The 72,089-nt window shown below is 33.8% G+C and overlaps 3 protein-coding genes across 4 annotated transcripts; 1 reads left to right on the top strand and 2 right to left on the bottom strand.

Moving 5' to 3' along the window:
- Positions 1-21,634: 21,634 nt before the first annotated feature.
- On the bottom strand, positions 21,635-26,166 carry LOC128232964 (methylthioribulose-1-phosphate dehydratase-like). Its single transcript, XM_052946781.1, has 4 exons — positions 26,145-26,166; positions 24,691-24,813; positions 22,869-23,049; positions 21,635-21,670 (listed from the first exon to the last, which is right to left on the bottom strand). Exons 1-4 carry the CDS (start codon positions 26,164-26,166, stop codon positions 21,664-21,666), a joined length of 333 nt encoding a protein of 110 aa, XP_052802741.1. The 3' UTR covers positions 21,635-21,663.
- A 4,365-nt stretch (positions 26,167-30,531) lies between these two features.
- Positions 30,532-43,110, bottom strand: LOC128232372 (methylthioribulose-1-phosphate dehydratase-like). Of its 2 annotated transcripts, none has more exons than XM_052945884.1 (7): positions 42,987-43,110; positions 41,392-41,486; positions 40,711-40,759; positions 35,487-35,604; positions 34,555-34,677; positions 33,651-33,831; positions 30,532-32,525 (listed from the first exon to the last, which is right to left on the bottom strand). In XM_052945884.1, the coding sequence occupies exons 1-7, from the start codon at positions 43,008-43,010 to the stop codon at positions 32,417-32,419; spliced, it is 699 nt and encodes a 232-aa protein (XP_052801844.1). In that variant the 5' UTR covers positions 43,011-43,110; the 3' UTR covers positions 30,532-32,416. The 2 variants fall into 2 exon arrangements, with proteins under 2 accessions (XP_052801844.1, XP_052801845.1); XM_052945885.1 differs by lacking the exon at positions 42,987-43,110 and adding an exon at positions 42,133-42,209.
- Positions 43,111-43,121: 11 nt separating this feature from the next.
- On the top strand, positions 43,122-57,805 carry LOC128232371 (pyruvate dehydrogenase protein X component, mitochondrial-like). Its single transcript, XM_052945882.1, has 11 exons — positions 43,122-43,255; positions 44,961-45,038; positions 45,430-45,530; positions 46,235-46,449; positions 46,997-47,089; positions 48,924-49,084; positions 49,930-50,003; positions 50,682-50,819; positions 52,156-52,314; positions 53,389-53,453; positions 55,523-57,805. The coding sequence occupies exons 1-11, from the start codon at positions 43,132-43,134 to the stop codon at positions 55,791-55,793; spliced, it is 1,479 nt and encodes a 492-aa protein (XP_052801842.1). The 5' UTR covers positions 43,122-43,131; the 3' UTR covers positions 55,794-57,805.
- Positions 57,806-72,089: the final 14,284 nt, after the last annotated feature.

The raw sequence follows: 72,089 nt of genomic DNA, 5'->3' as shown, positions 1-72,089 counted from the left end.
AACGGATGATATTAATTATATTCATATTAAGATGTTGAAGCCCAATGTTAATACGGGATTGCTCAAAGAAATCTTGATCGCTAACCTAAAACATAGCAGCCTAGTCAATATAAACAGCTTCTTCAGGGTCTTTGACGATTTTTGTTCTGGCAACTCTACGCGTCCATACCCTACTTGTTGTTTTCCTAGCAAAGAATGACAGATCCCAGCGCTATGTATATTAAGCGGAAAGATAACGGGCACTTGCTAGATAGTTAAAAATGGCGATGCTTTGTTGACATATCGATCTGAATTTGTGTTTTATAAAACACTTAAGTGTATGAAGAGAAAGGTATTGGCTGAAAATAATTTATGTGTATCTTTTGTGTTTTTATGTAACAATGCTGTGTTAAATATTGTGGAGTTACAGTTGAAAAATATATCTAACATTGGTATGACTCAGTCGACTTGTGACGTTTAGGGGACAATGTGAGTTTCCAAATGTTCAAAATGGTCCCTATACACGCATTATTGTGGTTAATAGTAGACTTGGTAGAGGGTAACTAGCAGCATGACACAATGGTAATTATTACAACAATTTCTGGTCCCTACCTATATCTATCTATCTATAGATATATATCCTGTACATTGATATGAGTAAAACCTGGCAAATGTACAACCAGGACGTCAAAATACAATTAATATGTACAAGGTTGTTAAATTGTTCTGAGGTAAGCATTTGTGAAAAATTCGGGAAAATAGCATATGTTTACAGTTTGGGGCCTTCCTAACAATGCACGTATCGTACGATCACTTTTTCTAATTGATACATCTGTGTAGTAATACAATCTTTTTTTGAAATAAAACATTGTATCATTTAAGGCGAAGTGTTTTTGTTTTAGCTATTAAATTTATATGAAAACTACAGAAACAAGCTCGGTAGCAAAAAGTTTAAACATAAACCCAGTTTAATGACACAGGAAGACATAGAACAAAAAATAATAAAATAAGAAAACAAGAAACATGGAACAACAGAACACAACTCCACTGGCAACACAGTGCATATATACTATATAAAAAGCCTTTCAGTTTAAATTGTGACGCTCACTAAATAATGAAACGAAATTCTTAATATTACGATAATCTGTCGTACGACAAGATAATATGACCCCGTTAATATATAATATACTTTTTAATTTTATTGTTATCTTGTTAAAATAGTTTTACCAATTACAAATTTCGAACAGTGTTAAAGGAAAATGAATGCACTTCTTAAATGAAATCGTCCTCTGCAATTGCTTAAACCTCCTTTAGTGATATTTATTTTTAGAAATAATGAAGGATTAATGTCTGATCTCGCTAAATTTACCATTATTTGCAGATGCATTTTGCACAAAGATTGCAGAAGATGCAGAAGCTTATTTATTGACCCGTATTAGTTTAATTACATTTTCTTTGTACAATAATCAGTAATTACAACAATTAACCATTTATAGGGAAAGACAAACAAAGCCACCCCTATATTCCCTCTTAAATTGTTAAGCTTTATAAACAAGTCAGCATAAATCTTACAATGAAATGTTAAGACCGTACCTGTTATAACAACACACATACATGAAAAAAGGATAAACACATTTTCATTACATTCAAATATAGTTCAAGTGTGTAATTTTAAAGTGACGTAATGCTGACGCCATTCTTAACGGCTTCATTAAAAAGTTATTTATATTCACTGCTTCACCATATAGCCTATTACTAAAATCCGGAACGCCTTTTACCATACCATTAACTTTAAGACAAAGTTAATGTTTAAGTTTAATCTGTTGTATGTACATTGTGCATATACGGCGCATAATAATACTCTGCTATTAAAGCCGTTTTTCAAACTTAAAAAAATGCGAAAGAAATGTAAACAGTATCATGTAAACGTATATACACAAACGCGATATGACAAAATAGTTTAAATCGTCAAATGAAAAAAAAACAATGTATGGTGTATGACGACACGGGTGAAAGTAATTTCTTTCCATGTAACATGTATTTGGTTCTTTTCTCTCTTCTTTTGATATTCGGTTGGTACAGAAACATGGAAAATAAACAGTTTATCCTTTGTGCTTGTAAAAGTCTAAATGCCTGTAATAATTTTACAAACTGTTCATCATTAGATTCTTTACTTATGCAACTTTCTTGTGTGAAATCAAGCCCAGATCACAACACAGCATTTAATTTTCACTTTAGGAATTTTGAACTAAACCCTAGATGTATTTTCACTCTTAGCGTATTTACTTAACAATATGTTCGAATGTATTTCAGAAATTATTCAACATTAAGAAGACTATATAGATTTTATATAAGCATTTCCGTCTGATCGCTGTCGACATGTTAGCTTCATATAAAGAGGTACATTTCTATTCGATGAATGCATAATTTTCCGGCACTTAACACCAGGATAGTTGTTATGGAATAGGAAAAACACTCAAGACTTTACGAAATCTGTAATTATACGACAATAGATATATAAGACAACGTTTAAACATGAATGAGTTCATGCTGAAGTTAACAAAATTCTCTATGAAATTGAAATAGATATTCTGAACAATTTTCTATTTCAAATACGTCTTAATCATTATTGTCTTCATGTTGAGGTTGGCAAAATACTCTGTCAAATTGAGATGGAAATTCAGAACACTTTTCTATTTCAAATTTAAATGCATACTTATTTTCCACGCACTCTTTTGAAAACATTTACAATTCAATCAACTTCTAATTTTGATTGTGTTATGTTTAAAATCTAGACATTAAGCATAATCTATTTGGAGAGAGAAAAAAACATCAAATAAATGTGAAAATAAGCACAGAGAATATACTCTCGAAAAGAATCATCACGCTACAAGTATGGTTTTCGTTTGGATTTCCATTATCATAATTAAATTAAGCAGGATGTGTTTCAAAGTGTGATGATTTTTGAAGACATGTGGTGTTTTACGTACGCAACAAACATAAACCACATAATAATGGCAATTTAATAAGGTTTAATTTTTACAAAAACATTAAGTCATTTGCGAAATATTATCCATCACATTTTGTAAGGTTTAGACTCAAAGTTAACAATGAATCACCATTTCCTTAATAACTCGTAATAGGCAGTACTACTTTTATTTTTTTTGCAAAATCACTAGTCATAATCCGTCTTTAACTTTAATTGCAGATATTGCGTTTGTAGTTTTGGCCCTGGCAGGCTCAGTGGAACCTTGGGGACTGATTAAACCATGGAAACCACAGGGACAAGCTCATTAGTCTTAAACACCAAACAATAGACTTTAAGGGAACACATACTACACAACTATCAACATATCGTCATTGGAAAAATTTTGGATAAATTAAGCATAGCTAAAAGTGTTTATAACTTTATAAAGAAAAATGAGTTTTTGACATAAAACATCATTTTCTGAACGTAAATATTAAAACTGCGAGCTGATATTTTGTCAGCAATCTTATATCACTTGTTTCGCATTAATTGGCTAATTCCATAACACAGAAATATAAAGGTTGTCAAAATGGCCAATCTGTGAGAGTGCAGTTTTATACACTTACAATACTATGGAAACAAAAAGGACACACCAAGAAGTCAAGGACATACGTTTACTTTGTTTTGAGGCAAAAGGTTAAGGCACACATCCAGACTTCAGACGCATCTAAATAACTGTGTTAGCTATGTTGGGCTTGTGTTGGAACGGTCAACGATTTAAGGGCTTAAACCAGTCTGTGAGCGCTTAACCTCAGACAACAAACACTGAGTACACTATGTATGTATGGTATGTTAATTGTCACAGTGCCCTTGGCGCATAGAGAAGAGGACCATACATGAACGTAGCTTAGCTGAAAGACGACATGCAATGATATAAGTACAACTGCCCGTCAACGCCAAGTTTTGGCACCTTAATTTCAAAACACAGGAAAAAAACAAACATTATTTAAATGTGTAGACATATATTACATTGTAGAATGGTCAGTTTGTATATACTCGCAATTCCAAGTATGTTGTTAGTATTCATAAAAGTTGACTTTTACATACTTTACTGCGTAACTGATAGTTAGTAATATGTCTGTGATCGATTAATGTCACTATCAACATATTCAAGTGTATAGTTTATTGTCACAACCGGTTCCTTAGCGCTTTGTTTGAACATTGAACAGCCAAACGTGATAAATGTCCGCGGACAATATCGGACAGCATCCCAACATTTTTGCTTCAATCAGAAAACAATCATTCACAAAAGTGAAATTCGTAATCAATAAATGTGTGGCTCATACAGAGCTATTCTGTTCAACGTCATACATTTTCTTCTAATTGAGTACGTACTGAATTGAACATGTTCCCGAACTCTATCTTAAAGGTTACACAATCTGTCAATATCAGTAAGTGCCAAAGATGATGATAATGAACATCTCCCTTTGATTCCAGTTGCATTCTCAGTCATACAGAAACTGAGTTCAATAGTTTTTAATTTGATCCTAGATATGTTTGTGCCTTAATTATTTTCGCCTTTGAATAGGATCTTCGGTAAATGTCAAGCTACTCGGCCCATACTTAATTTTTTGTTGTTGTAAACATCAGCCATACAGGCAATGAATTATGTAGTATAGTATTTGATAATATCCACGTTTTGGCATTGGTCATTGTTATATACTGGTTAAATTCATTCCAGCGAGCTGTACTTTTCCGCGTTCTTTTCATTGTTTTATTCATGACAATAAATGTTACTTCACAAACTTTTTATTTTCTCAATTAGAATGCTTAAACAAATACTGTACTTTTTCAACGTGACAATCACTTCTGGTCTAGAGCCTGTTTTATTGTATTTTAATGATTTAGTTAAGATAAGTGAACAGCAGATCAAAATATACAAATAAATGTGGATATATGTCGATAATTCGAATGTAAATAATGACGTTTAATTGAAAAGTACATAACGGCGGCTGGTCAAAGAACATGCAATGTAATATTGCAATGTATACATGTAGTAATAACAGCATAACATACTCTAGTATTTCAAACCACAATACATTGGTGTTGCAATTCCATAAATCATTGTACTTTTAAAAACTGTCATCGAAATCTGAACAATTGTAGACGTTTGGACAATTAATTATGTTTGAAGGAATGTCTAGGACACTTAGTGTTAAAGTATTCGGTTGATATCCAGTCATCTGAAAAGACATTCAAGTTAACTGCACCAACCCAATAACATTGGGTATCACATTTGTTACGTTTTCTGTATGTCCTTTCCTTGTATTTTGTCAGTGAAACACCACTCTTGGTAACTGCATTGATCTTGGAAAATAAGAAAACTAAAATAGCAGTCCACGGAACAAATTTCTTCTGAAAATGAAAGATTAAACATTGGGTATCTCATTTCTTACGTTTTCTGAAGATACTCTTACCTGGTATTTTGACAATGAAACACCTATCTTGGTTACTTCATTGATCTTTTGTAAAATGAATACTGATATAGCAACCAACTACGGAACAAATTACTTCTGAAAATGAAAGATTAAACGCTACAGTTCCCGGGGGAGGGGTGTCTGTCATGTTTCTACCTTTTCACAAAGCAATTTGCATCCCCAAAACAAAATAGAGGGTTCAGTGAAATACGGACGTTACTACTTCTTTTTTTACATGGAGTAACGATCGTCGTGTGCTTAGCCCTTGAATATAAAGGGTTGATATGAGCATCATGTTCGTTAACTATGGGTGACGTCCATATATTTAATATCCTCGGTGACCTTGCAGCAAGTCCCAAGACTGTGTATTTACAACGAACAAGGTTAATGTAAATCCGTTAACTATTTTACTACCAGCCAAATTCTTCCAAAAAAACGTAATTGAATCGTGATAATACGTTTGCAAAGACTATATATGGTGTGTAAATTTATGTAAGCATAAGTATAAAGAGCTTCTTTCACTTAGAGCTACGGAAAACGGATGTTTTATTATATTTAATTAATATGAGCGTCTGTTAAATAACTAAGTATATAGTACCGCAAGTAAAATACATTAGTTCTATTGTTATATAATATGATCGTATTTATATAACAGGCCTTTCAATCTCCATAACTTTTGTTTGTATGAGAAGGCTTTAACTAAGAGCCTCGATGATCAAACGGTCATGACCTATATTGGCTTGTAAATATATTGGTTCTCATTAATGAGATATTTTTGATAAGTGTGAGGTTTAATAAACACTCCTGTTTCGCTCACCGAACTGTTACCTACAATGTAAATTATGTATGTCGGCTATAATACTACAAGACAAATTGCCTCCCATTAACTAAATATGAATGAAGTTGCTATACTATTTCTTGCAACTTCTCAGATGTTCTGCTAGTTTTGAAGCTTAAGTATTATGAGCTTCATTGACGGGTGATCTTTTTACAACCAAAGATAGTTTTGTGTCTTTCATTGGCGATTGTCACTGAGCAATGTAGTTACATTAAATATTTTGAGTAAATATTTCCTGGAACACGTCGACCTTTATCTTATATAAACCTTACGCTACTTAAAACTATAATCTGTTTATCCAGCTTCGCAGCCAATTGATACTACTCGACAATAGGAAAATAGGATCTATGGATTCAGCATTATTATTTTTTCAATGAGTTTAGTAAATCGCCGATGATTTGTATAGGCAACAACAAAGGTAGTATTTATTACGCCTTAATTTTCTGCAAAGGACTATTTACCAATTAAAGAACGAAATAAATAAAGAAATACGAGTATATCGATTTGAATTTGTATAGTCTTTTGCAAGACATAGCTGAACAAAAGATAAGAAGAGTCTCGCAATATGTCGCTATGGCAACCGAAAATATCTATTATTGGAGTATAGGTTCTAGCCGCAATGAAATAGTTGAACTTAAAGGCCTTTTATGCCGGTTGAATGAAAAAAGAAATGAAATCTCAATAATAATAGTTCTTCTATTAGAAGTGATATGTTGAAATAATACATTTTAAATGTTTAAGATAGGACTAAAATATAATAAATATTTATACTTGGGTTTAGTGAGATTATATGAAAGGCACCAATTATTGCAAAGCAGAAACAGAATGAGACTAAATGGATTTTTTTAAGTGAAATGGTTTCGAAATATTTGTATTTATCTCTTCGAATTTTGATCATACATCGTTCGCATTATTTAATGCTTGGTACCAGATATTTATGACCGTGTCCTTAGATCACAAACAGAACGATAATAGTGTATATGTCCAATGGAACCTAACAATGAGACAAAACTATAGTGTCATTATTTTAACAAGCTATGTAGAGGAATATTCTCTATACTATAGCTATATAATCAGAACATTGATAGAGTATCACTCGCATAAAGGTGACTTTGAAATGCAGTTAAAATGTATCGGGTTGTTTTTGTAATTAAAATGGAATTAAAATGTACATGGTTGTTATTATTTTAAGGAAAGCATGTAAAATCTTTCAAAATAGCGTTTGTAAACAGTGTATATATTGCATGTACTTTTATTTATTTTCAATTTCTAACCAAATAATATTTTCCGAATAGTATTATTTAATGAAGGAAATCTAAAGATTCTTCTTTGAATGCAATATTTCTCTGAAATAAAGCAGGTAACTTGCAATTGCTTCATGGTCAGTTTTTGAAATAGATAATGGGTTTAAAAACCTTTGCAACGGTTAAAAAAGCTTGCCGAAAAATATATTGACAAGTGCTCGTTTTGACTAGTAAAAAGAAAACGAAGCCATGAAGGGACCCTAAAACAGGATACATTTACTCGAAAACATACATCTTCCAAGGGCAATCACCTGTTTGAAATTTGGCTCCATTTTATTTTTTTTCTTAAACAATTGTCAACTGTTGGTATACGATATAAGTGAAAGTCACTTATTTAATGATCTAATCTAAGCATTTCAATAAGGGAAACTGTTTGTAGCCATGTGCTCCACATTTCAAACACTGCATTTATTTCTTACATTTTGACTCAATAACTCATGTTTCGCAGAAGACTGGAAAGTTAATTTCACTCTTGGCTCATTAGCTAAACAATGGTTCGAATGTATCCTGGATATGCTTTGACATACTATTAGCATCAAAAAGAGCATTATCTACTTTATATTAGCATTTCCGTCTGCTTGCTGACAACATGTCGACTTCTTTATTAAGCTGCATATTAAGAGATATGTAATTCATATACGATGGAGTCATAATTTCCTGGCAATAAATACAAGGACGTCGTAGAATTAATATGCAATAAACGAAACACTGCACGGAATCTGTAGACATGCGAAAATGAATATCTCAGACAACGTTAAAAACAGTGTTTACTTCATAGTGATTTTGACAAAATTATATATCAATAGGAAAATGTAAGTTTTTAAATTACTATGCATTATTGTTTGTTTATGATCAAATCCTCCACTACATGCTATTTCTTTTTAATTCAATCAATTCCTTGACATTGGACCAGTAATGTTGACAACATTTATACCAAACCCGATCTAGTAGATTGAAAGTAAAAAGATGATTTATTCCAAATGAAAATGAGACAAAGCATATACTTGTATACTGTCGGAAAAAAAACCTAAAGCAACACATATCTTTTTGCTATTGATTTCCTAGCATTATAAAATTTTAAAATAGGCCTGATGTTTTCCAAAGTCTATTGCTTTTGGGGGAAATCATATATCTATATATGTGCAGATTTTAGATGAAACGACATGGAGAATACGAGTAACCAATGCGTTATTAACAGAACAAATGTATACCTATTTAGTAAGGACCCTTTGTCGAATACACATTCATTCTAAAACATGTATGCATGTCTGCCATTGTTACATTTTCAGTCAGAGGCGTTAATGGCAATTTTGTCGCACTAAAACAGTGCTTTCAAATATCAGCTCAGTATAAATGTTAGATCAAATATGAATGTGGCTTAAGAACCCGAAATCTTTTGGTGGTATCACACACGTCATAAGTCGTTCTGGACTTTATCAAAAATAGCATGTATTGTAAAGCCTATAACTGCAGTTTTTACCGGTATTCCAAGACTTAACTTTAAGGTAAGTGTGAATCGTCTTGCTAGCTTTTAATGTAGAGTACGTGATTAGTTTATACCAACCTGGAATGTACTGTAAATTTATAAACAGTGCCCTTTTATTTTTTTAGTGCAGATCAAAGATAATTGCTTAAGGAAATATAGGGTATCTTAAAGGTTATCTGCACGAGTTATAGATTAAAACAGACAGATATACAGTTATTTCGAGAGTCGATATGAAATGAAAATGAAGTTCTAGATGAGAATCATATTATGTTGTGTTGTACACTCTATACTATACTATGATATATCTAGTATCTAAGTATTATATTCTAGCGTTTTATTAATATTTCGAAACTTTCTCATAATCCATCTCCACCAAAACACTGTTGAATGAAGCTAGATATATCAAAGCATCACGGATATTTATATGTTGCCCACCAGGAAACTTGTTATTTACATATATTTACATTATTTTGGTCGTCATGACGATGCTGGTAATGGACCTAACAATGTATATGCCTTTTTTGATAATAAACTTTGATTTGGAAATGGGTATTTCAAAGACTGTGCATTTACTGAAAACGGCGCATTAATTTCATTGATATATGTTTTATGTACGTGCCCCACTGCAATAACATTTAACATTCACGGATAAAGACTGCCAAACTATCATTATCTACAATCAATTAAATAAATCTAGAACAGAGCCATACCATAGGTGGTATATGTAGTACCAGATGGATATGATTACCAAATATAATTATATATACATGATATATGCAAAATCAAAATCTGATACTACCACCTATGATACAATTACCATACACACATGAGCTGACATTGTTGTTAAAGAAGAGTTTTGCTCCTACTGGTGAAACCCACTATACAATGGGTTAAAAGTTAAATAGAGGACATGGTATGCGGCCTACAAAATGAAGGAACACGGTATGTTAGGAAATTGATATCAACCTTATCTCTTAATACTAATTTAAAATACTAAAGCATATAAGCAATTCATCGAATACCTATATATAAACTTAAATTTAAATTTACCATTAAGTTAAATGATACAGGGGCGTGCCCAGGATTTGATATTCGAAGGGGCGTAACTAAGGGGCGTAACCTTTTAACTTAATTAAGCCTCTCCCTCAGAACCCAATTAATTTGGTTTAAAGTGTTGACAAGGGGTTTTAGAGTATTCATCCGAAGAAAATGTTAACGAGTTCTAGTCCGAAATGGTGCATTTTGAGCGAATTTCTTTACTCTTGCTGTCCTATTTTGAAAAAAAGAGTAAACTTTAAGGGGGGCGGGGGTCGCCGGGTGCGCCCTTCATACTGTATCCGCTTGTGTGATAAACTCCCACTCGGTGAACATATAATTCAAATGAACTCCAAAGACAAACTACTGTTTTTTAAAAGGCAAAAATCAACAACGTTCAAAAATACCTTTAATAAATAGTTTTTAAAAAACAAAATTTATTTATGTAATACTACTATGGTTCAGTTTTATATCGGCTGAATAATCGCATTGTACCCACTTTCAATTTATAAATAACAAAGAAGATTATTCTATCATCATGCTTCTTTATTTAATTTAGGACCAATTTATTTTATTTTATTGTTTATTTATATATTTTTAATCATGTTAACCTAGCAGTAAATAATATTCATTATTTGCCTAATTTATAAAATTCCCAGTGGTCATACAAGCAGACAAAGGAACTTTTTCAAAAGAAAACTGAAAAAAACATATTTGGTTTAATATCTTAATTATACAGAAAACAAAATAAACCAATATAGTAGTAGATCCCTAGGAGGACTACTACTGATGCCAATTTTGGCACGGGCAAAGGTTTTGTTTCAGATCTTATTCCATCGGGGAATCAGACGATGTCCTTAATTAGTGAGTTGCGTGTTCCGCAACAATTTGCATTTACATTCATACTTTGGACTGATCTTTTGGTTAGCACATGTTGATTTATTCACTTTATTGTCATTCAAAGGTTTACATGAGAGTCGATCAAATTAACGAATAATCATGTGCATTCTTAATCATTATCCGTATGATATTTTCATATAATAATGGAGAAAGCATTGTATCAATTGTGTTACTGTACAGTTAAGGTAGCATTTACACGTCTACCTGTGTGACGGCAAGGCCATAATGACATGCACACAGATTTTTACGGAACAACATACTTACTGATGCCAGTAACCGCAACACACAAGGTCATAATACAAACATTTCACAATTAAAACAGTACACACAACTCAACAAAACGGTAAAAACAACTTCCAAAACAGTACACACGACACACAAAGGCAAGCAAATACAACCAAACTACGGAAAAGACAAAGGCAACAATGTGTTTTATCACTATCGGGGAAGCAGCTTTGTTATTATGTTGTTCATATAAAGCATACGTTAACAGTTGATCTAGAATTATAAATTCCCTCTATGACCTTGGCATTAAGACAGGAAAGTCAGTATCACCATTGACATTTTCATGTGAAACAAACAGGAATGCATGGAATGCATATTGAACATCAAATAGAAATACAGATATTGACATATTCCACCAGGTGCATTTCAAAAACTTATTCATAACAATTCTGATCATGAAACAGAATACAACTAAAATAACTTGAAAAAAGCAAGTTTACTTTATTTATAAGTAGATTTGATAAAAATAGAAACGTTTGGAGAAACAAATATAACTGCCTTGGAAAACAGTTCATATCCGTTAAAGAAGCATCGAGATGGTTCTCATGGTCATCTCTTCCCATGGGTGTGTTCATGGTCCCGACGGCTTCGAGGTAACAAAATTCCGCTGGATTTGATAAATGTCCGTAAATAAATAAGAATCGAAACTTGTGATTCGCACAATATATAAAATGGCTTTGGCAAAATGAGCATCTGTTATATGGTATCCATATACAGAAATAGATGGTTTGAATGTAAGACATGTTCACCAAATCGGTTTTAATCGAAAGAAACGATATGACCACCATTTTTATTTTATGCAAACAGATATCCTGCATTGCTAATATTAATCAATATACACTTTCCAAAGTCGGATAGCCATGTCCATGGCTCCGATGGACCAGATCGTAAATTGTGTAAGAGACTGAAGTCTTATGTCGGACTGATGGTTGATCCATAGTGCCAACATTCTTCAACACTCCGGGAAGGGGCTGTACTTCGACTGACCACGGACGAAGGAACCAAGGCTTTTATGGCGTAAATTTTAAATTTGGATATTTATCTAATTTTTATTTTTATTAATTTCGGGGAGGGGTATATCTAAAGCACGAGGTGTTAAAGTTGATATCCAGTCATCTGCAAAGACATTCACGTTTGCTTCACCAACCCAAGAACAATTCGTATCATGCAACTAAGGTGTTTCGAAGATGCTCTTATCTAGTATTTTTGTCAATGAAACATCAATCTAGGTAACTGCATTGATATTGGTAAATATGTTGGTAGAATATAGCGACCAGAACGCGGAGCATATTAATTCCAGAAAAATATCAAACGTTGGGTATCAGCTGGTATTTTGTCAATGAAACACCAGTCTTGGTAAATGCATTGATCTTTGGAACTGTTAATACTTACAAGGCAAACAGTCCGCGGAACAAATTACTTCTGAAAATGAAAAATAAAACGCTTTAGTGCCTCGAAGAGGAGTCTGTATTGTATCTACATTACTACAGGGCCAGTTGTGTCCCAAGAATACAATCGCACGTTCAGTGAAAGGCGGACGTTTCCACTTCTTTTTTTATATGGAGTTACGGCAGTCTCGCTCTTAGACCTGGATGCAGGGTAGTTATAATACAGACAGTCATATTTTGTTAGTATGGCCTACTTCAATATATTTCATAGCATCTGTGACCTTTCAGAAAGACCCATGATGTTTTTAACAACGAAAATGACTGTTTTGTTCTGTTTCATTATTAGAGAGTATGTTAAATTACTAAGGTTTATAGTGTTGCAGAGCAAAACAATTAGTTCCTTTGTTATAAAATATGATTGTTTTGATATAACAGGCCGTTAAATATCCATAACATTCGCTTGTATAAGAAGGCCTTAATTAAGGGCCTCGATGAACTAACGATCATGACCTATATTGGCTTGTAGATATATTGACTCTGACTGCGCAGATAAGTTTGAGGTTAAATAAACATTCCTGTTTTGCTGACCGAACCGTTACAAACAATGTTAATTATGTATGTCTGCTAAAATACTACTAGACGAATTGCTTCCCATTAACTAAATAGGAGTGCTGTACTATTTCCTGCAACGTCTCATATGTTCTGCTTATTTAGAAGCTAAAGTATTATGAGCTTCATTGACGGCTGATCTATACTGCTAAAGACAGTTTGTAAGTGAGTGTCTTTTACTGGTGATTGTCAATGCGCGAGGTTATAGCATACAATATATTACGTAAACATTTCTGGAACACCTCATCCTTTATCCAATATTAATCCAACGCTTCTTAAAGCCATGATTTGTTTGTCTAGTTTCGTAGTCAATTGTCACAACTCGACCAACCCATGCATGCATGAAAGACAACGTAAAATGCATTTAATATTCTTTAGACATACATTTGTGCAGACCAACATAATCATCAGCAATAAAATTGTTCGTTTTGTTTCCATAAAAAAACAATCTATAAAAGCATCATTATAAATTGTTCAATGAATTTAGAAAATCACCGATGATTTGTATAGAAATTAAAGCTCAGAATTTTATTACACCTTTATGTTCCGAAAATGACTATTTAAGGAATGAATTGCGGGATTGATGTCATTATCGGGGTATGAACGCAATTGGGCTGGTCAAAGTGTTGAGTCCGAAGCACCAAAAATACCAATATCGACTTTATATTAGCATTTCCGTCTGCTTGCTGACAAGTTGTCGAATTGTTAATTAAGCTATATATAAAGAGGTATGTAATTCTTATACGATGGAGTCATAATTTCCTGGCACTAAACACAAGGACGGCCTAGAATTTAAATGGATAGCACGAAACACTCCAGACGAAATCTGCAGACAAGCGGAAATGGATAACGCTAAGACAACGCTAAAAACAGTATTTAGTTCATGCATGGTAATTTTGTCAAAGCTTTCTATAAAATTGAATAAAAGTTTTAAAATTGCAATGCATTATTGTTTGTTTATGAGCAAATCAACCACTGCATGCTAGAAATGTTAAATTCAATCAAGTCCTTGACATTGGACTAGTAATGTTGACAACCTTTATACCAAAACTGATCTAATAGTTTGAAAATGAAAAGATGATTTATTTCAAATAAAAATGAGACAGACTCATACTTGTATACTCCCAGCAAAAACCCAAAGCAACAAGTATGATTTTGCTATTGATTTCCAAGCACTATCTAAGATAAAGTTAGGCATGAAGTTTTTCAAAGCATGATGCTTTTGAAAAAAAGTCACATGTACTATATATGTGCAGATTTCAGATGTAACGAAATGGTGAATACGAGAAAGCAATGTGTTATAAACTTAAGAAATGTATACCTATTTATTAAGGACAAATCGTCTTATGTAACATACTGTATGCATGTCTAGCATTGTGACAATTTTTAGTCAAAATCGTCAATGGCAATTTGGTCGCAAAAATACAGTATGTTTGAATATCAGCTTAGTATTAATGTCAGATATGAATAATGCTAAAAAACTCGAAGACTTTCGGTGATATCACACACATCATGGTTCATTCTGGATTATACAGCCAGACAAGGGAAATATCTTAAAACAAAATCTGTACATGTATATTATAATTTGCAAGATAAAACAAATGAACGTATACATTTGGTTCAATATCTGAATTATACAGAAAACAACATAAACCAAAATAGTAGATCCGGTTTCTAGTGTTGCCAAAATATTGGCAATGGCAAAGGTTTCGCTTCAGATCTTATTCCATCGGGGAATCAAACAATGTCCTATGGTAGCGGCTTGCGAGTTCCGTAATACTTTGCCTTTTCATTCATACTTTGTGTCAACGACTACTAAGTTTTTGGTTAGCAGTTGTTAATTTGTTCACATAAAAATATATGTTTTTCATTGGTTTACAAGAGAGTCTAAATAATTTTGAAATATCAATTAAATTCTAAACCGTTATCCTTTTGTATTCACCTCATAAAACATAGTTTAATAGTTTATGCTTATAACGATCAAGAAATCATTTTATTTATTGCGTTACTGCAACAATATAGGTATCATTCCTATGTCTAGTTTTGAGGCGACAGAGCCACTATGCCTCGAAAAAACAAGACTTTTAGGGAGCAGCACTCGTACTGATACTAGTAATCACCACAAACATGATCTTAATTCAAAGATGACACAAAAATAGCAAATACAGTACAAACAACTCAACAAAACAGTGCAAACAACTAATAACACTGTACAGACAACTAACAGAATTACGCAAATACAACAAACCTACATAAAACACTAATACAAGAATGTGTAATATAACTATCAGGGTTGCAGCCTTTGTCAAGTAAACGATAGAGAAAACCTAGAATAATAAATGCTGCCCCCAATGATGTTGGCAATACGACAGGAAAGCAGAACGTATTATTAATGAAATTAGAAAAATACACGATAACGATACATAGTTAAATGCGCCATTTAGTTAAATGTGACGCCGTCATTTCGCCATTGACATGTTTATGTGAAGAAATCAAGAAATCAGCAATGCATCAAGAACGCATAATAGAAATAAAGATAATGAAACACTCCACACTAGATTTCAAAAACCCATTAACAACTATCCTGATCATGGAACAGAAAAAAAGTATTTAATACTTCATAGCCTGCAAGTTGGTGCTTGCGTCAATGGGGCGAATATGTTTAACATTACACGTATGGATACATGTGTGTGCACATATAAGGTTAAAACCACCATGCAGTAAGTTCTAACTTAGTTTTCACTTGGCGGTTATCATAACAACTACCGATGGCAATAAATTGATAGCTGTGCAACGTGTGTTGTCTTTTTGGGCGTTATGTGTTTATTTTTGTTGTTTGTTTATCCTTGATCATTGTGCCTTAACAGGATCTTGGTGAAATTATTTACACTTAACAATTATTCGCCATTACAATGATAAATGTCCATAACGCTAGCAAATTGGATAGCAAATTCCATGGCCCCGCAGGGATTATTTTAGAGACAGGAGTCTGGCGATAAAAATATAGTGCAATTTTTTCTTCAAACAATTTTTAATTAAAAAAAAAACATTTTCAATTTATTGATATACAAAGTTTTAGCATAACCAAAGGATTTACTGTGGTATAAATAAATTTTGCCTCGCTTTAAGTGCAATATTTTACAAAACTCCTGTGAGGTTCTATATTTCAATTGACCACAGGCAATGCAACCACGCGAAAGAACTGACTAATGGTACCGAAATTGGAGGGTACAAAATGGTGAGGGTAAAAAATTAATGTAAATCGACATAAAAGAGAGTCCAGTAATAAAAACGAGTGAACATGAGATACAACTGATATAACTAGGTGGTGAGCAATAATTAAAGAACATTAAAATGAAAATCTCGGAGGGGGAGGCAAGTTAACTGTTATTAACAAAAAGAATTAATAGAAATAGAAACGTTTGATGAAAATATATAACTGCCTGGGACAACAGTTATATCCGTTAAAAGGAAGCATCGAGATGAGTCACTTGGTCGATATACGTTATCTCGAAATATTTCTCATGGTCCCGATGACTTCGAGGTAACGAATTCCGTTGTAGTTGATAAATGACTTTATTTGAATGAGTCTTAAAACTTGTAGATTGCGGAATAATTTTGACCAATGACATTGGCAAAATGAGCATTTTGTATCTTGTGTACACATAGATGGTTTGAATAAAACACGTATTCATTTCATTTTTTTCAAGTATTAATTAACACTTCAATGTTAACAAAAGGTGCCGAAATGCAATGCAGAGTACACAAATAAGTACTTTATAGAAATAAAGCTACATTCATAATACACGATCAGATATGCATTGGTTGTCCAGGTAGCAGAAAGCAGAGCACCAAATCGACAATCGATATAAATGATATGACCACCTTTTTTGCAAACAGATATCTACCAGTGCCAATATAAAGGACTATACAATTTACAAAGTCGGATAGCTAGGTCCAACGCCCCAAAAGGAACAGCTCGTAAATTGTGTAAAGAGGCTGAAGTCTAACAGGCTGATAGTAAATCCATAGTGCCAACATTCTTCAACACTCCGGGGAGGGGCTGCACTTCGATTGACCACGGACAAAGGAACCAACCAAACATTTATAGCTAAAATAATAAAGACTGAAGTAGGTTAATTAGATTGTAAAATGTTATTCCAATGACAAAGGTCAACAGGCTTATACACATAATTTGTATTTGGTGTCAACATATATATTGTTTCAAAATAGTACCGATTCCTTTAATAATTACGCATGCATTAACGTAGCGGCATTCAAAGAAAGGAAGTGCAAACTGAATGCATGTTTAGAAATACTGCTTTAATGACAATACCCATGATTGTATATGCACTGACAAAGCTACGAAAAGCATAACTATTGTAGTTGAAAGGTAAGGGTCACCAAGCGTTGTTGTTTTTATACAAACGTATACGCGTCAGTGCCGACTTAAGGTCTTCCAATCTACTAAGACGGACATCCAGTTTCAGGACTATAAGGGGGTCAGTATAGATAAGTCTAACAGGCTGGTGGTTAATAAAAATTATGAAGTACACCATTCTTTAAGCAAGCAATTCAAAGTCACCCATAATAATGTTATTATATATTATAGTTTATAGCACAAATGATTGCGTTGGGTAGAGGGTTTATAAATTTATAAAATTACAATTTGAAGAGTATTTCTGCAATAATGAAAAAGACACATGAAAGAGCGAAAAACAAAAGCTTTGCATCGGATGTCCACATGAATACCGATTCCTTTAGCAGTGTGTTTTACTTATCAAATGAGCAAACGCCAATGCATGGCAGAATGCAGGCTATATGAATGCATATATGTATGAAGAACAGAACAAACAATACAAACACATATCCGCTAATGCCAAGATATGATTAATACAATTTCCAAAGTTGGACAGTAAAATATGTGGCCGTAAAGGGTTCAGCTCGCATAGTATGGCTATGTTGTTGTTGGATTAATATATTTATTACGTAAGCTCCCTTTAGATTAAGTTGTAAGTGGATTGAAAATTGCGGAGAATCTATATACATATTTAATGTAAACACTTAAGGTTATAACGAACTGCGAATATTCGGATATAACAAACAATAATCTTCTTCTTCCGAAAATATGTTTGTAGCATCATCGCATATGAGACCGTACAATGGCGTCGTGCGGTGGGCAGCGTGCAAATAAAAATATCCGAAAACTGATAAATTCCCTGACTTCTTACCAGCTGTATTATGAGGACAAAGAAGGGGGTTGACGATAGAGGGAATCGCACAACCGAGTAAAAACATCGTCAGGGACCGTTTCCCAATTATTTGGTTAGTCTTAGTATGATATGCTGCGTTTGCTTGTAATAAAACAGCAACAGCTCTTTTAAAAATAATAAAAACCATAAATACCTTGAATATCCTTTGACTGCACGTCGGTTTATTGGTCATATTGGTAGCAATTGCGTCTATTGTCACGCCAACTGGCAAGTGATACCGACCTCATAAAATGTGTGGTTATCATTGGTATTGCAATGTCATACTCACTTCATCCTCCACCCGAATATTCTGTCACGGCATGATTATCAATGACCTCATTTTCCTCTCCATGTGGCGCACGAATTCAACATCATGAACGTCAATAAACATATGTCACTGGTTAATAGGCTTTTAAATCAATTCTCCGTAGTTGTACTGCCTTGTTGTGTCGTAAATCATTTTTAACATTTCTATAGTATCACATGTACACGCTTACTTCCCTTAGTTATTATGACGCCCTTTCCAACATTTTCACATGGTTACCCTCCTTACTAACATTGACGCAATTTGCAATCTTCACATTGTTTAAGGCGTTCGATGTTTTTTGTCTCCATTCGCAACAATTTAACACACCACCTACTTAAATACCAATAACACTATTTTTAATACTTTACCACGCTAACTTGCCGTAATACCAATGAGGTCATTTCCACCATTGTCACACGGTTACCTTAAGTAACAATGAGAACACATTTGCCATATTTTAACATGCTGAGAAAGCATCAAATTCAAAGAATCTACCAATTATATCTATGATTTTGAAGAAGTTACTGAAAAGTGAAACAATGGGTCAACTTATTTTCCCGTACAAATGCTTCCAAATTATAAAATAAATGTTTAATAATTTACTCTATACAACAACACACACTTAAATCTTCAATGCAAGTTTGAACGTGGTTAGGAGGTCGTTTTGGAAGGGAGTTAGCTAAATTGAAAAGGCCTATCTAATAACATAAGACATGATTGACCATACGTTGTTGATACCCATTTTATAAAAGTCGGCATATACGCTCACCTCGAAAAACTGGTTTCTTCTGTGTTTTCCGAAATTATAATAAAAAAACACTTTCATTGAAATAACTTTATTTAATGCGGCCAAGGGATAAAAGTTATTTAATGAATTATTAAATGATAAAAACATCATGCTTTGTATTCTGTTCTGAGCATGATCATTAAAATTAAAACAATTAATGCAGTAGACTGAGAATTTAACCAGCATCAATACAAATATGTTTATATAAGTGATTCTTACAAACAACACAAATATGAATATCAACTTGTATCAACAATGATATCACATTGAATGTATAATTGTTTCCCTTAAATATATAAAATTGTTTAAAGTTTCTCTCAAAACTACACGCACACTATACATCATCATGCAATTGTAAGTTGTCATATTCATAAAGTCTAAAAACTATGCTTTTGTAACAATATCCTTTATTAAAAAATAATTTAAAAAATAACAGCTATACTTTTGTATGCAGTTACCAACTTATGCTTTTTATAATAATCACAATAAATAGTACTCTGAAGATCAACAAGCTATGCTTTTGTATCAATATCTATCAGAAAAAGTTTTCCTGCGTTAAACAACCTAAGCTTTTTTATCAATTACCAACAGAAATTAGTTCTCCCAAGTTTAACAAGCTATGCTTTTTTATGAATAACCAACAGAACAAAGTTCTCTAAAGTCTAACAAGCTATGCTTTTGTATCAATATCTATCAGAAAAAGTTTTCCTGAGTTTAACAAGCTATGCTTTTGTATCAATATCTATCAGAAAAAGTTTTCCTCAGTTAAACAACCTAATCAATATATATCAGAAAACATTTTCCTGAGTTTAACAACATAAGCTTTGGTATGAATAACAAACAGAAAACAGTTCTTTCAAGTTTAACAAGCTATGCCTTTGTATGAATAACCAGCAGAAACAATTTCTCTCAAGTCTAACAGGCAATGCTATATAGCAATACTTAACAGAAAAAGTTTTCTTAAGACAAACAAGCAATGTTTTTGTATCAATACCCTCAATTAAAACTTTGATTTCGAGTCTAACAGCTATGCTTTTGTATTCAGTTAACCAGCTTTGCTTTTGTTTCAATACTCACCAAAGAATTACTCTCAAGTTTAACCAGCTATGCTATTATATCAATATCTATCAGAATAAAAGTTATCTGCAGTTAACAAGCTATGCTTAAGTATCAATACCCAATAAAAAACAGTTATCTTGAGTAAAAAAATGAACAGTTTTGTTTAATTTAACCAGCTATGCTTAAGTATCAATACCCAATAGAAAAAAGTTCAAAAATGTTTTTGTATAAATACCCATCAGAAAAAGGTTCTCTCAAACAATGTTCTGTGTCAATACCCAACTTTTTTTATCTCATGTTGAAAAAATTATGCTTTTGTGTCAATACCCAACATATTTCTTTTATCTCAAGTTTAACGAGCAAATACCCAACAGAAACATATGCTGTAGAGTTAACAAACTATGGGTTTTTTATCAATACTCAACAGAAAATGCTTATCTTTAGTTTAACAAAATAGAATTTTGTATCATTATTCAACAGAAAAAAAAACATTATATATTTCGAAGCAGCTAAGCTTTTGTTTCAATACCCATCAAAAAAACGTTCTCAACTTTACCAACCTAACAAAAAAACAATCCTGCTTTTGAGCTTTGGCGCAACTTGTGATTGTTTGAAGAGCTCCAACAGTAGAAAAAAGATAATGACTTAACATTGGAACACAGTATGTGTTTTTTTATGCCCCAAAGTGGGTACCGTTAATAAATATAGATATACAATAACAGAAATATACTCAGATAGTAATAGCGTTTTTTTTTTTAAATAAAAAGGTCCAATTTCAACTTTTTTATGTTTATGAAGATTTTTGGTGGGGCCATCTAAAAGTGCTATCCAGGAACTTGACATTCCTATGCTATGAAATGACAACGTTACTCTTTGAAAAATAGACTAGCTAAATATTTTAAAACTTCCTTTGGAGGAACAGGAATCTCAGTCGGGTCAAAGCTACACTTCTTCATATCCTCGGCAATCTCAAATAGTTAGTCATAACACTAACACCTGAAAACAAGAGAATGTAAATGAATTCATACTTATGAATATAATTATACGAGTCGAAGAGTATCGCTGGAAGCGATGGATGCTCCCCAAGATCCCATTTTCGTGGGAAAGGCAAAAAATGTACTACAAGTTGCTGGTAGAAGGTTAAAGGCTCTAGTATTATTATACACAGGTGAAAAATCAAAACAACCAAAGATATCGGCAGGTTTGATAATTAAATTTAAAGTAAGTTTCAAGCAATCAAATAAAAAGCAGTAATTGAAATTCACAAATATCAGAAAAAGAGGACGTTTGCATGATAGCATGAATATAGATCTTTAAACAATTTATAGTGCCATTGCGATCTGTATATTATCCAAGTATCATTTAAATCCCTTTAGAACATTCCAAGATATGGCCCGAGTGAGCATTCATTATGGAAAAATATCAGGTTAATAGGAGATAAGTAAATAAATATGCAGGGTAGGATTATCATTCTTGGATACTGCACTTCCTCTTAATGCCATTATTCTATCTATAATTCAAGTTTCATTCCAATCTCTTTGGAACTTTCACTTAAATCCATTAGATACTTTCAGAAAATCCAATCATCGAAAAATATCCGGTAAAGGGGAGATAGTTAATAAATGAACGTGATAAAAGAATGGTGTTTTTTGCACTGCACTTCCTCTTACTGCTATTTATCTGTAGACCGAGTTTTTTGGGGGGTTTTCAATCCGTTTAGTATTTTCCAAGATATGGCCCGGACAAGCTCCTATTATGAAAAAAGGGTTAAGGAGAGATAACTTAATAAATATGCAAGATAGAAGTATGGTGCTTGTGCATTATAGCCATTTATATATATACCAAGTTTTATTTCAATCCCATTTGGCATCAGTAGTTTTTCTCCTTACAAGGGTTTGAAAGATAGATGGAAAGACAGAAGGACAAACGGACGAACACAGCGGCGACTAAATGCACCTCCATTCTGGAAGCGTAATAACAACAGCAATGCAATAAGATTGCCATTTAATAATAACATTTTTAGCCTAAACCAAGCTTGAGCCTAAGCGTAGATAAGCTGTTTATGATAGTGAATTTTGAGTCCATTTTTTGTGATATATTTTTACTTTTGTTGGATTGTGAATGAGTGAATGAGGGGGGCGGGGGGTGCAATTTTCGGCCCCATTTTTGACGGTAAAAAACGCTGAAGCCTTACATGGTCTTAGCTTTCTCCCAAGTGGGTCCCCAAACATAGACGCCGTGTCGTCGCGCTAAGATTGCACAAGATTCTGGGTAATCCTCCATGGCGATGGCCATACGCTTCTTCAGATCTCGTTCCTGCAGAGTATTCTCAATAATCGGTACTACAAGCTCTTCGTCGAACTGGTAATGCTCAGCTGAAGAAAGTAAGGAAGCGTTTTGTTATAACTGACACCACTCTAATCCACCCTGATATAAATATTCATTTATGGTATCCAATGGGGAGATTTAATAGTCACGTGATAAACCTCAGGCTGAATAAACAAATGAATGTAGACTTGGTTTCAATATTTTCTTATGTGAAACAAAAGTAGTAATCAGCGAGGGCAGTCAAAATCTGATTTAGCTCTATGTCAATTGTGTTAAACGGCACAATCTGTCTGAGTTTAAAAGAGAATCTTCATAATTGACATATATCAACAAAAGTCCTAAATTGGTAAAAAGCTTAGTTAACGCGATATAATGAAAGTTTCCCCCTTTAATTTGGAGCATATTTGGTACAGTATTTGTTTGGCATCAAAAATACTGAAACAATAAATTTAACTTTAATATTCCAATCATAGAAAAAGAAAGGAATCTCATTATATCATACCGAGCATATAATTACCCTTTAGAATCTATCTCCCTCGCAGTGATTTTAGGGAAAATGGTTTTTATCCGCAATTATACATTTTTTTTATGAAAGTATCATTAGTAACACTGTTTTCATCGTAAACTAGACACCAGATGGTACAAGTGCAAGAAAAAATGTCATAAACATACATAAAAATAAAATGCATTGAATCTTACTTAATATGTATCACATCGATTATCCCTCATGTATATTTCGCAGTTTTTGCGTATTTTTCCAATTTGAAATTTACAAGGTTGTCTTGCATGTAAATCCCAATTAATAGCGTCGGTATATGTATCTGCACGAATAGCGGGACTTTAACATGCTAAATATGCATACTAGTAACTGGGAAAGCATTTTGCGCTATTTTTTAAAGGTAATTTATGGTGAGACCGCGACAAAATATTCTTTTTATCATGTAAAATGATTTGTTATCTGACTCATACAAGTTTTTTATTGACAATTCTAGGCTTGTTCTGTGGAAATAATGCATTTGCCGATTTTGGGACCATCTGCTGTCTAGCCCCTTACAATAATAAAATAATAAATTTCAAATGTAAGAATATTTTTACTTTTTTAAAGACATCATATGATTTTGATCAGTATATGTGATTTGGCAGTGATTTCTGTACAGCAAAGGGAAGCAACTGCTTCGTGGAGTTTTCCTTTTATGCACATAACCCTCCATGGCAATTACAGTGTGCGTATACCACGTGATAAATTGCATCATAAATGCTATGTCAGAAGGCAATATTTTGATTTGAAAAATAACTTTAATTAAAGATAACTTCACTATTTCTTCACCATTTTAAATGAAACATTAGCGCAGTCTACGCCGCGTACGGAGCCTCCTTTCGGTCTTTTACCAGAGTTTGATTGAGAAACCTTTTCACAATACGGCCGTCGGACGGAGCACTGTCAAAACATTATTTTGGAAACAGGTTTGCCGCAGTGTTTGATGAAACTAATGATCTTATCAAATTTCGGTAAAAAAAACAAATACGGGGCTCTTTAAGCGGCATAGACTGCCCTTTGTTTTATTTAAAATTGAAGAAAAGTTAACATTGATTTAGGTCTTCATTTCAAGCAAACTGTTGCTTTCTGATGTAGCATATAAGACGTAATTTATCCCGTGGTATATACACACACTGAATTATGCGCTCACATTTGTTTCTCTTTTTGATTCCTTTGATCATTTCCTGATGAGTGATACGGAATTCCGTGCCAGGGAAGAGAAGCGTAGCCATCACTGCGTGCTTCGAGTGGGTGTGTATTACTGCCCCTGCATCTGGAACAGTGATCGAACTTATATTGGGAACGCGGATAGCGACATATGATAAGATACGGGGTTAGTAAGTGGCCCGATGTGGGAGCAAAGCTAGAACCCTCGTATGATCTCCTGCGCCCTGTTTATCCCATATAGGGTCACCTACTAACCACATGTATATATCAGGTTGACAACCTGAAGATACGGGGTAAGTAAGTGACCCGATATGGGAGCAAATCCAGAATCCTCATATGGTTTCTTGCGCCTTGTTTTTTCCCATATAGGGTCACCTACTAACCCCCTAATGTATATCAGGTTGACAACCTGTTTACATTGATCAAGACAATTATAGTATCTGGAAAATGTTGCATTTATTCATCGGAAACGGACAACAGACGTCCTTTTGGTACGATTTAAAATTAGTGACCAAATATTGAAAAACATGGGGTCACCGGGGTTACCACGTGGCCAGTCCTGAACCAATATGGCGTTACGTCATGTTGGAGGTGTAATTTATCATACCCCCAATAACAAAAATCCTGCGAGAAAAAACAAGAGTTGAGGTTACCCATGGAATGTCCCGTTGTGAGCCCGGAAGCCCAGCAATAGCATAATGTTTGCTAGGCTTACTTAAAATCTGAGTTTTGTTCCAATTTTTGAAGCCCAGTATTAGGGTTAGAGTCCAGCTTGTAAATTCAAAAACCTAATTTTGATGAATGCTAGGACAGATGTTGTTACTATAGTTATGGTAAGGGACACAATCTTTTTCAGCTACCAGAAAATTTAAGCCTTTCAGTTATGAGAACTGATTGAGACTCAATCATTTTTTTTTTAATTTAAAGCAGTATCACAGTTCAAGTATGGTGTAGCATGTATTGTAAGCCTAGAAAATGCATGGCCAAGTTTGCGAAAACACTGTTAACATATCACCTTTTTAAAACACCATGCAACTATTTTGTGATTGTTTCCAATTCAACCAGACAATGGGAATAAACAAATTCATAACAAATGACATTACAGCAAGTAACCATTTTTTAAATATATAATTAGTGTTTTAGATCTGGTCTTGTGAAGGTCTAAATGTTTGTTTTTTAATGAAATACATTGATTTTTATTCTATCACAGAAATGGTGTCTAACTTATACTGGAAAGATATTATACATTTTGTTGAATAAAGGCCACTTTTGCAAGGGAATATGTACAAATGTAGGCTTTGTAGCCTTTAAAGGGCAGTAAATTGCACCGGGAAAATTCAGTAGTCCTTCTCTCTTTTGAGATAAGAACTGGAGGACAGTCACTATAAAAACACATCTGTCATTATTCCAGGTTAGGCAAACAATTTAAGTATGTACCTGCCATGGTGTATACATGCATGAAGACAAAAATACACTGGCTTTTCTTTAGGTTCTTGGCGGTCGGAGGGCCATCAAGGTCAATGCCATCTATGGTTTGTACAAACAAATCCTCTGGCTAAAAAAGGCATTGCAAACGAATAAATAAGGGTTTTAAGCATACAAATAGTGATAATAAAGCCATAGATATGGTACTCATTCAATTGAGGTACATGCACAGTGCTTTTTTCCCCCTTTATATTATGTGAATCGGGCCAAGGTCCTTATGATTAAACAATAGCAACAAAATGCCTTAATTGTAATTTTTTGAAAGTAAATTTCAAAGAAAGAATCAAAGCAAAGGCACTATTAGATACAGAGTTTTAAGAGATTATGAACGCATTTAAAGTTTAAACATGACTGTATTAATTAAGGGTTGAAAAAAATGCGTCTAATTTTTTTGTGAAAAATGTACCAGTATACTTATTAGGATCGTGAATTTGGCCGAATGTCAGCCCCCATTTTCATTAAAAAACACATAGTACATTGAATGAAATCTGTTTTTATAAAAATCGTTACATTAGTGTACAATCAATTAATTTTCACGAGTGCAGGAATTGTTCAGAAATCATTTCGATATAAAATGTTAAAATAAAAAAATATTTTTAACTGAATGATACAGAATCTTAAGAAAGCAGAAAAAACTTACATGGATTCTTTCCTTTTGAACACCAGACGGGGTTATGCAGATCTTGTCCCTTAAATGAAAAATGGACATCAATCAAAGCTGAATCACTCAAGTTTTCTGCAGTTTAGCAGCATTGTCATTAAAATCATATCGTGACTTTCATTGCATCTCATTAGGCTTTGTAAAAAAATGTAAGCACGCAAAGCAAGTATCTTCGGTACGCAGACTCTAAAGATAGTTATTATGTATAATGTTATTGGAGTTGAATCTCAAAATAGTTTAATGTTATTGGCGCAGACTCTGAAAATAGTTAAATGTTATCGGTGCAGACTCTCAAAATAGTTTAATGTTATTGGCGCAGACACTAAAAATAGTTATGTTATTGGTACAGACTCTCAAAATAGTTTAATGTTATTTGCACAGACACTAAAAATAGTTATGTTATTGGTACAGACTCTTAAATAGTTAAATGTTATCGGTGCAGACTCTCAAAATAGTTTAATGTTATTGGCGCAGACACTAAAAATAGTTATGTTATTGGTACAGACTCTTAAAATAGTTTAATGTTATTGGGGCAGACTCTTGAAATAGTAATGTTATTAACGCAGATTCACAAAATAGTTTAGTGTAATATGTTGTGCAGGATTCGGTAGAAAAGGAGGACAATTCAAAACAAGGGGGAAAGAAGCACAAGTTCACACGTATTTGGTACTCATGAAATAACCTACCCATGTCTAATTGAAATTCCTACTCAAGTACCCGTCACCCAGCCATGCTGGTAGAACAGCCGACCTAGGTCCGGAATCAGATGCCGAGGTAGGTCCTGAAATAACATTGGCATTATTACAATAACATAAAGATAGCATGCACAAACACCATTATCATCTAACACTATATTCTATAACAGTGTTACTTGAAGTACCCGCAGTCTTCATCAGGTTCGGAAACAAGTGTCAAGAGTGGTTTTAAAATCTACCAAAAATTAATGTACCTGCATTCTTTAAGTTTAAAGTGTTATTTCCACCAAGGCAAATAATATGCATGTGCTATCATCAAACAGTGAAACCTGCATATATTGGCAATATAAAATGAAACAGTGAACATAATTATGAAGCACATATATATGACATTTAAACATCACCAATTTTTTGTGTGTATGTGCGTGTGTAAGTAAAATAACCTATCTAAATTACTATAATTATCAACAGTCACAAGTATTATTAAAGTAAACGGAAAATTTAAATGAGTAATTCAAGTGTCAGCAAAATAATTTTTTTCAAAATAATGACAATTTAGATCTAAATCTTACAATTCATAATCTCAACCGAATATGAGTTTCAACTAGTGCTCCATACATAAGATGGATCTATGTCAAGTTATTAATTATATGTTTTGAATATGTTGTCATTTCAACTCATCATGTGAATTATATAATATGTTTAAACAAAACTAGTCAATTGAGAACCTGAAATCACTAAAATGCGAAATTATTTGTTTCAGAGAAAAAATGCAATGCCTAATTACAAGCCCCTAAAAAGCCTTTACCTCAGATTTACATCCATTTTCAAGTTAGGTAAGTTATCCATCGCCAAGGTCAGTCTGCAGTAATTTGCATAACATCTGGGACCAATACCTAGATTACAGATAACTCTTCGGGAATTTACACTAACAGCAAAATTATACTGACAAGGCAGAAAACTAACATTTAGATGGGAAACTAGGTAATGCACTAGTTAAACATTGACATGCGTTATTCGTACAGTGTATTGTGCAAATGAATGTTTTAGGTAGAAGGTTTATACTAATATAAATGTATAATTTGAAAAATATTTTTGCAATAAAGAAAAGAAGCATGAACGAACGATAAACAAAAGCTTTGCATGGGGTGTCCACATGAACTCCGATTCCCTTAGCAGTGTGTTTTACTCATCGAATGAAAAAACTAAAATACATAGACTGCAGGTTGTATAAATACATGTGAATAGTGTTGGTTCTTTTTCATACTATTTATGGTATGCGGTTAACAGTTCTGTTCTTGTTTATTAGTATATCATATATTGCTACATTCTGTAAAATACTAAAACACAAGAACAGAACTATTAACCATATATTAACATAAATAGCTTAGCCTAGTTTACCTTGAAGAAAAGAAGCAACAGTAAAATCACATATCCGCTAATGCCAAGATATGGTTCATACAATATAACAATAATGGACAGGGAGGTATGTGGCCCCAAAGGGGTCAGCTCGTGTTTTATATGTTTTGTTTTTGTTTGGTTAATATCATTATTTAGTAAGCTCCCTGTAGGTTAAGTTGTAAGTGGATTAAAAATTGCGGAGTATCTTTATGCATTTAAAATATAAACATGTACATTTAATTATAAAGAACTGCGAATATTCGGATATATATTCTTCTTCCGAAAATATGTTTGGCCCACTCTGGAGCATCATCGTATATGAGACCTTACAATGGCGTCATGCAGCGTGCAGCGTGCAAATATTATATCTGAAAACTGATAAAATCCATGACTTCATACCTACGGTATTATGACGACAAACAAGGGGTTGACGTTAGAGGGATTCGCACAACTGAGTAAAAAAACATCGTCAGGGACCGCTTTCAATTTATTTGGTTTATCTTAGAATGGTATTCTGCGTTTGGTTGAAATAAAACAGCAATAGCTCTGATAAAGATAATAAAAAAAACCATACATACCATGACGATAAGTTGATAGCCGTGACGTCGCTTAATTGGTCGCTTGGTCGCTGACATCGCGACCAAACTTCGTCATTCCGACGTCGAACATACGACGTGTGCCTTACTTGGTAGTGATTGCGCTTGTTAACATGCCAACCGGCAAGTGACATCGACATCATATGTTGTTTCCATTGGTACTGCAAAGGCATTCTCGCTTCAATCACCACCCACATATTCTGTCACGGCATGATTATGAACGACCTCATTTTCCTCTCCATGTGGCGCACGAATTCAACATCATGGAAGTCAACAATCATAATATTATGTAATTGGCTAGGCTGTTAAATAAGTTCTCCGTCGTTACTGGCAAGGCAATAGTATCAAACGCTTAATTCCCTTAGTGAAAATGACGCCCTTTCCAACATTTTCACACACATAATAACTCTCTTTAGTAACTATGACGCCATTTGCGATATTTCCACATGGTTTTCGGCCTTCGAAAAGATATCTCAATTCGCAATAGTTTCAGACGCCACCTACCTATATACCAATTACGCAATTTGCACTATTTTCACACGCTAACTTGCCCTCAATTCCACCAGTTTCGCACCATTACCTTAAGTAACAATGAGCACACGATTGCCATATTTTGACATGATGAGAAAGCATACATTTCAAAGAATCCACCTATATATGAATTTCAAAAATTTACCGAAAGGTAAAAAAATGGTTCAACTCATTTGCCCGTTCAAATATTATTTTTTTGATTCAATATAAATGTTTAATAATTTACTCTATACAACAATACGGACTATTAAATCTTCAATGCAAGTTTGAACGAGGTTTTGAGGTCGTTTTGGAAAGGAGTTAGCTAAATTGAAAAGGCCGATCTAAAAACATATGACATGACTGCCCATACTTGTTGATACCCATTTAATAATAGTCGGCAAATACAGTAACCTGGAAAAACTGGTCTCTTCTGTGTTTTCCGAAATTATAAAAAAATAACACTTTCATTGAAATAACTTTATTTAAAGTGGCCAAAGGACAAAAGTCATATGATGATTTATTAAATAATAAAAGATTATGCTTGTATTCTTAACATGATCAATACAAAAATAAAAAGTAGACCCAGAATAAACCAACAAGGGTACAAATACGTTAATAAAAGTGATTCTAACAAACAACACAAGTATGAATATTGCCTCCTATCAACAGCCACATTGAATGTTATAGTTGTTCTAACATTTATCAAATTGTTTAAAGTTTCTTTCAAAACTACATGTACACTATACATTATAAATAAATATGTCATGCAATTGTAAGTTGTCATATTCATGGAGTTAAAAAAGCTATGGTTTTGTTACAATACCCATCATTTAAAAAAATGTTTCAAGTTTAACAGCTTTACTTTTGTATGTAGTTAACCAGCTATGCTTTTGTATGTAGTTAACCAGCTATGCTTTTGTATGCAGTTAACCAGCTATGCTTTTGTATGCAGTTAACCAGCTATGCTTTTGTATGCAGTTAACCAGCTATGCTTTTGTATCAATACCCAACAGAAAAAGAAATATAAAATCTTACAAACCATGCTTCTGTATAAAAATATATCAGAAAAAGATTTCCTGAGTTTAACAAGCTACATGTATGCTTTTGTATTAATAACCAACAGAAAAAAGTTATCTTAAGTCTAACAAGCTATGCTTTTGTATCAATACCAACCAGAAAAAAGTTCTGTTAAGCCTAACAAGCTATGCTTTTGTATCAATAACAACCAGAAAAAAGTTCTGTTAAGTCTAACAAGCTATGTTTTTGTATGAATAACCAACAGAAAAAAGTTCTCTAAAGTCTAACAAGCAATGCTTTTGTATTAATACTTAACAGAAAAAAGGTCTCGAAAGTCTGACAAGCAATGTCTTTGTATAAATACTTAACAGAAAAAAAGTTCTCTAAAGTCTGACAAGCAATGTTTTTGTACAAATACTTAACAGAAAAAAGTTCTATAAATTCTAACAAGAAATGCTTTTGTATCAATCCTAAACAAAAAAGTTTATCAGAAAAAAAGCTTATACTCTTAACAACGAAATGCATATACAAATGCATGAACATCATAAAGAAAACATTATAAACATGTACATTTGCAGGTCAAAATAGGTTGAAATTAAGCTGTATATGATATAGTTCATGAGTCACACAACATTACCGTTAAAATCATTAAACATCTAAGAAATCAAATTGTTTTGCTTAATCTAGACATTGATCAATATACCCAGGGTGTTTTTTCATTTCTAAGGGTGGAAAAATAGAAACTAAAAAATGTTTTTGAGAGCCTTATTGAAAAACCTGACAGCAAAACAAAGTGCTTATGGGACACGTTTAATCTAGCTTTGGCCTTTTGACACAACTTGTGATTGCAGAATCAACAGCAGAAAAAAATATATTGACTTAACATTGGAACACAGTATATTGAACAAGTATTGTGTGCACCTCATTGTATAAACGTAATGGACAAATATAAAAAATGATGATGAGGTTCAACGTCATAAAAATAAACTTATTTACTATCAACGTAGCTCATGTCTGTCTGTGGTTTATAAAAAAAAGATGTACCACAATTGAATAAACTGAACATTTATAATCATATTTGTTGCATCAAATACCTTACGTCTAATTTTTTGCGCTAAAATGGAAACCGTAAATAATCAGTAATTTACTCAGATAGTAATAGCATTTTTTTTTCAAAACCAAAAGGTCAAACTTCAGCCATTTTTATGGTTATGAAGAATTGTGATGGGGCCATCTGAAAGAGGCATCTAGGAACTTGGCGATGCAAATGACGCTCCAAGGCTACAACATGAGAACATTCTTCTTTGAAAAATAGACTAGCTAAATATTTTAATATTTAGACTACAACTGGGTGTATGCTCCTTTTGGAGGAACAGGAATCTCAGTCGGATCAAGCCCACACTTCTTCATTTCCACGGCAATCTCAAATAGGTAGTCATAACATTCACACCTGAAAACAAGAGAATGTATAAGAATATGAATATACAAGAGTATCGCTGGAAGCGATGAATGATCCCCAAACACCCATTTTCTATGATAAGGTAGAAATTGAGTGCAATGTGCTGGTAGATGGTAAATGGTTGTAGCATTATTATGCACAAGTTAAAGAAATCAAAACATACACAGATATGGGCTGGTTTGAGATTTAAGTTCTAAAGTAAATTTCAAGCAATGAAATTAAAAAGCATCAATTGGAATTCACAAATAGCAGTTGAGGTTGCTTGCATAAAAGAGTGAATATGGACCTTCAAACATTGCCATCTATCTACATACCAAGTTTCATTTGAATCTCTTTAAAACATTCTTAGATATGGCCTGAGTGAGCACTCATTTAATATGGAGAAAAACATATAGTAAAGGGGAGATACGTAAATAAATATGCATGGTAGGATTATTATTCTCGGACATTGCACTTCCTCTTAATGCCATCAATCGATAATTCAAGCTTCATTTCAATCCATAAAGAACTTTAAATCCCTGTGAGTACTTTCAGACAATTTCCAATTATCGAAGAAAAATAACACGTTAAGGGGAGGTAAGGGGAAGATAACTTAATAAATAAGCATGAAAGAATAATGGTTCTTGTGCATTGCGCTTCCTTTCATTGTCAGCTATCTGCACACCAAGTTTTATTCAATCCCTTAAGTATTTTCCAAGTTATGGCTCAGACAAGGACCAATTATGAAAAAAAATGGTAAAGGGGAAATGGCTTAATAAATATGCATGATAGGATTATGGTTCTTGTGCACTCCACTTCCTATCATTGCCATCTATATATGTACCAAGTTTTTTTCGTGACAAGGGTGTAACAGTCGGATGAAAAGACGGACTGACAAAGCAGTGACTATATACTCCTCCCTATTGGGAGCGTAATAACAACAGCAATGCAATATGATTGTAATTGATAACAAATTTTCTGAGCTTAAACCAAGCTTGCGCCTAAGCTTAGCTGAGCTTTTTATGATCATGAATTTTGAGACCAATGTTTGTGAAAATAGAATACTTTTTAGGAATTGTGAAAGGGTTCATATTTTGGCCCATTTTCAGTCAGAAAAATCGTCAGCTGACCCCTTACATTGTCTTAGCTTTCTCCCAAGTTGGTCCCCATACATAGACACCATGTCGCCGCACTAGGACCGCACAGGCTTCTGGGTAATCCTCCATGGCGATGGCCATACGCTTCTTCAAATCTCGTTCATGCGGAGTATTCTCAATAATCGGTACTACAAGCTCTTCGTCATACTGGTAGTACTCAGCTGAAGAAAATAAGGAAGCATTTTTGTGATAACTGACATCACTAAAATCCACCCAGATATAGATTATCATAACTGTTCCAATGGGGAAATTCACTGAACACGTGATAACCGGCAGACTAAATAAACAAATGAATGCAGACTTGGTGTATATATTAATATATTCTTATGTTATCAGAGTCAGAGAAGGCAGTAATAATCTGATTCGGCCTTATGTCAATTATGTCAATTGTGTTGAAAGGCACAATCTGTCCGATTCTAAAAGAGAATCACAATTTACATATATATTAACAAAAGCCCTAAATTATTAATAAAAGCTTAGCTAACCCGATATATAATGGAACTTCCCCTTTTAATTTGAAGCCTTTTTATTATAGTTTTTGTTTGGTACTTAAAAATTCTGAAACATTTAATGAAACTTGAGAAATATTCCAATCACAGACAAAGAAAGGAAACTCATATAACCTATAACCCTCCTTTTAAAAGAATAAATCTCTTAGGCAATGATAAATAAATTATGAAAATAATATTAAATAACGTTGTTTTCTTAGTTGAAAATAAAAAAAATAATCAGATGAAAGAAAAATTGAACCTTTTGAATGACATCAATTGATTTTGATCATTATAATGTGATTTACTTAATGGCAGTGATTATGATACAGCAAAGGGAAATAACTGATGTGTGGAGTTTTCACATAACCCTCCCCATGACAATTATGAGCTCACGTTTGTTTCCCTTCTTGATTCCTTTGATCATTTCCTGATGAGTGATACGGAATTCCGTGCCAGGGAACAGAAGCGTGGCCATCACTGCGTGCTTGGAGTGGGTGTGGATTACTGCCCCTGCATCTGGAACAATCGTTGAAATGATATTAGGAATAAGAAGAGCTTCATATGATATGTCATGGGGTCAGTAAATGACTCAAACCTGCATATCCCAAATCGGGTCACCTACTTGCCCCGTAACATATAAATCAACAACCTGCTTACGTTGATCAAGACACCAACACTATCTGGGATATGTTTAATTTATTAATCTGAAATGGAAAATAGACACCATTTTGGAACGATATAAAGATAAGTGAAACAGACATTGGCAAATGATAACTCAGACAAGCTTTTCACGTTAAAGGTCATTTTGACCTTGACCCGATGACCTCAAATCATTTTTCAGCTTCCCATCTTGCCCAACATCCAAGTCAAGTTAGAGAACAATAAGTCAAGGCATTGTAGGGTTATCACTCGGACAAGCTTTTTGTATTCAATATCATAGTGACCTTGACCTTCAAGCTGATGACATTTTAATCAATAGGGATCATCTACTGGTCACACCGTCACACCCAACCTCAAAATGAAGTTTGATAACCATGTTGAGTTATCACTTGGATTAGCTTTTTGCATTTAAGTTCACAGTCTACTGACAGACAGACCGACATACTGACAGACCAACCAACTATGCAAAGCAATATGACCCCTCTTCTTCGAAAGAGGGCATAATAAATGATATAGCATGCAGCAAGTAACCAGTAAATGCACCAAGAAGATTCATTGTGTGATGAAATAGTCCATTTCACTTTTGAGATAAGAATTGGAGGACAGTCACTATAAAGACATAACTGTCATTTTTCCTGTTCAGGCAAATATTTCTAGTATTGTACCTGCCATGGTGTAAGCATTCATGAAGAGAGGAGTACACTGGCTTTTCTTGAGTTTCTTGGCGGGCGGAGGGCCATCAAGGTCAATGTCATCTATGGTTTGTACAAACAGATCCTCTGGCTAAAACAAGCATTACAAATTAACAAATAAGGTTTTTAAACAATAAATGGTGTTGATAATGCTATAGATATGCTACTCATGCAATTATACATGTACCAGTGTTTTTACCACCATTTTGTGAGGAGGTCAGGGCACTTTAAGAATTGTGAAAATAGTGACAAATGCATAAAATTGTGAATTTACAAAAGTATATTTTAAACAAGGAAACAAAGCAAAGGCACTTAAAGATACAGAATTTGAAGAATTTAAGAGATTAGGAATTTAAACATAAATGTACTAAATGTAAAAAGTTGAGAAAAATATTGAGTCCAATTTTTGTGAAAAAAGCATACATTTTGGGATTGTGAATTGGGTCAACAATTCCTGTTAACAAAAACAATGTGTACATACAATACAATGATATTTCGTGTTTATTTTATAATCATAAAATTGTTGTACAATGAATGAGACTTCTAAGTGCAAGAAGTGCTCTGAAATCAACTTGATATCTTTATGTTAAAATATAACAAGAGATGTTTGTCAAACATAATGCCCCCCTGAGCGCCATGTTGTCAGGATTATATGGACAACTGAATGAAATATGCATGGACCAAAATGACAACTGATTTGTCACTGACATTGAATGCCGTTGAGGCACTTTTAAGATTATGACCATTCAAAGTGTGAGGATAGAGTGTGTTATGACCATGACCTTTGACTCTATAACCTAAAAATCCATCGGAGTCATCAGCTGGTCACCAAAAACCTAAATGTGAAGTTTGACGGCCATGGGTGCAGGCATTGTCGAGTTATCACATTCAAGGTCACTGTGAACTTGAACTTTGACCCGATGACTCCTTAAATCAATAATGGTCATCTAATGGTCATGCCCAACTTCCATGTCATTTTTGATTATCATAGGTTCAGGCATTGTTGAGATATCATTGGGAGAAGATTTGTTAACTTTTTTGCATTAAGGGTTACTGTGACACTGACCTTGGCCCGATGACCCCAAAGTCAAGAGGGGTCATCTACTGGTCAGGCCAAACCTTCATGTCAAGTTTGATGACCATAGGTTCAGGAATTGTCGAGTTTGCTTTCAAGGTCACTGTGACCTTGACCTTTGACCACTACAATCAATAGGGGTTATCTACTGGTCAGGCCCAACCTTCAAGTCAAGTTTGAGTGCCATGGGTGCAGGCATTGTTGAGTTATCACTTGGACAACCTTTTATCATTGAAGGTCACTGTGACCATGACCCTTGGCCCTATGACCCCTAAAATCAATAGGGGCCATCTTCTGGTCAGTCCCAACCTCCAAGTCAAGTTTGAGGGCCATGAGTGCAGGCATTGTCAAGTTACAGTACTGTTAAGACCAAACTTGACAGTAAGTGAACTTCTTGTTCACTATCAGTTCACCATCAGTGCACTTCGTAGTGCACTAGGGTAAGACAAGGGTAAGACCAGGGAAAGACTAAATGCAAACAAGGGGCTGACCAGATAAGGCTTCTTCAGTCTATCATAAAAGCTATCTTTACAGTGAAACTTAGAATGATGAGTGTAGTTTTAACAGACGTTTTAATGTTAATAAATTCATAGAGAATAATTATAATCCATTTGGACCTTTCGTGTAAATAATATAGATTTATAAAATTAAATAACTGATGTTGTTTTATAAAAAAAAGGCAAACAAAGATATTTAAATGTTTTTTGTTTTCTTTTGAAATATGCATTGCATTATTTCGATATAAATTGATAGATATAATGATAAAATTTTGGTTCTGGGTTAATGGGTTTCATCTTCAAACACTTATTGAACATAACAATGAAAGGAATTCACGAGCCTTTATTTAAAGTAAAACAATAAGTTTCACAAGGTGATAATTACAAGTTGTTCGTTATTTGAAATGGTAAATCATCAAAGTTCACGCCTTATTGTTCCAAGCTCAAACTGTGAAATTGTTGTGCCATTGTTGATTCATTCAAAGATTATAGAAACAAAGATTTTCTTCCATCTATTCTGAAACTTTCAATTTTATGTTTATTTTTGTTTAACAAATTTATGTATTATGACTTAAGGTGACAACCTGACAGCAATCATTATCAAATAAGTACACTATTAATTATTATAGAATATTTAATACAGTGTACCCAGATTTATTAATTGCATTTCTGATTTGAAACACATAATAGATAAACACATATTTTAAATGTTTTGTATAATTGGTTCTGCTGCTTCATTATCAAAAGAAATACTATCCATTGAAGGCTAATTTAAGCCTTGTTTAAGTGCCCCCCTCCCCATAGTACACAATTCTGTGTATTGATCTTTATCTTTATAGCCTCCTGCTGTCTGTCAAATCTCAGATCTGTCAGTGTTTGACTAATCGTTTATTTTTTTAAATCATATTAAAGGCATTATTACGATGCTTTAGAGTAAGAATAAGAGTAATGTTAGATATTATTTATAATATCCAATTAATATCATTGATATTATACAACATAAATGGAATGAAACCCTTTTAACTTTATTTTTTTATTATTTACTTCCCATCAGTCAAATTAATCCATTGGCTAGATGCATACATTGTTTATGCAAGAATTGTTTGTGTATTAGAGACAATGCTATTTTCTTCTCTAAATGGTGTCACCTCTAAATGGCACCGAGCCAATAAACAAATACACAGGAAATTGGCCCTGCAATGACACTAGTGCAGTAAACAAGGGATACAAAGCAAAGAATCATCATGACAATCATTCCTAAAACTAGGCCTTTGAAGAAAACTCAATATATTTTTATGAATTTTGTTTTAGAGAAAAGATATAAACAAATATCTGTTGATAAAAGATATGAAATAGGCTATATTTTGTGTTGCAACTGCATTATAAAACAAAAGTACTATTTCTTTAGGACACTTTTCATCATTTCTTAATCAAATTGTATAGATTTTTTTATTTACTATGCATATCGTGTATTTTTACATCAAATAGCAAGTTTAATAGGAACTCATTTATTGTAATGCCTGCTTAATGGTTGGATGCATAGGATAATTCCCTTTTTTGTCATTTTTAATGTTATTACAGCAGGGTTCCTGATACTTCCTGTGTTTATTTTATTTGTTCCGACCTATCGGGGCTAACACTGTTACAATCTCATAATCTCATCACAAAAGTATGAATAAGCATTTTATCATTTTGCTAAAATTCAATTAATTTTAATGCCTGGTTAGTCGGCCATTTGGTAGGATAATTTCCTTTTGTGCTATTTTTATAGACAAAGATAAATAGATACATTCAGTATCAAATGCTCAAACTAGGCTTTTAAAATGTTAATGTTTGAAAAGTAATGAAATAAATCGTGAATATAGTTACATAACATCTTTACAGGACAGTATCAGACAATTGCAATATCATTTAGATTAGTATTTATTAACTTTTTGATGAAGTTATAATGTAATGCATATGAAAAAGCCTGAGCTACTATTTTTAAATCATTTTAATTAAGGCGAAGTCTTTTTTTCAACATCTTTAAATCACAATTACTTTTTTTATCTTAAACATTGGTTTTGCATTCACAGTTTGAATATAAAAGTGCTGTTCTCTTATATGCGTATGATTCAGAATTATTATTTTGTAATCACTAATTGGCTTTAATTAAATGTCTGAATTACCAAAAAAATCATAATTGTTTGGATGTTATAATTGTAGCACAATTATATTTATATCACCTCTATCTTCAAATATTGGCTTACAAAGAAATTTATTGTATTTATTTAAGAAATGTTTTATTCTCAATTCACCTACATTAGAATTAAAAAAAATGTCAAATATAATCAGTAAATGACGGGTAGAATCTTTGTCTTTAGTTACTGGCCCATTAAATGATTAACATCATAAAGTCATCAGTAAACTGTAACTGCTTGAGGAAATGATCTTATCAGTAAAATTAAATCAATATAGTAAGGCCAATCTGAGTGGACCAGTAAAATCAATACTGGCTTATCTAATAGACTATAGACTACATTAGTTTATCCATAGTGCACAAATTGTTCACTACGAGTGCACTCCTAGTGAACAAGAGTGTAAAGTTTGGTCTTAACAGTACTGTATCACACTTTAACCATTCAAGGTCACTGTGACCTTGACCTTGGTCCCGATGATCCCCAAAAAACAATAGGGGTCATCCACTGGTCAGGCCCAACCGCCAAGTCAAGTTTGAGGGACATGGGTGCTGGCATTGTCGAGTTATCACACAGACAACCTTTAATCATTCAAGGTCACTGTGACCTTGACCTTTGGCCCGATGACCCCAAAAAACAATAGGGGTCATCTACTGGTCAGGCCCAACATCCAAGTCAAGTTTGAGGGCCATGGGTGCAGGCATTGTCAAGTTATCACACGGACAACCTTTAACCATACAAGGTCACTGTTACCTTGACCTTTGGCCGATGATCGCAAAAAACAATAGGGGTCATCTGCTGGTCAGGCCCAACTTCCAAGGCAAGTTTGAGGGCCAACTTCCAAGTCAAGTTTGAGGGCCATGAGTGCAGGCATTGTCAAGTTATCTCTTGGACAACTTTGTACCAGTCAAGTTCACTGTGACCTTTACCTTTGGCCCGATGACCCCCCAAAACAATAGGGGTCATATACTGGTCAGGCCCAACCTCCAAGTCAAGTTTGAGGGTCATTGGTTCAGGCATTGTCGAGTTATCATACGGACAACCTTTAACCATTCAAGGTCACTGTGACCTCCTTTGGTCTGATGACCCCCAAAAACAATAGGGGTCAGGCCCAACCTCCAAGTCAAGTATGAGGGCCATGGGTGCAGGCATTGTCGAGTTATCACTTGGACAACCTTTTAACATTCAAGGTCACTGTGACCTTGACCTTTGGCCCTATGACCCCTAAAACAATAGGGGTCATCTATTGGTCAGGCCCAACCTTCATGTTAAGTTTGATGACCATACGTCCAGGAATTGTTGAGTTATCACTTGGACAAGCTTTGGTCTACTGACGGACCGACCGACACGTGCAAAGCAATATACCCCTTTTCTTCGAAGGGGGGCATAAAAATATCTTATCATTTTGACTGAAAGATACAGAATCTTAAAAAGGAAGGAAAACTTACATGAATTCTTTCCTTTTGGACACCAGATGGGGCTATGTAGATCTTGTCTCTAAAAACATAAATTACCATAAACCATTTAAATGAAAATGCTACTACAAGAACAAGTACAATTGTATACGACATCATCACTTATCTAACTATAAGAATTTGACTTCTGTTTCTATGAACTCAAATCACAAGAGTTAATTATGTTATAAAGGAAACCGTGTGTTTTGCTGTTAATAGCAATCGCTTTAAAATCATATCGTGACTTTCACTTCATTTCATTATGCTGTGTACAATGCATGAGGTCATAAAGTGAGTATTGGAGATGTTGGTATGTTATAAAGCAGTCAGCTAAAACTTTCATTTTGGCACTATTTGGTACGCAGACTCTCAATAGTTTTAAGTAATTAACGCAGATTCTCAAAATAGTTTAATGTTCTTGGTGCAGACTTAAAATAGTTTAATGTTCTTGGTGCAGACTCAAAATAGTTTAATGTTATTGGTGTAGACCCTCAAAATAGTTTTATAATAATGGTGCAGATTCCCAAAATAGTTTAATGTTTATGGCACAAATAGTTAAATGTTATTTGTTGTGCAGTAGAGAGGAAAAAGGGGCACCCTTGTGCATAAGCTGAATGATTATCACAAAAAAATCAATTTATAATTGTTCATAAAGTTTGCACATAAACCGCATACCCATGTCTTATTGAGATTCCTCCTCCAGTACCCGTCACCCAGCCATGCTGGTAAAATAGCCGACATAGATCAGGAATCAGGTGCCGAGGGTGGTCCTGAAATAACATAATATTACAACAAAATATAGATAGCAAGCACAAACAGCATTATTATTTAAAACTATATTCTATAACCGTGTTAAACGAAGTACCAGTAACCCAGCCATTCTGGTAGAACAGCCTACATAGGTCTGAAATCAAGTGTCAAGGGTGGTCCTAAATCCACCAGAAATTTTATGTTCATGCATTCTTTAAGTGTCAAGTGTTATTTTCATCAAGGCAAATAATATGCATGTCACATCATCAAACAGTTACACCTGCATATGTTGGAAACATCAAATGAAACAGTACACAAACATTGCTCAAATTTTAGCAAAATATTTTTACGAAACAATTAATGACTACCGGTATTTAAGTAATTTAGATCAAAATCCTACAATTAATAATCCAAACTGAATATGAGTTTAAACTGGTTCATAGTTAAACTGGTCCATAGAGAAGATGATCTGTGTCAAGTTTTGAATTATTTGTTTTGAATATTTTGTCATTTTAACTCACTACGTTTTTTACATAGTAATGCTATATGTTTAAATAAACAAAACTGGTCCATTGAGATCCTGAAATCACTAAACTGCATTTTCCTTTTTTCAGAGAAAATAATTTAAATTTGCAATGCCAAATAACAAGCCCCAACAGCCTATACCTCAGATTGTATATCCATTTTCAATTTTAAGTAAGTCTGCAGGAGTTTTGATTTAATACAAATAACCCAATATGAATTTACACTAACAGCAAAAGTACACTCACAATGCAGACAGTTAACCTTTAGATAGTACACTTGTATGTAAACCAGGTCATGCCCTAGTTAAACATTGACATGCATTCTTCAAGATTTCATTCATAAAATTGAGATAAAATGTGCGTGATAGTGTGTTAAAATCTAGATCACGCACATGTCCAATGTTTACAAACTTTAAACTGATGACTGGATCATTGAAAGATCATGTTGTCTACACTCATAGCAACTATGACAGTACTGATAACAAGCTACAAGCTTACTACTATCAGTGTTTGCTGAAACAGATTACTTGAAAGACATAGCTTTGGACACAATGACATGATAATCAATCAAGTACTGTTAGATATTATCTTGATTTAGCGTTCCACTTATGAATCAATGACTTAAACAGATTAACTTGAGGCCTTTTTATCCTGTAAAATATTTTGCATCTCAAGAAATTGAAACATGACAGTACTGACTGAGAGGTTCCTTTCCTTTTTTCAGTGGAAGTTCTCTTCCCATTTCAAGCTCCCACCCCCTGCAATTGCCTCCGCAAGGACCCCCACCTCCCCCCCCCCCAAAAAAAAATAAACAAACCCCAACACCCCCAACCTGTACATGCATGAAAGGATTAAACCGGTTTATTCAATCAACAACGTGGATTTTTTTAGAACGGTTCACAGCTGATATTTGTTTTGTTGCCATATTTAGTTTTCCTTTTTTTCAACAAAAAGTTATCCAGAATAGTGTATTGACTTCACCAACTATGTACAAACCTCGGGAAAAGGGTCTTTCTCCATAAATATTGCCGGCAGTACACCCGATTTTTTGATCGATTATAATGGAATGGTTTATCTATGTTTACTTTCGCCTTTTGCTTTGTTAATCTTTCGTTTGTGACCAGTCCATGTACCCGTCAAAATGGCGTCTGCAGTGTTAAATCTTAGTCGGGTCATTAGAAAAACAGCGTTTTCACCCAGATACACTGCAAACATTGCTTACTTGTTAAAGAAAAATGAATTTCATAACAGTTCATCAAAATATGGTTAGTTTTTTTGAAGGACATTTCATTTGATAAGCAGTAATATGGTGTAAGGATTGAGACCTTGACATTAAACTGAACTTAATTAAAAACCGGATAATCAGTTTCGGATAACACATTTTCTTGTTGGCCTTGAATACAATTAGTGCTCACAGATGTGGATAATTTCAACTGATTTGAATCTGCTTGAAGTAATTGATGAACTGTTTTTTGCTCATGGGGAAATAATCCAGTAGAAACTGTAGTCACTCAACTATTAGTCTAAAATAATAGACGTGTTATACGGGATTCTTCCAATCCCTAACGTCTAAACGGGAATGTGCCAAAAACGGGGGTATTGAAATTGTTTATAGTGAAGTATTTTATGGTTGAAATGGATCATAAAGAGTTAAATTCATATTTTGCCATGTAAGTGAAATGTTATTTTGCACTAAACAAGCATTTAATGCATTAAAACAAGTTGTTTACCTTTCTAATAAAACGAAAGTTGACTGACACAGATAACAATTATGCGAAGGGGAACAACTCGATACAATCGTAATAACTCGGCCTCCTCCGACAAAGCTTCGAGATAGACCTCGTTATACAATCGTAACATCTCGGCCATGGCCAAAATGTTCCGAGCGATTTAAAACTGTGCCCTGAAGCCTTGCAGGTGCCCTTCATGTATAATATCGTTACGTTTTGACAGAATGAAATGAAGAAAAGCCGTCAAACTCATAATTATAAGTTGGATATTTTTTGTGTGCGTACGGAACTAATATAAAATAACATTATCTGGTAATATTTCTTGTTTTTATGATATTTTATAGACGCTATATGCTTTAACCCGGAATCCTGATCGGAACAACTACCCACTTTTGATACTAAACAATTTGTACGTGAAGGATTTGCCATATCAAAAATCTAAAAAAAATCTGTCAACGTACAATTATTTGGACTACTCAACTATTTATAGTTTTTTTTTATACTTTTTAAAAGGTTTATTGGTCAATTTAAGCATAACCTGTGTTTTAAACTTTCTTCAGAAATATCCAACTATATTTCGAAATTGTCTTTTTTTCATTGTCAGACTACTCAATGTTTTTATCAAAGATGGATTTTGCATTTTTTATTTGATTTTAAATTGTCTACAATAACACTGCATGACATCACAATGTTATCATTTTACAGGATGTAACATATTATTGAATTAGCCATTCAGAATGATTTTTTTTTATCTTGTTTTTATTCAATGAAGTTTCCTGGCGATTATTAAAGTCTACTGGCACATTGAAGTACAAACATGTATACATTTGTTGAAGGACACACACACTTTTGTTTTACTTACATGATGAGCTTAATCCGAAACTCAGAAATGTATCGATTAAGAACAAGGCAAAGTGCTTCCTTCCCTTTGCATTATAAAACACAACGCTCGTCTAGGTTGATCATTGCATAGGAGTTGGTGTTTCTATATAGGTGGTATTCTTTGATTTCAGGTCAAAATGGTTGTCAGTTGAAAAAATATTAAATGTATTGTGGTAATGGTGCGCCCTATTAACAAATTAAATCATTACCAATGTGAACATTAAGCTAAGTGAACATATGTTGATTTCATATCCTAATTATCTGTTGACTGGTATTAAAATACAACCCTGACATTCAAATTTTAATAAAAATAAAATATGGAAAAAAAATGTCTAAAAGTAATACATTTAAATTTCAGCATCTTCTGAAATATGTATGCCGTCCTTGTCACCGACAATGTCAGAGGGAACTATTGTGAAATGGTACAAGAAAGAAGGTAGTTGTTTCAATTAATTAATCATACGTTATGGTTATTAAATTCATGTTGGCATTGCAAAATTATATTGTCAGCTCTGAGATCAAGCTAGAAGACAACAGAGCTTTATAGTCTCCATGAAGCTTTGCCCTAGTCTATTTTGGGGCTGACGAAAAAGAGAAACTTAAGGGATAGAATATCATCAAAAAAATTATTTTAATTTGAACTTCAAATTTGTTTAAATAGTTATCATTGTTTACAATTTAAGTTTAGCTTGGTCCTTGCTATTTAAAGTGTGAAATGTTTTATTTCAATATATTCTTTTTAATGTAGATGTTATGAAATTATGTGAAACTGTGAGTGAGTGCATAACTGTTTTTTGACACTTAATGTCAACATTTCCATGTTGTAGGCGATGTGATCAACGCTGGTGATGTCTTATGTGATGTACAGACTGACAAAGCTGTTGTCTCCTTTGATACTGAAGATGACGGAATACTTGCCAAAATTCTGGTTAGATTCATGTTATAAATACAAATGTGTAATCTTCAGTACCAGGCATTTTTTTCTTACTCATTTCATGGCAGTCAGATATTTTTACTCAGGTTCATACTTGATGGAAAAATTCTTATAAGTCATAGGAAATCCCCAACTTTGACAAGTTACTCCTGGAAATTTTTATTGCCTATTTAAAGATTGTATTGACAGAAATTGAATATTCCAATTTTGGGGGAGCAAATTTTTAATCGAGGCAGGCAAAGAAAAAAACCTGAATACAACTTAATGTGTCTTCTTTTGTTAATACCTTAAGCAGCTGAGTTTTAGCTTGTCTATTTTCCAAAACAAGGGGGAAGTATTATTAAAAGGTCATCATAACCTTCATTGCTTGATTGTTGTCACCACTGTCATCACTGTTGTGGTTGGTATCGAACAAACCTTTCAGTGGTCAAATTCTGATGATGCCAAGTGATAGTGTAAGAATTTGGGCTTGTTCATCCAAAAGTCTAATGTCAATGACTGGCATTTCAATTTGTTGTTTGTTATTTTTTAATATATTCCAATGACCCAATGTATACATGAAATGTGAATGTGTAGCAAGGCCCTGGCTTGAATAAATATAGAGTTATGCCCAATGATTGATTAGACTTAAAGGACATTCATTGGTATACATTTGCTGAACACTCTTTAGTAATTTAGTGTTTTACTTAATCAAACAGAAGCCAGAAAACACCACAGACATCAAGGTTGGCGCATTAATCGCCATCATGGTTGAGGAGGGTGATGACTGGCAGAATGTGGAGGTTCCCGCTGAAACAGAGGCTGCCCCATCCTCTCCTGCTCCACCCACTCAAGACAAGCCAACTCCTGACACACCCATCCAACCTCTAGCAGGGGCAACAAAGATAGGGCATGACGAATTACATGGGGCTGGGTGAGCCTTATTTTGTTAGGTTTATTAGATGTCTAGAACTCTGTGGTCATGTTAACATATAGTATTTATCTTGAAGATTTCTTGTTTTCAGAGAAAAGAAAATGGTGTTTACTGCTAGTCAAAACACAAGAAATACATGTTCATTGAAGCTGACTATTTTCTTGATGAAAATATGTGTAAATTTGCATTGTAAATCTATGTACAATTGAATAATGAATATTTATTTCTGATCAATCATGGTTATTAACATGTATGTCACTAGGATGTTTTTTTTCACCCCAAACTTGGTTTGTAATTAGAACAATATGTTAATACCAGCATGTTATAGGATGATTTTCATTTTGATTATTTATTTATTTAATAATTTGCAAAGAAATGTGATAAGCATCTCATTTGGAAACTTCTTCATTATTAGTTGTTTAAAGTTAAAAAAAAAACATTAAAAAGTATAAAGACATATTAGCATGAACTCATGTCTATTATCAAAGCTCATCTGATTAAACAAGTATTTATAATAAAGATAGTAATATATTTTTTTTATTTTCAGTATTGGCCCTTCCGTAAGAAAGTTACTGGAAGAGTATGGAGTTCATGTAAAAGACGTTCAGGGTGCAGGTCCACAAGGCAGAATCACAAAGGGGTAACACAGATTTGAATATTGAGTTTCTATGTTAAAGTGACACTAAATCAAGATGCATTTGATCCATTTTAAGCTCAACTATTCAAAGAATAAAGAGAGCTATACTACTCATCCTAGCGTCGGCATAGGTGGTTGAGGTTTTGCATGTAATCACCTTCAAGTCATAATCTCAGCAAATGCATTATGTACTGCATTGGAACTTTAGATCGATGTATTCCCAACTATCTAACCTACTTAATTAATGAAGTTAGATAACAATTATTTGAAGGTAATGCAAATTTTGGGCCTTTATTATCCAACTTAGAAATTCTGGTTACAGCTTTTTATGTAAGCTCACATTAGTTAATATCTCAGCAACTGCTTGATATATTGCATTGAGACTATGCAATGGTACTCAACCATCCAAACTCCTTTAATGACCAATTTGGATAACTCTATTTTGCATTCGACTCTGGTTAAGAATGGCAAAGTCATGGGCTGACTTGACTTAAGAATTTGAAACAAATGCTTGCGCAACATTCTTCTATATTTTTATGATTCTATACATTGTCTCATATTAAGGCAAATTAATCAGACATGTATAGTTTTTAATTTATTGCTGTTAATGCTATATCCAATGTGTTCAAAATAACCACAAATTTATAAGACCTGCGCTGGTAAAAATGTTTACCAGGCTTATTCAAATTATGGATTTTATAAAGCAAGGCTTGTTAACAATTGTGGTGCTGAGCACTAATGTAAGAAGCTAGGCGTGTTCATCAAAAGTCTAAACTTGCTGACTGTTTCTAGTATATTATCGCCTGAAAACAATCCCTGGTTAAATATCAAAGAACATGCAATATACAATGTACACATATTTTGTTAGCACATTGAAGAAGATTGATTCTATTCTTATACATGTATATGGTTCATCCTATGCCGTCTACATGTACATGTATAGTTGAGATCTCTAGATAGCATGGATATGTTTCTGTAGAACCTTGACTGTGACCGTTTGACCTACTTTTTTATTTTTGAAATTTTAGCATTGAATTTGGACCATGTGTACAGTCTTGAAAGCAAATATCAATGTAGTGCTGGATGACCTATACTATGACATTTATCTTCTTTCTTATTTTTGAAGCTACATCAATATCATTTGGACCATGGATCATGTGAACAGTTTTGAAAAGAAATATCAATGTTGTACTTTGATTACTTTGACTATGACCTTTGACCTACTTTCTTATTTTTGAAGCTATAGAAATGAAATGAAATGTGGACCATTTGTACAGTTTTAAAAACAAATATCAATGTTGTGCTTGTGTCAATGTTGATGACCTCAGCCACTACAAAATTTGCTAGAGTTTTATCCGTAGTTGCATTGCCATAAACGAATAAACTCTTTCGGTTTCATAAAAAAAGGTTTAAAACTTTCACTTAGGTGAGAGACTTAGGGCTACCATGGCCCTCTTGTTTTAAATTACTTGAAATGGCCGTGGTGTTTAAAAGTCTTGCAAAACTTAAACCCTGTTGAGGTCTCTATGCAAGACAAACTTACTCTATATAAAATAGAAAGAGTTATACCTGTCTTGGGCAGAGACCTATTTTGTAATGTTGGTAATGGCAATATACATTTTAGCAGCAGGTCCTTTGAATCTTGTCAAAATAATTCTTAAGTTAGCATTGTACCACTTAATACTACTTGTTTGGTTTCTACTTGCACAGATGTGTTAAATATAATCAGAGCAGGTAACCTCAAATGACAGGTCCCTCCCTTGGGCAATTTTCCCTCGGCCCTACCCCCCTCTAGCATTGTACCACTTAATACAACGTGTATGGTTTCTGCTTGCAGAGATGTCTTAAAGGTAATTAAAGCAAAAAATCTCCAGAGACAGGCACCTCCCTCTGGCGATGCTCCCCAGTCCCCACCCCCCTCTGGGGCACCTGCCCAACCAACAATGATTGACACATCTGCAGCAGGGGGATATGTGCCCACACTTGTACCAGAATTTGGTATGTAGCTCTATGACTTTACTTTGCACGATCGGAATATAAGAATCAAAATAAAATTATACTTCATCCATGTAACTGTTGCAAGTTTTATAATATGTCACTATTAAACATTTTAATTAAAGTATGCTATGCTTAGTCAATGATGTGAATGCCAGGTGACTTCAAATTATTTTAGTATCATTTGTAAGGGGTTTTATTTTTATGTATAAACAAAGATAGAACAAAATTATACTTGAATAAAATACTATTTGTACAAACTTATTTTGGCCTAGAAATGAAAAATACTTTTGAGTTAAAAAGAGAACAGATATTTAAGCTGCGAAATCTTAAAGCTGCACTCTCACAGATATACCGTTTTTCCAACTCTTATTTTTTGTCTTGGAATTGGAATATTTTTGCGTAAATGTCTTCAAACAAGTGATGAAAGACTGTTGAGAAAAGTTCAGATCGCAGATTTCATATTTCCATTCCAGATATAATGTGTTATGGCTTAAACCGTTACTAACGGTTTAAGAAAACTGCATAAAACATACATTTTGGAGAGGATATATAAAAATCTGTGATCTGATCTTTTGTCATCAGTCTTTCACTGGTTCTCAGATATTTATGCAATAAACTGGTCGTTCCAAGACAAAAAATAAAAAAAATTATCAAAATGTTCAATCTGTGAGAGTGCAGCTTTAGAGATGCACATTTACTCCCAAATAAGAATTACCACAATTAACACAATTGTTTTAACTTACCGAAAAAGGTTGAATACATATCAAAACAATGGCTATTATGAAGGATACAGTGTTTTATTTGAAAGAATTAAAAAACTAAAATGCTTTCTCCGTTGATTTCAGATGGAGAAGAGTATATTGACATCCCCAACACTGGAATGAGATCAACCATAGCAAAACGTCTCACACTGTCAAAGGTAGTACATGTGTACTAGCAAAAATAATCACTCCAAAAAAACCTTAAAAAAATACCTCTGGTTCAGGTTACCCGACCCTACCTCCGAAAGAGGCACCGACCTGACTGTTTTCATAGTCTGTTGGTTACAAAGATAATAATTGAATAATAGATATATATATATGAAATCAATATTTTGTGTGTCTGCTTTAATAGCTTTATACTGAGGAATACTTTAATGGAATTCCCCAATGATGACAATTATATTATTACGTAAAGCTTTATGAAAAATATTAAAAAAATCTACCTACCTTACCTATTTTTGGACAGGATGTTTTCCACACAATTTAATTTTTTTGGCCTTAATCAAATGTGACTATTAAATATTATTGTTGTATTTAACAACAAAATAATTACATAGACAAATCATTTTTAATAAAGAAGCTAAGACAGTATAGTTAAATGCATCCTTATGTACATGTATAAAGCTTTTAATTGAAACATCAGAAATACTTTATTTCTTTGTAAAATGAATACTTATCGTATCCATAAAAAACTATTGAACTAGACATCTTTATAAGATTTATTATTTGCATTTGATTTCTATGAAGGAACTGCATCAATTATGTTTTAAACGGTACTCTTATTGTCACAAAAATGAAATGTTCAGTATTATACTCGTTTTGTCATTCTGTTTCAGACAACAATCCCTCACTCATACGCGACTATGGATTGCAATGTTGGGCCAGTTACTGCCCTTAGAAAACAACTCATAAAAGACAGCATTAAAGTCTCTGTCAATGACTTCATCATAAAATCAGCTGCATTGGCTCTGCAGGTAAGTATTTTATAAATTTTGTCTTAATTGAGTTGAACAGTCCATCTTGTCAACTGAAGGCATAAGCCAAGAACGACAGTGTATGCCAAGGGTTGACAACATGCACTCTTCCCCTCAAGGGAGGGGGGGGGGGCAATATTCATTTTATTATTCCAAACAAAGCTTAATTTATTTATTTATTTAAATCTGGGTTTGATATTTTACTAAATTCACAGAGCAACACTTGTTTGATACCAAAATATAAACAAAGGGCCTAAATTGCACAGCCAAATCAGTAGAAGAATAACCATGCATCTCATTGTACTATCATGTCAGCAGATTGTAGTGTCCTAGTGGGAAACAGTGTGGGATAACAGTTAAAATTGTGACACGCTGATGTTTACTATATGTTGTATAGCAGTGGTCGAAATTAACACAAGCATGCAAGCCCTGCTCTGGTCTCAAATTCTGAATTTTATATAGCAGGACTTATTCAAAACTTTGATGCCCAGCAATAGTATAAGAATTCAGGCCTGTTTATACAAAACTCTAATTCTGATGACTGTTATTGGAAATGAAAGGACTTAGGCATGATAATGTTTTCTGTGTCTTGTTGGTTTCCCATTTTATGATGAATTTTGTCATAAGCTGATGAGTGATAATTAATAATGTTCAGTGAATGCATAGATTTCGAATCATTAACAAGTAGCTATTCTTCTGAGTTCTGACTATTATTATTTTACCATGGGATTAAGGGCTTGAGCCAAACAGGGCACACTTTTTCATGACGTAAGTACTTGTTGTTACTAAGGAGATGGACTCGAGCGTGATTCTACACATGTTATAAGCTGTCAGCTTGACTCAGTCAAGCTAATATTAACTGCTGTAAACTAAAATTATCATAAATAATTATACTGCCACTTCTCAAAGTGAAGTCTGTCCTGTTTCTGTCCAATCTATAAGATCTTTCTCATTCATGGTCAGATTTTAAAACATTTGGCAAAAGTGACCACCATAGCATGTGGATGTGTTGTGCACAAGAACTGTGTCCCTACCTTCAAAGTCAAGGGCACAGCAACCCTCTGAGCTTAGTGTATTTTGCTATATAAGACTTGCTGAAAATAGTTTGTGTTCAGTCCATAACTTTCTCATTCATTGTTGGATTTTAAAACATTTGGCAAAATTGACCATCATAGCATGGGAATGTGTTGCCCACAAGACCTGTGTCCCAACCTTCAAGGTCTAGGTCAAAGAGACCTTATTAGCTTAGTATGTTTTGCTTTACAAGACTTATTGAAAATAGGTTGTGTCCAGTCCATATAAATCTCATTCATGGTCGGAATGTAATTTTTTTCAGAGGGTACCACAGGTGAATTCAGTGTGGCAGAATGATGAACCAGCCTCCATGTTGAATGTGGACATATGTGTAGCAGTAGCCACAGACAATGGCTTAATTACGCCCATAGTTCAAAATACACCACAGCTCGCTGTAGACGAAATCTCTTCAACAGTTAAGGTAGGGAGAATAGTGACTTGTTATCAACCTAACCATTTTGGACATTTTATGTATTCGGAGCATTTTATATGTATTGGCAACAACGTTGTGTTACTGTTATTGCAAGTGTCTTGGCAGAAAGGTCTTTTTACGTCTCTGAGAGTATTCCTTTTTTGCTTCTACACTTGAGCAGTGAGATCCAGTCTGAAAATCCCTATGTAAGAGCTTCACTCAGTATATTGTTGATTATAAGGCACTTTCAACGACACTGTACGTCTCAAAATGACTTCTGCAAAGCTGACTTGATGTGAGGATTCAACCAGAAGTCACAAAGTGATAGGTCTTGCTTTTGTCCACAACTTTGAGTTTATTGCAACAACTTGAAACCGCTCACCCTGGTATATGGGCACTTCATATTATCGTGGTCAATATCAGTGGAGAGAATTTGATCCCTATAAAATATGCCTTTGACACTACTGGGATCAGGTACTGGGACTCGGGCTTCAATCCCCTTACTGTAAAAATAAAAGCCTAAATGATCCAGCTGGCACTCCTGCTGCATCTAGCAATAACTGGATGCTTATTAATTTGACCCACCACCATTGCTGGCTGGCTAAAAAGAATATAACCATGTTTCATAACCAGTGACAATCTCTCTTAACCGCTGAGGGTCCTTGTGTTAGAAGTTGAAAAGCAACGCTAATGCCTTTTCAACATGTGCCAGCTTCTGTTCTGAGGTCAACAAATGCAGTATACACTGTGTGCAAACCTTTGCTTTTTTTCTTTAAAATCAAACACACTTGACAGATTTATCCCTGAAACTCTTCCACTGCAAGTCGGGCATCTTGCTCTATTATGGATTTGACGATTTTTGGATAAATATTTTCCAATTTATGAACAATTTCGATAGCTTTAACCAAACCAAAAATAAAACAGGCTTTAAACACTTGTTTGCTGTAAAACTATTCCTATGATTATAACTATAGTTATATACGATACCTGTTAAAAATGCACACAAATATTTTTTCATACGAGCATTATTAAGATTTAAACGACTGTATGATATCTATTTGTCATTTAAATGTATGATTACAGGATCTGGCTGAGCGAGCCCGGGCAAATAAACTTCAACTGCATGAGTTTCAAGGAGGAACTTTCACGTAAGTGCAGGGTCTGCGTATTCATAAAACATCTTTAGTCATTTGTTTACTTTTATAATAGTTACTTTCCCAATTTGAACATTAGTGCTCCAGCTAGGCATAAATAGCAGGGGAGGGCACCACGCTGCCCCTTTTCGGCACCCTGCTGCCTTTTACTACACCCTGCTGTGCGCTTTTGTTTGACAGAGTAAATTTCAGAATTAAGCATAGAAATAATACATAATTATTTATTTTGACACTAAAGTAGAGATAACAGGTTAGGTATTCATAACAAGCTGTTAGTATTGAAAGTAATTACAGCTCGTACACAATAAGAATTGAACCTTGGCCTTTATTAATTAATGCCCAATTAAGGCTCATTCAATGCGCATCAAAAGTGCCCTTTCTGACCAAGCACCCTGCCCTTTTCATATCCTGGCTGGAGCACTGAAACCTCACTGGTCATAATTATGATATGAGTTCTGGTTTCTGTTTTGATTGCCCAAATGTTCATTCACACAAACAATTATAAATGACATATATGTTTACCATTTAATATTAACCGTTATACCAAATAATATCAATGTGATCAAATATATGAGTTCTTAATATATAAAGTTCTTAGGATAGGATGAGGTGTTCTATGGATACTGGCCAATGTTTTATTGTGTTAAATAGAGACTGATATGGAAACATTTGACAATGAGCAGAAGTTCTATTAAAAAATAAATTAAATTGAATACTACCTTTTTCTTTCTCTTAGATTCTTTCTCTGTATATTTGTCATATATATGCAGTCATATTTAACAATGTATAGATTGTTCAGAACTCTGTTAAAGTTAACAACATTGTTAACATCATCGTTGTTAACTTTCAAATCGTTACAGCACTGGAAGTTTAATGGATACCCGTGTGATCTGTAGTATTTCTAGCAAGATTTGAGGCAGCTGTTTTAGCTGTACTTGTCTTATGCAAAGATATGAGCACATCATAAAATAGTTCACATTCATTAGTTGGCAATGTTGTTAACTTTAAAGGGACAACGCCAGATGATACAATTGATACAAAAGAAGAAAAGAAAAAAATCAAAAACTAACATTGAATTGATATTGTTGTGTACAACGCATTAAATCTTATTACTGATGAATTCCATCGCTTATGACGCACAATTCAAAATTTACTGGGGTTGTCTACCAATTTAAAAATAGCGTTGGTATATGTATCTGTATTAAAGCACCTGACTTTCACATGCTAAATATACACACTATAATCTAGGAAACCCTTATGCATAAATTTTGAATGGGTTAACTCAACTGAGACAGCTACAAATCTTGTAAAATTATTTATTATTTGGCCTCATACTAGTTCATATTGATAATTCGAGGCTCGTCTTGTGGAAATAATGTATTCGCCGATATTGTGACCATCTGGTGTCTAGCCCCTTTAACAAAGCACTGAGCAATCGGCCAAATGACACTGGTTATCATTTGGTATTGGCAACAACAAGAGGTTCTGTGAGCATTTTATCTCGAGTTAGTTACTCAGTAGTCTTATTTGCGTATATTGACTGTTAGAAATGTGCTAATTTGTTTGCACAAAAGTGTGTACAGATTTATGATTTAAAGCGGTTTGTTTGTTTACCATAGTGTATTGTATACAAGATTCAAGATACAAGAATCTCTAAAGATGGGTATATGACAAGAAACATTAGCTCATTGAGCTATTTTCCGACATCAATAACAAACTAACATAACATAAAAATGAATATGTGACTTGGAAATAAAAGCATGAAAAATAATTTACTTTTTTATTGTATGATAAATGTTAAGGCTTGGTTCAACAGTATTTATTTTTTAACAAGCCAGATGTTTTTACAAAGAAACATATCATATGTCTAATTGTCTAGGATATAGGAGTAAGCCATACACATGTATGAAACCTCTTTCCTTTTTCAAGAATTTGGTATCAATACATTGCTAGGTTTGGTTAAGACTTGTAAATTTGATGAAAGCAAAAACCATAACTAAAACTTATGTATCTTTAAAAGCATGTACCAAAATAATTGAAAAAAAGCATTTTCTGATTTTCAGAATATCTAACCTAGGAATGTTCGGTATTGGAGAATTCTCTGCAGTGATTAACCCTCCTCAGACAGCGATCCTGGCAGTTGGCTCGTCTCGTCTAGCGATTGGCCAGAATGGCAAACCAGAATCTCGCATGGCAGTTACTCTATCGTATGATGCACGAGTTATTGACGATTCAGAGGCATCATTGTTCTTGGAAGTTTTTAGAGACATTATTGAAAATCCGAGTTTACTTGTGAGTGGACGGCCAGCTTCAAAGAGACAGGACATATTATGAAGAATGGTTTTAGAAATAGGATGTTAAATTTGAGTGGTAATCCAGCATCAAAGAGACTGGAGATATTATGAAGAAAGGATTTAGAAATAGGATGATAAATTTGAGTGGTTGGCCAGCATCAAAGAGACAGGACATATGAAGAAAGGATTTAGAAATAGGAATTTAAATTTTTATTAAGAAGTTCATTCGCATGGATGTAAAATGATGAAGTTATTCTGTTTCTTTGGATGCTTGAATTGAAAGTTTTTTTCTATCTATTGACATTGATGTGGAGATGAATTATACATGTAGTGCATTTCTTTTTGATGATTAATCTCAATGTTTTTACACATCATTCAAATTAAAACATTAGATTAAAACTTTGTCAAATAAGGAAGTGAATCTTTCTTTTTACATTATATTTAATTTATGAATGTAAAGTGTTTCTATCTTTTTGTTGGGGATGAATTATTCTGCAATTTCCTTTGATAATATATTTCAAATTGTTTTAAATAATGAACATCAGTTTTAAAACTTAAGGATGCTAAATTATCAGAATTAAGTCAGAGGCGCTGCTGCATTTGGAAAACAAAGGAAAACACAGTTTTAAAAATTAAACTTTCGGATGAAAAAGCCAGAATTATTACACTGGTGCTTGGATTAAAAAAGCTTTTGCAAGCCCTGCGATAGTAAATACAGTAATTGAGCAAGCCAGTACTGGCTTTGCTATTTCGACCACTGAACATGTACAACGGCATACAAGTGCAAATACAAAACTGACTCTTTTGATAGCTGGAGAGGATATTAACTGTATGTCTGCTTGTTAATTTAAGCCATTGCTTCACATTATTTATTTTAATATAAAATGCTATATTTGTTCTTTTTTTAACATCTCGGAGTAAAAAGCTATTGGAATGAAGTGAATTTCGGGATACAATTCGGAAGTGGTAGGTCATGCTAAAAGATGAATTAAGGGACAGTTTCTAAAAGGTTTTCAGACCGTTAAATTGTTCTTATGCTGTATATAAGTAACATGGTTTAAGCTAACCTAGAATTTATCCTATTTTAAGGATACACCATTTAGTGCGCAGATTTACCCATTTCAACATGCCGTAATAACTATATTGAATTAAGATAAATCCATAAGTTTGGTATCATACATATTAAAGTGACACTCAGTATTTAAAATCAATACATACGCATGTAAAACAAAAATGAATTTAGAGTGATAAACCTTGAACTACTTGCTAAATTTTGCATTTACGGAAAATACTTATTACTGATAACAAGGTGGTTACCATGTATTTAAAAGCTGAAAACACACAAATATTGTATGACAGTTGGGTCCTAAAAGATTTACAGTAATCATCTATCAAGGTCTCATATGGTAAAAATACCATGTTTTCTGCACCTTTCTTCAAAACATGGTATCCTCCATAAGAACCATTGTTTTTGATATTTATTCATCCTTTGGGAAAAATTAAAACAATTGTGTTAATTGTGGTACATCTTTTTTAGGAGTAAGAGTGCATCTTTAAAGGGAGCAGAATGGCCTTTGGAGACAGCTAAATACCCCAGTATTTTTCTATTTGTTCATTCTGTGTTATCCTGAATAGAATTAGTGCTTTGCTCTTGATGTTGTCTGCAATTAAGAATGAAAACCTGCGTGTATACTTGAGCTATTCCATCACTCATTTCAGCTAAGAAAAAATCAGCAATAATAATGGTTTTGGTTAGTCAATCTAATATTGATATAATTTTAATAATGAAAAGAGAATGTTCAAAATACAGCACAAGCAGTATTTGAAATTATTTTGAGTTTTGTTTGATATTCAATTTCTTAAATTGAACATGAAATAACATATTTCATGGCAAGAACTGAATAATACTCTTAAAAACTTCTCAAATGGTGATTATTATATGTGGTTACCAGGCATTCTAGTGAGTGATGGAATATTTTGAGTTATTGTTTTGACATTTTGTTATTGATTGTATCTTGTTTAAATTACATAAGTGCTAATAAAAACAAAAGAAAAATATATGTTGTTGGTTATCTACAGTGTTAATGTAAAACGTACATAATTTAGCAGCTATGGGGAGACATATTGTTTTTGCCCTGTCCGTCAGTCCGTATGTCACATTTCGTTTCTGCTATAGAATGTTTGGACCAAGTAACTTCATAATTGGTATGCAGGTTGGTCATGACCAGTAGATGACCGATACATATTTTGAAATCAGTCAAAGGTCAACGTCGCGGTGACCTTCAGGTGAAAATGATATGTTGACGGTGCCATGAAGCTAAAAAAATGGTTTCTGCTCAATTACTAAAGCACTTTTTATGCCAGTTGGTCATAACTAGTACCTGACCTCTATTGATTTTGATATATGTAGGTCAAAGGTCAAGGTCGTGGTGACCATGAGGTGAAAAAAAACGGTTTCCGCTCAAAAATGAAGATCCTTGGGGTCCAGGAACTTCATACTTTATGTGCGATTTCGTCATGACTTACAGATGACCCCTATAGATTTTGAGATCAGTTGAGGTCAAGGTCGCAGTGACATGCAGCTGAAAAAGAATATGTTGCTGGTTACCTTTAGCTGAAAATGGTTTCTTGTCAAGAATTAAAGCACGTTTGCGCCCACGAACTTCATACATTTTACGCCAGTTGGTCATAACTAGTAGGTGACAATATTGATTTTGAGATCAGTAAGTCAAAGGTCAATGTCGCGGTGACCTTGAGGTGAAAAAAAGGTTTTGACCTAGCTTGCAGTCTTTAACGGCCAAACAGAATCATTTATTACATTATCGCCAAAATGTCATGCGACAAATTGATACTGTATCGGTAATCGATATTTCAAGCATTTATTTATCAGTTTCAAGTGGTATACCTTTTCTCTAACTTTGAGACCTCTATGGAATCTCTTTTGCACTGTACACTCGTGTTACCAGGATTCCGAGGCATCTCCGGACCAGTGACACGTACCAGTAACACATACACAAAAAAGCACAATCATTGCATCCACAAGACATGTTTAATGTATACATACTCATAATATTTTGAGAGCAATCAGCACAATATGCAAAACAAAAGTTTTGTTTCCTTATAAAAATCGCCTAACAGTGATTTAGTTTGACAAAATTGGTATGGTTATCAAAAACATAGTTATCGCCCTTTAAACACTCCGTCTTTGGAGATAATACACGCTGTGGTGAAATCACCAAAATATATACATCTTTAAATTTAGTGTTATTTCATCGTGTCATGCATACATTCTATTGGAATTTGTTGAAAGACAATATGGATGTGGTCCTAAGCAATCCTTTACTGGATATTCTTGTGAGTACTGTAGTTTTATCGTTACAAAATTAATCGTTGACTGGACATTTACTGATATCTGAACATTGTTTACATTTTTTCAAAAATTGAAATTGTAAACTCTTACTCTTACCTAAGATAACCTTAAGGTGAATTTATCATTTAAAGCGCCAAAATCATATTCAATATGGGTTCCATTTGGATAGTAAGATTATTGACACTTTTTGAACTTTGAAGTTTTTTTCCAACATATTTGATACCCAATAATTTGTTCTAAACAGTGAACCTAAGCTAATTTTAGTTAAAACAAACACAAGTAGCAGAAAATGAATAACAAGTCTTTGTTTTCTATGGTTCTAAAATAGGTGTACAAGTTGGATAAACAATTTAGTTAGACAGTACTAGTTCTTAAACATTTTTGGAAATGACCTCATAATTTTTGTTTAATATTTCTAATCATTCATTGTAATCTCCAAGCTTTTTGTTGAAGTTAAATTATGCTGTTCAGCAGAATACATGGTTCCTTTATAACTTGACGTTCCATGACGTATCACGCCCCTTTTGTGTTGCATATACAGCAATTTAAGACAAACATTCTAAACAAATAATACTTCACAAAATCCGATTGATTTTCAACACCCCCTTGATATATAATTCTCTGAAAACAAAGCAAAAAATATGTTTCTCAGAGATCTACTCATGTCACAGAGCTATCTCCCTCCTGGTAGGGGTATGACGTCAACGGTCACACAATGTACGTTATTTACCTATATAAAAACTGTTAAGCCAAATCTCACGAATTGACCATGGTTTGAGGTAATGTTTTAGAGATAATATTTTATTTGAAGTATATTTTTATCTGTACACATCAAACCGATCAGCCAAATGTGTAATACGACGTCAATCATTTGCACGACGTACGTATGAAGAATGCAAAGTTATTTCAGTGAAAATGCATTTCAAGCAACATAATAAAACTATTCAATTGTCGGATGGAACAAAGGCGCTGCTTCGTGGTTTTCTGAAAGTCATGTGATCTGACGTTGAAACCTGGCATAAATGTTTACACACTTTTAGTATGAACATGGCGGTTTACCGGCAGACGGAGTTTGTTTACACAGTCCTTAAATAACCTTTTTGTAAAGAAACGAACAGTTTTAGGCTACGTTGATTCAACGTTCAATATTCTAACTGGCGTTGGCGAACATTTACGTCGTTAATGTATGGTGCCCCGTCATTCTTGACATTCTGTCATGATGTTATTACAGATGTGACATCATTACACATTGACCTTTTTTTACATTAGTTCGATTAACGTGTACTTAAAATTGGAATTTGTGTTAACATTACACCTTTGTGCTAAACAGGAATAGAACATTAAGTCATTTACAATAAATCATTACATTGATAGCTTAGAATGCCCTTTCATGCTATATAGTGCTAGAAAAAATCAGACTTGTAAATCTACATAGATTTCAAAGCACAGATATATATGATTTTGCGTAATTGCTTCTTTGTTTGTTATCTAAGATGCTCTCCCGTTAGTCTTTTTTGTGATATTCTTTGTATTCCTACCGTTGTTCACACCATTTTAAGTCACATTGCACGAACCGTGTTTCGTATATTGTTGGTATTAGTGAGACATATGTGTTTCACATATCTTAACATGTGCTTTTAAGGCGCGGGTACTACTCGTAATAAAATATATGTCGACGAAGCACACATAAGCTACTCCACACATATAACTACAGCTACGACAGAAGTTTTTGCAACTTTTATTTCGCTATATATCAAATGAATTGGCAAAAGTGGACTAGACTGGTCACGGTTGGAAATTGGAACGAGCGTAGCTGACTGTGACAACTTATTAGATTTGATATACACGGAGGTTGCATAAAATGCATCGTTGGACAACCCCCGATATACTACTGCACTTTGCTTTGTTGTGTAATGTTTGCGATTTCGCATGGAAAATCTTGCAATCATGAATGAATAATGAGGCAGTTTCATTGGTTCCGCAAGGAAACCTCTCCGGAAATCTGACTCTCGTGTATGCGCAGACACTCATACTAATACCCGAGTCGTAGATAAAGTATTCAGGGAAAAAATCGGTTCGCCTGATCACTACAAATTTAATTCAGACACGCAGACCACTTGGTATGGTAAATTCATATTTTGGATATTTGCGAACGTGTTTCCGAATTTATTATATTTATATTTTTATTGATAACTCAAAACGGTAGTTTTTTGTGTATTTCAAAAGTCTTTTTTTTTTAATATTAGTCACTTTATTAATAAGCAAAAGACATTATTTTAACTCCAACATATTGTTAATTTCAATATTTTGGGAAATGATTGGAATGACAAACAATTTCACACAAAAAATGACTGTATTAGTCAGTGATGGTTCAAAAACATTTTTTGATTATAACTTTATACTTAAAACAGACTTGTTAATGTCCCCCCACCTTCCCCCCATTCATGACCATTACAGCCACTGAAGTCAACACAATTTTAAGACTTCTAATATTATTCACTATAAAAGTTGACTATAAGTCAGTTACGCTGCAAATACATTTTATGATTAAAATTGTATACTTAAAACAGCTCATAATGTACATGATCATTCACCCCCCCCCCACACACACACACACCCAACCAACACACCCCTTTCACCCATTGGAGTCAACAATCAAGACTTTTAATCATTTGCGTATCAAATAGCGAATGTCCTAACAAACTCATACGTCCAGTTCTCGCAGTTTTGTGTTGGTGATATAATCGGTATCATGCCTTACACAACGTGCATAATACAAACGTAACATATCTTTTCACGTTGTACACCGCGTGGCAAAAAAGCCTCTTTAAGCCAACCATTACTACTTTTGCAAACAAAGCACTATTTGTGTGCAAACAAAGCATGATCGAAATACCATACCGACCCGATGGTCAATTTATACGGCCCCAACAGAGACTTCGAAAAGTCAGTTGTCAATGCACTTTATTTTATTGATGAGCCGATATATTACGGGTGCACAGTGCATGCATTTTATTTGCAAACCGTTTTATAATGGTTGCACCTTAACTACTTTATTATTGGCGCAGCGATAAATTAGAGGCGCAAGGTTAATGAATTGGTTCCCCGATATCTATAGGACACATCGCACGTTTATTAGGAAAACTTTGTAAACATGTTTTGGTTCACCAATATATTTAAAACATCGTATATGTATTGGTTCACCGACATATCGGATACACGGTACCATGTTTTGGTTCACCTATATATTAAAAACATCGTACATGTATTGGTTCACCGACATATCGGATACACGGTACCATGTTTTGGTTCACCTATATATTGAAACATCGTACATGTATTGGTTCACCGACATATCGGATACACGGTACCATGTTTTGGTTCACCTATATATTGAAACATCGTACATGTATTGGTTCACCGACATATCGGATACACGGTACCATGTTTTGGTTCACCTATATATTGAAACATCGTACATGTATTGGTTCACCGACATATCGGATTCACCGTACCATGTTTTGGTTCAACGATATATTGACATATGGAGCACCTATATATTGTACACTGTGATACACTTTGCATGTGTTGGTGCACCGATATATTGTAAACACGTTACATGTAAAGATGCATCGATTTATAGGACAGACCGTACATGAATTGGTTCACCGATATATAGGATACACAGACAAACACTATACATGTATTGGTTCGCCGATGTTTTGGACACTCGATGCATGTATTGGCGCACCGATGGTTTGGACACTCAGTACTGTATTGGTTCACCGATGTATTGGTTACTCAGTACATGTATTGGTTCACTGATGTATTGGACACTCTGTACATGTATTGGTTCACCGATGTATTGGCCACTCAGTACATGTATTGGTTCACCGATGTATTGGCCACTCTGTACATGTATTTGTTCACCGATGTATTAGACACTCAGTACATGTATTTGTTCACCGATGTATTGGCCACTCAGTACATGTATTGGTTCACCGATGTATTGGCCACTCAGTACATGTATTGGTTCACCGATGTATTGGCCACTCAGTACATGTATTGGTTCACCGATGTATTGGCCACTCTGTACATGTATTGGTTCACCGATGTATTAGACACTCAGTACATGTATTGGTTCACCGATGTATTAGACACTCAGTACATGTATTGGTTCACCGATGTATTAGACACTCAGTACATGTATTGGTTCACCGATGTATTAGACACTCAGTACATGTATTGGTTCACCGATGTATTAGACACTCAGTACATGTATTGGTTCACCGATGTATTGGCCACTCAGTACATGTATTGGTTCACCGATGTATTGGCCACTCAGTACATGTATTGGTTCACCGATGTATTGGCCACTCAGTACATGTATTGGTTCACCGATGTATTGGCCACTCAGTACATGTATTGGTTCACCGATGTATTGGCCACTCAGTACATGTATTCTTCGATATATAGGACACATAGCACTCTTTGAAACCAGCTGTATATTAAAACAGCTTTGGTATAGAGTCACTAGAACTTGTTTATATCTAATACCTTGCGTCTATGATTTTCGGCTGTCAACAAAAATCTTTCTCAAGAATCGCTTTTGCACTTCGTGAAATCAAGAGTGGAGATTCTACTTATAACTTTGAACAGGACCTACCAGGACTATTCCTGTTATGAATACTCTGGTTTAAATATTGCTGAAATTGTGTGGATTGTTTTTATTTTGCTAATTATATGCCCATTCTAGATAAATCACACGAAGAAGTTCAATACAACCCTTTTAATCCCCCGCCACGGAGTGGGGAGGGGATTATAGGAATGCACTTCGTCCGTCTGTCCGTCCGTCTGTCTGTCCGTCCGTAACATTTCGTGTCCGGGCTATAACTTATTTATGCATTGATGGATTGCCAAATTACTTGGTACAACTGTTGTCCTCATTGAGACGATGTGCAGGGACCATGTCCCGGGTCCATACATTAAAGGTCAAGGTCACACGAGACATTTAAAGGTCAGAGTACACATGCTCGTGTCCGCGCTATAACTTACTTATGCATTGATGGATTACCATATTACTTTGAACAAATGTTGTCCTCATTGAGACGATATGCACTGACCTTGACCCGGGTCCATACCTCAAAGGTCAAGGTCACACGAGACATTTAAAGGTCAGAGTACACATGCTCGTGTCCGCGCTATAACTTACTTATATAGATAAGACTTGGAAAAATAATGGCCAGATTATGAAAGTAGTTGATATTTTGAACTATTTATGCAATGCCAATAATATTTTTACCTTTAGTCGAAGTTTTACATTAAACCAAGAGCATATGAATGGTAAAGCCGCTAAGGCTATCAATAACTTTTTATATGAATGTAAGGAATATGACCTAAAGCTTAAACTTTTATATCAATTGTTCGATGCCTTCGTTGGTTCATGATTAAATGATGCATGTGAAATGAATGGCTTGACCTAGTCCAAAGAAGTATACATTTAATATTTTGTAAACGATTGTTACAAGTTAAAATATGAAAGAGAATATCAACAGGATGATGGTCACGATACACACGTAACAATATACATCGCAATGAACGTTAGTGTTTATGTTGTAATACTATGGACATACAGGATGAATATCACTGCATATGTATTTGTACATATGCAAACCTATATCAAACGTTATGTCTATGCTTATCCATCATTATTTACGTTTCATAAATCACTGACTTCAATTGATTTTATCAATGCCTTAGTTAACAAGAAACCTTATTTCAATTTTACTGTTTTATAAATATAAAAAATATCTATAGACTATAGCTATAGAATGTGCGGATTTTACATATTATAATTATATAACATGTTTATACGATGTAGTAATAAACTGTGATCTACGTATATGTATGGAAGGGTATTTAAGTAAAAAATCAATTCATGTACATGCATTATTCTTGTATGTAAATTACATTAATATTATGGTAAATTTATATTCTATCATGACTGCTAACATGTGTATTCATACTAGTGACATGTGTATTCATACTAGTGACAACTGCATAGTCTCAAATGGTAAATCGACGTTCTATTATTATTACCAAGATGTTTATGCATGCTATTGCGTGTAAATAATAACCGTCTTATTCGTGCATGTAATTGAGCGAGTTCATTGTGTTGCTTCATTACTTCTGCATGCAGCATAATCAAACTTTCCTTCAACATGTAGATTCTAATGTTAAAATTGCACTTCTACCTTATATCAATTAGAAATACACAAATTCAATGTTCTGATTTTTGCAATATAAGCACTCATAACGCACAAAGCATTGTGCATTGTGTTATTCGAGATATGGAAGGGAACCAGTAATAAAAAAACAAAATTCTAGCGCAAATTGCTATAAACGGGAGGTCACTCTGTCAAGCATCTTCATAACTTCGGGATTTTCCCAAACTCCGCGCAGTGTTACTTCCCTTGCAGTACAGTAATCACTGCCACCACAAGATTTTCATCCAAAATTGGATGAAAACTTTTAATGGCATTTTTTTTAATCATATATATTTATTCTTATATCCTTTCTTAAATAATTACTTTACGCCAGTTGATAGGCATAATATGTTTTATAAAAAAAATAACAATTAAAAAAAACATTCGGAAATGTTCGGTCTTTTTTCAAATTGAAAGTAGGATTTACAAATTACAATATCAACATGGATGTGTTGTTAGCTATTCAGACATGTATCGAACGTTTTGCATTTTTTCCTTTTATGGAATAAAATCGTTTATTTTCTAAACAAATGAAACATGTTGCTGGAATTTCTTTTAAAGGTGTTCCGTCCATTTTGTAAATTGCAATCACGTGCCGTTTCTATCATCACGTGATATTTGTGAAGGCAGTGATTACTGTACTGCAAGGGAAGTAACACTGCGCGGAGTTTGGGATTTTCCGTGACGAGACGGTGCATGGATAAACATTACCCGATTCCTACAGCCCCAGATAATACGATGAACAACGACGATAACAAAACAACACATATTATATACACGTCGTATGAGGTAAATATCAATAAACATACATTGTACATTGAAAAATTACATTAAACAAGCCGCAACATTCCTACGTCTTAATCAGGAGTATATATTTGTCCAAATAGAAGTTTATATTTGTCGACCGCAAGCATGCAATTCGGATACGTCAATCCGGATACATTGGACTTGCAACTTGTGAGAAAGTTTTAATGTTTTACTTGCAACTTGTGCGAAAGTTTTAATGTTTTACAAATTGGGTTATACATGTTAAATGACTCATCGAACGAACGAACGAAAGTTTATTTCAATGAAAGGCCTCCAGCCCATAATACATGTTACAATGCAAATCAAATATAACAAAATGCATATATGTACTAAATAAGAGTTGTGTCTCTTGGTTAACAAGTTAAGTGTTATCTATAGCTAACATGAGTTTATGAATGTAAAGAGCAATGGATTTAATATGGGTTTAATATGGGTAACATTTTCCGATGTCATCATATTATAGAAATGAAAAATGTCAGTATTTCCACGATACCAAGAGAACAAATAATTTTCCCGGATGTCATTAAATCTTGAACACTTAAAAAACACATGATATTCATCTTCAATAACAAGTATGTCTTTATCCAATAAACAATAAGTACAAAAGCGATCATTTCTATCAATACAAAAAAATCGACCAATTTCGCAAACTGGAACAATGACTATTTATCTCACAGTTTCTATATAAATTTAAAAATCTGAAGAAGCAAAATCGTTCTACAGTGTTCAAGGGAAATCGACATTGTCTGGTCAGTGCAAATCTTATAATCAATTTTAGTTTTGCACTAACCGATCGGTATAAAGTTCTGTTTAGACGTAAATTGTACTTTTATGGAGATATACCTAGTGTAGGACAATGATTTGAACCCACGTCTAACTTGCAAGACTGGCCCCCCTTACCTAATCTGAGCCTACTCTGCCCCTAAACCAGCTCTTTTTACGATTTTTGATATTTTATGTGGCTGGTGTAGGGTCAGAGGAATTTCTATAGTGAAAATGTGGGACTTTGCTCCCCCTCGCAGGAGAGGAACTTAAATCAATATATCTCTGTAACCATGCATTGGATTAATATTTCAATGTTACAAATATATTATCAATATATCAATTAACCTATCTGAACTTTAACTTTTGTTTTTTAAACCATTAGGTCTTAGTTAGAGGCAATCCAATTCAGAGTTATCTGACAAATCAAATGCCTCATGTATAAATGTACTTATGCCATACATATTTGCTGTAACCTTTACCACAACATATCTGAGGTGTACAAAACATTTTTTTCTGTTCAGATAGGTTCAATAATATCTAGATAACAGATGCATAGTGTTAAAATGTTTATTAAATGATGTTTTACAAAGATATAGTGGTTTAAAGTTCCTCTCCTGCGAGGGGGAGGAGAGTCCCACATTTTCACTATAGAAATTCCTCTGACCCTACACCAGCAACATGAAATATCAAAAATCGTAAAAAGGGCTGGTTTAGGGGCAGAGAAGTCTTTGAAATTATGTAAATTCATGCCGTTACTAACTGAGCCACTGTTTACTCTGAGGTCCCCAGCTAGCTCAGTTAGCGGTAGAGAGCAGGATTTCTAGTGTCACGGGTTCAATCATCACCAGGTATATATGCATTACTGGAAAAGTAATTAAATATCTAACCAAGAAATCACAAATGGAGGGGGGCAAAATTTAGCTATTATTGGTAAATACCGCCAAGACACACAAGCTAGGACACAAAGACACTAACAGTAGTGGGTAATCTATTTCAAAGCTTTAAAATATGTACTGAAAGACATCAATTATAATGTTTTAGTCCGTCAAAATCTAAATAACGTGTTTTAATAGTGTTAAATAGTCCATGCATATTATGAGTGCCATGAGAGGTACTGTTTCATAAGAAACACTAACAGTTAATTGGTTGACGACAAACCTAAATAACCACTAGGATTTAGGGCCAGGGTAGGGTTAATAAGGGTTAATAAGATCAATTTCTACTTGATCCGGCAAGGTTAATAACATAGAAATAGACATTCTAAACCAGTAAAGACAAAGGGGAACATTTGGTTGAGACTTTGAGCCCTTTCTACATTTTTGTAATTATTACAAACAAAAACGATTTTAACCGGTAAAAATGATTTTATGTGATATTTTTTTTAGTTCTTAACTGCTTAATACCTAGTACATTGCTTTAAAGTAGCTTTCCCTTAAAGTTGAGGTGTCTTTGCATGTCCTTGTGTGTCTTAGCGGTCCTGAGGTGGCTATTTCACAAAGATTATTTGCAATGGTTCTTTTGTAACCCTTTAATAAGTTGAGCGATGTAGGACCACTATGTCTCTTGTCTAAATTAAAGATGGGAAGAGCCTAACTTGAGCTAAAATGAGTTGGAATATTGAAAATCAGTAAAACATTAAGCATTTTACTGTTTTAATCTTTTGAAGTTTGATCATACGATTGACTTGAGCATGAACAAATTTTCATATTTACAGGCCTTATCTGTTTATCCAGATTTTTTCTTATTATCTATCGTAAAATATGTTGTTGTTTTTTAAATTTATGATAGACAATAAGAATTATTTATATTTTTCTTATTTGTCCTATAATTACATGAAAACACAAGTAGTAAGTTTCTTACAGTCAATCATGGTTTTTGCTTTACTGTAATTATGTATAATTTGTTTTCGTATTGTCTATCATAAAATATATTTATTAAAATTTATGATATAGACAGTAAGAAAAATATTTCATGATAGATAATAATGAAAATAATTCCTGATAGACAGTAAGAAAAATATTCATGATAGACAATAAGAAATATTTAATTTAAACATATGTATTAAAATTTATGATAGACAGAAAAATATTTCATGATAGACAATAATAAAAATAATTCATGATAGACCATAAGAAATATTTTTCATGATAGACAATAAGAAATATTAAAAAAAAAAATCTTATTGTCTATCATAAAATATGATAATATTTATGATAGACAGTTAGAAAGATATTTCATGATAGGCAATAATAAAAACAATTCTTGATAGACAGTAAGAAATATTTTTCATGATAGACAATAAGAAATATATATTTCATGATAGACAATAAGAATATTTTTTCTTATTTATCATTTACATAAAAAAATATTGTCTATCATAAAACATGGTTTTCTTAATTGTCTTTCCTAAACATATATATTTTATTTATTTTCTAATATAAAATGAATCTTTCATACTGGGATTAATCTTATCAATAAAAAAAAATAGAAATGAACATTACTGTTCATTTAACTTTAACCATTGTTTATCTGCCATCATATGGCTTCAAGATAAGTTTAATGAATTTTATTATAATAATAAGGTAATAAGTGATACTGGTTATAAAAGTTTATCTTAAAAGCAGGGGAGAGTTCAGGAATAGACGTTAGAGAGGGCATACCTAAGGGGCGTACTCCGCTCCCCAAGAAAGGGCATACCTAAGGGGCGTACTCCGCTCCCCAAGAAAGGGCATACCTAAGGGGCGTACTCCGCTCCCCAAGAGAGGACATACCTAAGGGGCGTACCCCTCCCCCCAAGGGTCCGCTAGACGTAAGCAATTTGTGAAGACATCAGAAAGACATACAAGTGAACATAACACATCGGTGGCCTTCAAGTAGTGGTGATATTGACTTCATGGCATATCTTGCACATGTTCAAGGATTGCGTTCTGCTACAAGACTGGAGAAAATAACTTTTTTCTCAGTTTTATGGCATGTATGCTTTTCTTGTTTTCAACAAATATCACACGGATGATGGATACATTTTCACCAGTATTAGAAATTGTTGGAAGACGTGGAAACTGTTGTTTATATACGGATGAAGAAACATCAAGAGGACATAATTAAAGGAGGTTGCGCTGTTTGAATTTGTTGTTTTTATGAGTTCACATCGCCTGCACATGATGGCATTTGAAAGGTGTAGTTTATTAATTTCCACTCCTTTGAGATAGAATGCAAACTTTGAAGACTTTAGTGATGGGGCATGTGCTGGGTGTGCCATCCCCCCTCCCACGGAAGCGTTTGTGTTAACTGTTGGTCATTGCAATTGCTCATTGATCTGTGATAGACTGCAGACTGTGAGCAGAAATTATTGATTGGCAATTGAAGCCAATTCTATTTCTTTCTCACTTACACTTGTTTGATCAATGTACTTTTCTTTATATTATCAAAGAACATATTTGATGCAAAAAATAAAATATATCAATTGATTTTGTTAATATGTACCTTCAAATGTCCATAAAAGAAATGGTATATGATAGGGTTATTTTTGTATGACATACATAAATATCAATTAAAATATTTCTTTGATAGACACTAACAACTTCGTATTAAAAGGTACATATTATTGAGATGCGGACAACAGTTTCATAAACGTGATACTTTTAAGCCTAAAATCTGTTTGCTCAATAGCCTATTTCGTCAAGCTAAATAATCTGTGATAGACAGTTTCAACGTATTTATAAACGTTGCATTAAAATAGTTCATGATAGACTCCTAAAAAAGTATGGAATATACTATAATATAGTAATATTGCCTTTCCTTTTATAACATAAAAGTAAAAAAAAAATATCACGACAAAGATGAACGACATTAATAATTCTGATGGCCTCAAGCAGGTCCGATCATAATTTAGGATAGACAACTGGGCCGACCAGAGGGAACACGCTCCTCGCGGTAGGAATTTGCCGTGGTATTTTTTTCAGGTAACACCGGTGCGCACCTTGCGAATCACGGAAACAACCGAAGATAATGGTCCCCAGCTTTATATGAATTTAGCTTCGTCACGGATTTATACAAATGCTTGTTGTCTACTGCTTGCTGGCTGTGTTAAAGTACTGGATGTTTTCGCTTAGCATAACCTTAACTTATTAATTTGAATTATAAATAAACTATTCGTTCAGATTCACGCAAGCAGTTATTAGGCAGTAGTCAGCAGACATTTGTCAGTCTGTAGATAAAATCTAAAATTAACAAGTTTCTAATATATGGCAGCAATTTGGAATTAAGAAGTAGTAAAATCTCTAAATGTGCGTAACATTTGTATGAATGCACATGTAAGCAGTAATGATAGAACAAAGATTTACCATAATATCAATGTAATTTACATACAAGAATAATACATTTATTTGAATATCATATATGGCAGCTATTTGTAACTAAGATGTAGTAACATCTCTAAATGTGCGTAACAATAGTATGAATGCGCATGTTAGCAGTAATGATAGAATATAAATTTACCATAATATTAATGTAATTTACATACAAGAATAATTCATTTATATGAATTGATTTTTTACTTAAATACCCTTCCATATATATGTGTCATGCCTTCTACAACGTGTGTAAAAAATAACTTTGAAGAGGAATGGGTACACGCACGTTGTACACCGCATGCCACAGAACGCATTTCATATTAACCTCCAAACATTACGAAACTGTTAACGTGCTCCTATTGTAAACACATGCAAATATTGCATTGTCGATGGTGCCGGGGGCGTAGAGATATTTCAAATATTGTTTGGACAATCCCCATCATTGGCTGTAAGGTAGGGACATTGTGGGTAAACAAGTAAACTGTATTACAAGATTGGGACAAATAAAACAGTTATTTTCATTTTATCCGAGAAAGAAAATGTTTAGATGTTAATCACGTTATATATCGTGTAAGTACATTTACTATTATTGGCCAGTCAAACGTTTTGATGCAGCAACCATACTGGGCAAGGCTTAGCTGTTACAGGCTCACTATACTGACCACTTAACGTCTACGTGCACATTATATATGTCTGTATGTATGTATTTCTTTAGACCTTGCGGTCAAGAAGACCAGTGAAAGTGCAAGCACTTATTTCCAACGGGGTCCTTTGAT

The sequence above is a fragment of the Mya arenaria genome, chromosome 4 (genome assembly GCF_026914265.1).
Source record: "Mya arenaria isolate MELC-2E11 chromosome 4, ASM2691426v1".
Lineage (NCBI taxonomy): Eukaryota > Metazoa > Mollusca > Bivalvia > Myida > Myidae > Mya > Mya arenaria.
This window is presented reverse-complemented; position numbering and strand designations above follow the sequence as displayed.

Coding starts and splice junctions, on each gene's coding strand:
- LOC128232371 (XM_052945882.1), top strand. CDS start 43,132: ATGGCGTCTGCAGTGTTAAATCTTAGTCGGGTCATTAGAAAAACAGCG. Junction 49,085..49,929: donor CACACTTGTACCAGAATTTG/GTATGTAGCTCT, acceptor CGTTGATTTCAG/ATGGAGAAGAGTATATTGAC. Junction 52,315..53,388: donor AAATCTCTTCAACAGTTAAG/GTAGGGAGAATA, acceptor GTATGATTACAG/GATCTGGCTGAGCGAGCCCG.
- LOC128232964 (XM_052946781.1), bottom strand. CDS start 26,166: ATGCATGTATACACCATGGCAG. Junction 24,814..26,144: donor GCATGTATACACCATGGCAG/GTACATACTTAA, acceptor TCACTGTTCCAG/ATGCAGGGGCAGTAATACAC. Junction 23,050..24,690: donor AATCAAAAAGAGAAACAAAT/GTGAGCGCATAA, acceptor TACTTTCTTCAG/CTGAGCATTACCAGTTCGAC.
- LOC128232372 (XM_052945884.1), bottom strand. CDS start 43,010: ATGGAGAAAGACCCTTTTCCCGAG. Junction 35,605..40,710: donor TCCAAAAGGAAAGAATTCAT/GTAAGTTTTCCT, acceptor TGCTTGTTTTAG/CCAGAGGATCTGTTTGTACA. Junction 32,526..33,650: donor TGGGAGAAAGCTAAGACAAT/GTAAGGGGTCAG, acceptor TCTTGTTTTCAG/GTGTGAATGTTATGACTACC.